At 45.8% G+C, this 70,920-nt stretch overlaps 4 protein-coding genes and 1 long non-coding RNA gene across 9 annotated transcripts in view; 1 reads left to right on the plus strand and 4 right to left on the minus strand.

The window, feature by feature from the left end:
* Positions 1 to 957: 957 nt before the first annotated feature.
* On the plus strand, positions 958 to 30,716 carry LOC311117578 (uncharacterized protein KIAA0930 homolog). Of its 4 annotated transcripts, XM_084192511.1 has the most exons (5): positions 958 to 1,362; positions 21,724 to 21,875; positions 24,695 to 27,514; positions 27,750 to 27,806; positions 27,923 to 30,716. In XM_084192511.1, exons 3-5 carry the CDS (start codon positions 26,905 to 26,907, stop codon positions 28,198 to 28,200), a joined length of 945 nt encoding a protein of 314 aa, XP_084048637.1. In that variant the 5' UTR covers positions 958 to 1,362; positions 21,724 to 21,875; positions 24,695 to 26,904; the 3' UTR covers positions 28,201 to 30,716. The 4 variants fall into 4 exon arrangements, with proteins under 4 accessions (XP_084048637.1, XP_084048636.1, XP_084048638.1 ...); XM_084192510.1 differs by having other exon boundaries at positions 21,724 to 27,514; XM_084192512.1 differs by having other exon boundaries at positions 24,695 to 30,716.
* On the minus strand, positions 20,517 to 21,576 carry LOC311117583. Its single transcript, XR_014611670.1, has 2 exons — positions 20,690 to 21,576; positions 20,517 to 20,627 (listed from the first exon to the last, which is right to left on the minus strand). It is a non-coding gene; the product is annotated as an uncharacterized lncRNA (long non-coding RNA).
* A 492-nt stretch (positions 30,717 to 31,208) lies between the features above and the next one.
* LOC311117579 (microfibril-associated glycoprotein 4-like) lies at positions 31,209 to 49,682 on the minus strand. Of its 2 annotated transcripts, none has more exons than XM_084192515.1 (5): positions 49,576 to 49,682; positions 49,219 to 49,410; positions 38,448 to 38,535; positions 34,544 to 34,726; positions 31,209 to 33,903 (listed from the first exon to the last, which is right to left on the minus strand). In XM_084192515.1, the coding sequence occupies exons 1-5, from the start codon at positions 49,579 to 49,581 to the stop codon at positions 33,659 to 33,661; spliced, it is 714 nt and encodes a 237-aa protein (XP_084048641.1). In that variant the 5' UTR covers positions 49,582 to 49,682; the 3' UTR covers positions 31,209 to 33,658. The 2 variants fall into 2 exon arrangements, with proteins under 2 accessions (XP_084048641.1, XP_084048640.1); XM_084192514.1 differs by having other exon boundaries at positions 38,448 to 38,544.
* Positions 49,683 to 52,634: 2,952 nt separating this feature from the next.
* On the minus strand, positions 52,635 to 67,842 carry LOC311117582 (microfibril-associated glycoprotein 4-like). The gene is made up of 3 exons (XM_084192520.1): positions 67,740 to 67,842; positions 67,383 to 67,574; positions 52,635 to 52,805 (listed from the first exon to the last, which is right to left on the minus strand). Exons 1-3 carry the CDS (start codon positions 67,743 to 67,745, stop codon positions 52,650 to 52,652), a joined length of 354 nt encoding a protein of 117 aa, XP_084048646.1. The 5' UTR covers positions 67,746 to 67,842; the 3' UTR covers positions 52,635 to 52,649.
* A 2,955-nt stretch (positions 67,843 to 70,797) lies between these two features.
* The window catches only part of LOC311117581 (microfibril-associated glycoprotein 4-like), a 15,071-nt gene continuing 14,948 nt past the window's right edge, over positions 70,798 to 70,920 (minus strand). The window contains exon 3 of the mRNA XM_084192519.1: positions 70,798 to 70,920. This exon is cut by the window's right edge and continues 48 nt beyond it. Coding sequence (XP_084048645.1) covers positions 70,813 to 70,920 — 108 coding nt within the window. The 3' untranslated portion in view covers positions 70,798 to 70,812.

Genomic DNA, 70,920 nt, shown 5'->3' on the forward strand with positions numbered 1-70,920 from the left:
ACTAGAGGCCTCTAGCATTCTCTATGGTCTTACATTAATATTTGTGTCCATCCACAACAGGATTTTATAGGCCATTCTTCATCATACCGTGCGATAAGCGCCGAACCAGGCTATTTATTGACGATTGGCATGATTGACATGAACTGCGGACATGATTAGGCTGTGTGTGATGATGCCTTGTACAGTAGTAGGCCTACATATCAGTTCTGAACCGAGAAACCGGACAGGGTGTGTGTGATGATGCCGTGTCCAGTAGTAGGCCTACATATCAGTTCTGAACCGAGAAACCGGACAGGGTGTGTGTGATGATGCCGTGTCCAGTAGTAGGCCTACATATCAGTTCTGAACCGAGAAACCGGACAGGCTGTGTGTGATGATGCCGTGTCCAGTAGTAGGCCTACATATCAGTTCTGAACCGAGAAACCGGACAGGCTGTGTGTGATGATGCCGTGTCCAGTAGTAGGCCTACATATCAGTTCTGAACCGAGAAACCGGACAGGGTGTGTGTGATGATGCCGTGTACAGTAGTAGGCCTACATATCAGTTCTGAACCGAGAAACCGGACAGGCTGTGTGTGATGATGCCGTGTACAGTAGTAGGCCTACATATCAGTTCTGAACCGAGAAACCGGACAGGGTGTGTGTGATGATGCCGTGTACAGTAGTAGGCCTACATATCAGTTCTGAACCGAGAAACCGGACAGGGTGTGCTTGTAGCCTACTGAACGGGCTGTGCTGTGATTGACAGTTGTTGACTGTCTGAAACATTAAACATGCTTAGAAATAATTGCATCGAGAACTTGGAGGAACAATGTGTCTGCGCTGTGCTCTCTGGTTTTTGACAGTTGGCTCGAATTGAAGCGCTCACCCAAAATCAATTTATGAGAAGACGAAAAATGGTGACTTTCCCTTTAAAAGTTGTCTGTTGTTCTGGATAATATCCAGGAAGTGTGAGCCGTCCTCCCCAGCTGATCTAGAGAGCCAGACGGAAGTCTCCCGTTCAGGGGCTTTAAACATTCAACGGTCACCCCGTTTCTTCTCGGTCACCAGACAAGGGGACAGTGTTATTGGTAAATATTGTCTGGAATTCATCCCGTGGATTGTCCGTGGGTGGTTTTATTGGAGACACGGCGCGGTATCCCCACCACCGCTCTGTCCTTCTCCCTGTCGGCCGGGGCGGATCTACCGTGGTAGGACTGTCATGAGCCCGGGCTGGGGATGGCGTCCTTTCCCAGTGTTTGTCAGACGGTCGGGCCGGTGGCGGAGGAGAACGGAGAACCGGACCATTCTCTGCAGGAGATGTTGAAGGCGATAGCCGACGAACGGAACCGTCTTGCTATCAGACAAGAAATGAGTGGACTTGGTGAGTAGAGGTTTACACTTTGCACTGTTGAATTGATTCTATTGGCGGCCTATCGCGTCTTGCAATATCACCAACAATAGCTTGTTTGGTTACACGCTTCTAGCGCATCAGTTATGTGACTTTGAATGTAATTTGTAATGGACTTTCTGTGCAGAGTCTAACTCTCAAAGCCTTCTTATTATCTGTAGGGGTTTCAGCAGTTAAACCTAGCTTCCCCCCACGGTTGGTTGCGTGTGAACTGGCCTACAATTCCGAATGTGTTTTAACGTTTAGAAACGTCAATCATCGCTTGCGAAACGGTTTACCGAAATATATGCTGGTATATCTTCGATATCAGTGAGAAAGAATCGTTCAATTAAAAAAAATATACACTTACTGGAGCAGTTTAGTACTGATCCATAAACGGTGTGTGCCTCCAGCTGACGAACTACACTTCCTCCCCAGTGATGCTTACACACAAATGTTCCATAAGTACACAAAAGTTTATTTCTCTCAAATGTTCTGCACAAATTTGTTTACATCCCTGTTAGTGAGCATTTCTCCTTTGCCAATATAATCCATCCACCTGACAGGTGTGGCATATCAAGAAGCTGATTAAACAGCATGATCATTACACAGGTGCACCTTGTGCTGGGGACAATACAAGGTCACTCTAAAATGTGCTGTTTTGTCACACAACACAACGCCACAGATGTCTCAAGTTTTGAGGGAGCGTGACTGCAGGAATGTCCACCAGAGCTGTTGCCAGTTAATTTAATGTTAATTTCTCTACCATAAGCCACCTCCAACGTCGTTTTAGAGAATTTGGCAGTGCGTCCAACCGGTCTCAAAACCGCAGACCACGTGTAACCACGCCTGCCCCAGGACCTCCATATCTGGCTTCTTCACCTGCTGGATCGTCTGAGACCAGCCAACCGGATAGCTGATGAAACAGAGGAGTATTTCTGTCTGTAATAAAGCCCTTTTGTGGGGGGGAAAAACTAATTCTGATTGGCTGGGCCTGGCTCCCCAATGGGTGGGCCTAGCTCCCAAGTGGATCGGCCTATGCCCTCCCAGGCCCACCCACTCATGTGAAATCCATAGATTAGGGCCTAATTTATTTCAATGGACTGATTTCCTTATATGAACTGTAACTCAGTAAAATCGTTGACATTGTTGCATGTTGCGTTTTTTATATTTTTGTTCAGTATAATTAGCACAGGTGGCCGTTTTAAGTCTTCCGTAAACAAGCGATGTTACGTGAAGATATGTTACACAATTCTTCTTTTATTTATTTTAAAAGCAGTGCATTGAGTTCCAGGCACACTATGCTTTGGTTGTAAGGGACTGAAACACCAAATGATCAGAATGTTTTAAATAACATTTTCATGATAAACAACAAAAAAGTCACTAACATAACTACAGCTATTAAAGCTTCCAATGTTTCAGTGGGCCTACTCCCTCTGATCACTGGTTCAGTGGGCCTACTCCCTCTGATCACTGGTTCAGTGGGCCTACTCCCTCTGATCACTGGTTCAGTGGGCCTACTCCCTCTGATCACTGGTTCAGTGGGCCTACTCCCTCGGATCACTGGTTCAGTAGGTCTACTCCCTCTGATCACTGGTTCAGTGGGCCTACTCCCTCGGATCACTGGTTCAGTGGGCCTACTCCCTCTGATCACTGGTTCAGTGGGCCTACTCCCTCTGATCACTGGTTCAGTGGGCCTACTCCCTCTGATCACTGGTTCAGTGGGCCTACTCCCTCTGATCACTGGTTCAGTGGGCCTACTCCCTCGGATCACTGGTTCAGTGGGCCTACTCCCTCGGATCACTGGTTCAGTGGGCCTACTCCCTCTGATCACTGGTTCAGTGGGCCTACTCCCTCTGATCACTGGTTCAGTGGGCCTACTCCCTCTGATCACTGGTTCAGTGGGCCTAATCCCTCTGATCACTGGTTCAGTGGGCCTACTCCCTCTGATCAATGTTCTTGAAGTTTAACACTTGCACACACTCTCTCTCTCACACACACCTTTAAGTACTGGTAAAGCTTCAGTCGTTCTAAATGTGTGACTAGAGGAAAAAATAACTCTCTAGATACAAAGAACAGAGCTTTTAAACTCGTCCAACAATGTTCTGAAAACACTGCAACCATCTGTACTGTTCAGATAACTTTACACACATAGGCCTCCACACTGTCCCTCCCTCTCTCCCCACACCCTCCCTCTCTCCCCACACCCTCCCTCTCTCCCCACACCCTCCCTCTCTCCCCACACCCTCCCACTCTCCCCACACCCTCCCACTCTCCCCACACCCTCCCTCTCTCCCCACACCCTCCCTCTCTCCCCACACCCTCCCTCTCTCCCCACACCCTCCCTCTCTCCCCACACCCTCCCACTCTCTCGCTCTCACTTCCTCCCTCTCTCACACTATTGACTATGATATTGATTAGTTAGTCCCCCTGTAGCTCAGTTGGTAGAGCATGGCGCTTGCAACGCCAGGGTTGTGGGTTTGTTTCCCGGGGGGGGGGGGGGGCGTGCTGTGAAGAAATGGAGACTTGATTAATGGCGTCAAAACAATTTACAGGCAACAAACATGTCCCGTGTTATTTACACGTTAACAGACAGACCTGAATGGAACTTTTAAAAAACAACATCATTTCTCACTGATAGGAAAGATACGTTCCTTATGTTTCAAAAACCGTACCGCAAGCGATGCGTTTTTAACGTTCAGAACCAAGCGTTGGGGACCTGAACAGAACTCCCCCGGCCGTAAGATAATATCGTCTACAGGTTCTAAACAGTTAGCGTCTATAAATGGGTTTTGCAGAGCCTAGACCTACGTTTTATAGAAATTTAAAAAAAACGTGCTTTTAAACTTTGCAATACTATGACGCTCTGGAAGATGTTATCACAGCAAACCGTAGCCTATCAGACGCAAACAAGCCACATCATAACAGAGTAGCTTCATCTGTCCAGTTTCTGGAAACAAGCCACATCAAAACAGAGTAGCTTCATCTGTCCAGTTTCTGGAAACAAGCCACATCATAACAGAGTAGCTTCATCTGTCCAGTTTCTGGAAACAAGCCACATCATAACAGAGTAGCTTCATCTGTCCAGTTTCTGGAAACAAGCCACATCATAACAGAGTAGCTTCATCTGTCCAGTTTCTGGAAACAAGCCACATCATAACAGAGTAGCTTCATCTGTCCAGTTTCTGGAAACAAGCCACATCATAACAGAGTAGCTTCATCTGTCCAGTTTCTGGAAACAAGCCACATCATAACAGAGTAGCTTCATCTGTCCAGTTTCTGGAAACAAGCCACATCAAAATGTCATTACACTTCTGTGGTGTTGTGTAACCGATGTCTCTTTCCATCCACCATTGTTTGGAGGCTGGAAATACAGTGCCTTCAGAAAGTATTCAGACCCCTTGACCTATTCCACATTTTGTTGTGTTACAGCCTGATTTCAAAATGGATTCAATATATATTTTTCTCTCACCCATCTAAACATGTTTTTAGAAATGTTAGCACATTTTTTTTGAAAATGAAATACAGATATCTAATTGACATACTACCAGTCAGTTTCTGTAACAAATGACGATGCTTCATGGCTTGAATGCTTCTGATGAGGAATGAGTTAGCCTGAATGGTCCTATAGCCTGTAGGCTATAGTGTGTAGAACTTGTGACATCCATGTGAATATTATTGGGTCCCCAGGCCACAAGGATCTCCGACTTGTGCCCTGGGCCTCTGGAGCCAAGAGAATGGGGGTTTCTATCTTTTGATATCTGGGTGTTCAACTTTGGCATCAATAAGTTATTTTTGGACCTTTTTTTTTTTTTTTTGAAAAACATGCATGCTAGAAAACAACATCGAAATATTGACGTTTCAGGCTATACGACAGCCTCCGTTGGGAACTTGGGTCATGAATAGCAACAACAATTTTCAATGCTTCTGGAACACCACTGCCTCCTGAAAGATTCCATTCTCATTGTGATGTCACCCACAGCTGCACACCTGCCCAAAGGCTGATTTATCATATGAAGGGTAATCGAGATGAGCTTCAGCTAGGTTATTCAGGCTCACCAATAAAAATGAATTCCAATCATGAATTAAAAGCAGCCAGTAAGCATCTGGTGTGGAAAAAAAAAAAAAACGGGTGTATTCATTAGTGCACATCGTAGCAAAACTTTTCACAACGGAGAGACAAAAAAACAAGTGTTTTTTCTTATTGGACAATTTCAGGTAGGTCCCGCTCCGTTTCAGCACCGTTGTTTCCGTGAAATGAGGCCATTTGTATATTGCTGGTTTATCACCAACATAAATCACTGGGGCGGGGCTGCTTTATTATCAACATAAATCACTGGGGCGGGGCAGCTTTATCAACATAAATCACTGGGGCGGGGCTCCTTTATCACCAACATAAATCACTGGGGCGGGGCTCCTTTATCACCAACATAAATCACTGGGGCGGGGCTCCTTTATCACCAACATAAATCACTGGGGCGGGGCTCCTTTATCACCAACATAAATCACTGGGGCGGGGCTCCTTTATCACCAACATAAATCACTGGGGCGGGGCTCCTTTATCACCAACATAAATCACTGGGGCGGGGCTCCTTTATCACCAACATAAATCACTGGGGCGGGGCTCCTTTATTATCAACATAAATCACTGGGGCGGGGCTGTTACACAGCCTAGTAAACTGTCACATCCATGTACTGTTGTTCAAGATGACACTCCTGTAAAATGAGCGTTTTGTAATGAGCAGCAGGTGTGTTCTACTGTCAGTACTGGGAATACTGAGGGTACAGTATACTGCATGACAATCTAAATGTAGTCTCTCTGGTAGCCCAATGTGGACTGGAAACAGGGTTATCTCTCTCTGGTAGCCCAATGTGGACTGGAAACAGGGTTATCTCTCTCTGGTAGCCCAATGTGGACTGGAAACAGGGTTATCTCTCTCTGGTAGCCCAATGTGGACTGGAAACAGGGTCATCTCTCTCTGGTAGCCCAATGTGGACTGGAAACAGGGTCATCTCTCTCTGGTAGCCCAATGTGGACTGGAAACAGGGTCATCTCTCTCTGGTAGCCCAATGTGGACTGGAAACAGGGTCATCTCTCTCTCTCTGGTAGCCCAATGTGGACTGGAAACAGGGTTATCTCTCTCTGGTAGCCCAATGTGGACTGGAAACAGGGTAATCTCTCTCTGAGTGCCAAGATGTGGACTGGAAACAGGGTCATCTCTCTCTGAGTGCCAAGATGTGGAATCTGAATGCAACACAACATGTAGGCTGGTCTACAAAAAGTCATTGGTTCAACAGCGTAATCTGAGGGATAACCTCAGAACACTAATCAGCATTTCTACACTGGAAACGTGGTGATTTGCCAAGCGTTTGTTTGTCTGTCAGTAGTGCTATTGTATTGTTCTTTCAAGTACATGTCATCACTGCTGTATTCTGGTCTCAATATGACATTACCACAGAGCATGGGGCTCCTGATGTCTGATGTCAGGGTCCTTCTCTCTTTCTTTGTCTTTCTCTCTGAGACCTTTTACGCATCAACATGGGGGGGGGGGGGGACACTGGCCATGTCTGACGATCGTCAGTAGGAGGAGTGCAGAACCTTTTTCTATGTGGGCTTTAAAAACAGCAACAGCATCATCCGCTGTGAAAGCTTTCCTCTGACCATGGTTCTCCAAAGGTTATTAAAGGTTACAGTGTTTTTTAAAAAGGTTAGAGACAACCAAGGTGTTGAGACCATTTCTTGTTGACCGGTTTCCACACGTTGTTCTGTGGGGCCCTGCTTGGCTGTGATGCGGAGTCCGTCAGGAACAGTCAGATGCCGGGTGGTATGAGGACTCTACTGTCTAGTATTTTTAGCCAGATCCTAATTGGTATGTCGGATTTTATGTTCCTTTTGATGGCATAGAAGGCCCTCCCTTGCCTTGTCTCTCAGATCGTTCACAGCTTTGTGGAAGTTACCTGTCCTGTCTGGTCCAGCGACGGTGGGTTTGTGCCCGTAGGTGACGTTGTTGCCGGTGATGTCTGGTGAGGACCTGCCCTCAGTCCAGCCTCTCTCAGCCTATTGTGGACAGTCTCAGCACTGATGGAGGGATTGTGCCTTCCTGGTGTAACTCGGGCAGTTGTTGTTGCCATCCTGTACCTGTCCCGCAGGTGTGATGTTCGGATGTACCGATCCTGTGCAGGTGTTGTTATACGTGGTCTGCCACTGCGAGGACGATCAGCTGTCCGTCCTGTCTCCCTGTAGCGCTGTCTTAGGCGTTTCACAGTACGGACATGGCAATTTATTGCCCTGGCCACATCTGCAGTCCTCATGCCTCCTTGCAGCATGCCTAAGGCACGTTCATGCAGATGAGCAGGGACCCTGGGCATCTTTCTTTTGGTGTTTTTCAGAGTCAGTAGAAAGGCCTCTTTAGTGTCCTAAGTTTTCATAACTGTGACCTTAATTGCCTACCGTCTGTAAGCTGTTAGTGTCTTAACGACCATTCCACAGGTGCATGTTCATTAATAGTTTATGGTTCATTGAACAAGCATGGGAAACAGTGTTTAAACCCTTTACAATGAAGATCTGTGAAGTTATTTGGATTTTTAAGAATTATCTTTGAAAGACAGGGTCCTGAAAAAGGGACGTTTCTTTATTTGCTGAGTTTATATGTTGAAGAGGGTGGGGCTTAAGCTGCTTCCCTGTCTCACCCCACGGCCATGTGGAAAGAAATGTGTGTTTTTTTGCCAATTTTAACCGCACACTTGTTTGTGTACATGGATTTTATGTCTTTATGTTTTTCCCCCAACACCACTTTCCATCAATTTGTATAGCAGACCTTCATGCCATATTGAGTCTCAAGCTTTTTTTAAATCAACAAAGCATGAGAAGACTTTGCCTTTCGTTTTGTTTGTTTGTCAATTAGGGCGTGCAGGGTGAATACGTGGTCTATCGTACGGTAATTTGGTAAAAAGCCAATTTTGACATTTGCTCAGTACATTGTTTTCACTGAGGAAATGTATGAGTCTGCTGTTAATGATACTGCAGAGGATTTTCCCAAGGTTGCTGTTGACGGATATCCCGCGGTAGTTATTGGGGTCAAATTTGTCTCCACTTCTGTGGATTGGGGTGATCAGTCCTTGGTTTCACACTCACTCACTCACTCACTCACATATCTAAACCACAGCCACTCCCAGTAGCTAGTCACTCTACATCCTCCTGTGTGTTTCTTGAGGTGGGCGTTGTGTTTGAGTGAGTGAGAGGCTGCTGAGACTTTATCTTGGTGTTCATGCTCTGCTATCTTCTCCTATCATTCAGACACATTCAGACACCGCTCCAAGTGTAAATATTAAAGGCAGTAGTTCTCCTCTCCTCAGCTCTGTCTGACCATAATGTGTAAATATTAAAGGCAGTAGTTCTCCTCTCCTCAGCTCTGTCTGACCATAATGTGTTGATATTAAAGGCAGTAGTTCTCCTCTCCTCAGCTCTGTCTGACCATAATGTGTAAATATTAAAGGCAGTAGTTCTCCTCTCCTCAGCTCTGTCTGACCATAATGTGTTGATATTAAAGGCAGTAGTTCTCCTCTCCTCAGCTCTGTCTGACCATAATGTGTTGATATTAAAGGCAGTAGTTCTCCTCTCCTCAGCTCTGTCTGACCATAATGTGTTGATATTAAAGGCAGTAGTTCTCCTCTCCTCAGCTCTGTCTGACCATAATGTGTTGATATTAAAGGCAGTAGTTCTCTCTCCTCAGCTCTGTCTGACCATAATGTTGTTTAATTCATGGGCTTGGAGACGTTTAGTTTAACCCCTTCAGGTCCGAGATCATGCCAAGGACTGTGTCCCAACTGGCACCCTATTCCCTATATAGTGCACTACTTTAGACCAGAGAATGGCACCCTATTCCCTATATAGTGCACTACTTTAGACCAGAGAATGGCACCCTATTCCCTATATAGTGCACTACTTTAGACCAGAGAATGGTACCCTATTCCCTATATAGTGCACTACTTTAGACCAGAGAATGGCACCCTATTCCCTAAATAGTGCACTACTTTAGACCAGAGAATGGCACCCTATTCCCTATATAGTGCACTACTTTAGACCAGAGAATGGCACCCTATTCCCTATATAGTGCACTACTTAGACCAGAGAATGGCACCCTATTCCCTATATAGTGCACTACTTTAGACCAGGGCCCATAGCCTACTGTTCTAGGTAGGAGGCTTCTTGTATCTGTGTCTGTGTTGCCCCTCCCTCTTCATCTCTCACCCGCCCCCTGTCCGGTCCTGTCCTCCTGTCCTGGCCTGGCCGGTCCTTCCTGAGTAGGAGGTGAGGGGAGGGGAGGGGAGGGAGGTGGGGAGGGGAGGGGAGGGGTGGGGTGGGAGAGGCCGTGCTGTTGGAAGGGAGAAACAGTGAGCTCATGGTTGAGTCAAGGACAGATCAGTGGTCACAACCTGCTGCTGTTAGCATCCTGGATGAACCTCTCTCCACTCCTCTCTCTCCAGACATCAACGAACTCCACTCCTCTCCTCTCTCCTCCCTCCCTCTCCCCTCTCTCTCCTCTCTCTCTCTCTCTCTCTCTCTCTCTCTTCTCTCTCTCTCGCTCTCTCTCTCTCTCTCTCTCTCTCCTCTCCCTCTCTCTCTCTCCCTCTCTCCCACTCCTCTCCACTCCTCTCCCTCTCCCACTCCTCTCCTCCTCTCCCTCTCTCTCCCACTCTCTCTCCACTCCCTCCTCCTCTCTCTCCACTCCTCTCCACTCCTCCACTCCTCTCCCACTCCTCCACTCCTCTCCCCCTCCACTCCTCTCCCACTAAACTCCACGCCTCCCCACTCCTCTCCCACTCTCCACTCCTCACCCACTCTCCACTCCTCTCCCACTCGTCCACTCCCTCCCACTCCTCCCACTCCTCTCCCACTCCTCTCCACTCCTCTCCGCCTCTCCTCTCTCCTCTCTCTCCACTCCTCCACTCCTCTCCACTCCTCTCCCACTCCTCTCCTCTCTCCCACTCCTCTCCTCCACTCCTCTCCCACTCCTCTCCTCCTCTCCCACTCCTCCACTCCCCCCACTCCTCCCCCTCCCTCTCCTCCACTCCTCTCCTCCTCCCTCTCCTCCCACCCTCCACTCCTCTCCCACTCCTCTCCTCCTCTCTCTCCCACTCCTCTCCCACTCCTCCACTCCTCTCCCACTCCTCCACTCCTCTCCCACTCCTCCTCCTCCTCCTCCACTCCTCTCCCACTCCTCTCCTCCTCTCCCACTCCTCCACGCCTCTCCCACTCCTCCACTCCTCTCCCACTCCTCCACTCCTCTCCCTCTCTCTCCCACTCTCTCCTCTCCTCTCCCTCTCTCCTCCTCTCCCACTCCTCTCCCACTCCTCTCCTCCTCTCCCACTCCTCTCCCACTCCTCTCCTCTCCTCCACTCCTCTCCCACTCCTCCACTCCTCTCCCACTCCTCCTCTCCCACTCCTCTCCTCTCCCACTCCTCCACTCCTCTCCTCCTCTCCTCCTCTCCCTCTCTCTCCCACTCCTCCACTCCTCTCCTCCACTCCTCTCCCACTCCTCCACTCCTCTCCCCACTCCTCTCCTCCTCTCCCTCTCTCTCCCACTCCTCCACTCCTCCACTCCTCTCCCCCTCCTCTCCTCCTCTCCCACTCCTCTCCTCCACTCCTCTCCCACTCCTCTCCCACTCCTCCACTCCTCTCCCACTCCTCTCCCACTCCTCCACTCATCTCCCTCTCTCTCCCATTCCTCCACTCCTCTCCCTCTCTCTCCCACTCCTCCACTCCTCTCCCTCTCTCTCCCACTCCTCCACTCATCTCCCTCTCTCTCCCATTCCTCCACTCCTCTCCCTCTCTCCCACTCCTCCACTCCTCTCCCTCTCTCCCACTCCTCTCCTCCTCTCCCACTCCTCTCCTCCTCTCCCACTCCTCCACTCCTCTCCCTCTCTCCCACTCCTCTCCTCCTCTCCCTCTCTTTCCATGACGGGCCAGATATAGAGGAGAGCACTGCAGGTCCAGGACAGACTCATCAGTCATCTCCAGGATTGTTGATCTACCTGCCAGACGACAGCGTCTCTGCCACTTATAGCCAGTCTTCTGTTCCTCTGATGTGGGAGAGGTATTGATTTGGAATCAGATTTACCCTCCGTCCTCCAGGCTCAGGATGAGACACAGACTGGGTCCCAAACGGCACCCTAATCCCTCCTTTCTCTCCTCCAATCAGCATCATGGGGTCTGTAGTATAGTAGTGCACTATGTAAGAATAGGGTGCCTTTTGGGATGCAGGCTGAGCCACACGGCGATGAACAACCTCTGTGGTGATTCTCTCCTCCAATCAGCATCAGGGGGAAAGAGTTGTAGAGGTTCTGTTGTGAAGTGACACAGCAAGGGATGGCAGGGTCTCTACACACACTTTCTCTCCATCATCATCATCATCATCATCATCATTTATCTCTGTCACACACACACCACATGCTCTATTACCCGGCGAAGTTAAAGCTTTGTGTTTCACTTCCTGACTCTCTCTCTCTCCTCTCCAACCGTGCTGGCAGCGTATCTCCCCTTGTTTCAGAACAAGGTCATCCACTCCTAGCCGACTGTGGAGCCAGGCCAGGCCAGGCCAGAGGTTGCTTCCTGTCTCCTCTCCTCTCTACAACACTAACATCAGTCTATCTACTGACTATAACAGTTGTCTTATCTATGAGATCAGCTTCATAAGGAGGAGGTGGATCAGATTTTAACTGTTGTCTTATGTCTGTGTATGTGACTGTGTGTTTGACATACAGTACAAGTTGCGTACCCTCTCATGAGCAGCCAGGTCACGGCAGATCCACTTCTGTATTCTTTGTTTGTCAGGAGATGCCTTCAATACTGGTCACTAGGGGCATCGTGAGGGAGATGCCTTCAATACTGGTCACTAGGGGCAACGTGAGGGAGATGCCTTCAATACTGGTCACTAGGGGCAACGTGAGTGGGATGCCTTCAATACTGGTCACTAGGGGCAACGTGAGGGAGATGCCTTCAATACTGGTCACTAGGGGCAACGTGAAGTAGATGCCTTCAATACTGGTCACTAGGGGCAACGTGAAGGAGATGCCTTCAATGCTGGTCACTAGGGGCAACGTGAGGGAGATGCCTTCAATACTGGTCACTAGGGGCAACGTGAAGGAGATGCCTTCAATACTGGTCACTAGGGGCAACGTGAGGGAGATGCCTTCAATACTGGTCACTAGGGGCAACGTGAAGGAGATGCCTTCAATACTGGTCGCTAGGGGCAACGTGAGGGAGATGCCTTCAGTACTGGTCACTAGGGGCAACGTGACAGAGATGCCTTCAATACTGGTCGCTAGGGGCAACGTAAGTGCCATGTCTAATGTGAATGCATGTGATATTTGAGTGACTCAAACATTACGACAAAATCTATGGGCTAAAAAACCTAGCTAAAAAAACGTTAGCTGACATGGGCTAGTTGATGTGGACGTTTCTGGCAAGTTCTAAATAGCTCTCTAAGGTATGCAATGACTGACATGACGAGGAAAACTGATGATGTATTAACCAATTTATAAATTGCACCGTTATACTATTATTGCTTTTTTTGGGGGGGGGGGGGGACCCTCGCACCCCCGAACCCCTCCTGCCGACCCCTCACGGCTGGTTAGCTAGGTGTTGTGGTTGGGGATAGAGGAAGGCCTTAAACTGCAAGCTACCCTATTCCAAACCTTAACCCTAACCTTAAACAGTCGGAATTAATGCCTAAACTTAACCATTGAGTTTAGAAGTTTATGGACAAATGTTGAGTACTGAAGTGAGGCCGTGAGATTCTTTTGTATTTTTAAAACACTTTTTATGCCTTTTTTCTCCCCAATTTCTTAATATCCAATTGGTAGTTACAGTCTTGTCCCATCGCTGCAACTCCCGTACGGACTTGGGAGAGGCGAAGGTCGAGAGCCATGCATCCTCCGAAACACGACCCTGCCAAGCCGCACTGCTTCTTGACACACTGCTCGCTTAACCCGGAAGCCAGCCGCACCAATGCTTTGGTGGAAACACCATCCAACTGACGACCAAAGTCAGCTTGCAGGCGCCCGGCCCTCGACAAGGAGTCGCTAGAGCGTGATGGGACAAGGACAACCCAGCCAGCCAAACCCTCCCCTAACCCGGACGACGCTGGGCCAATTGTGCGCCGCCTCATGGGTCTCCCGGTCACGGCCGGCTGCGACACAGCCTGGGATCAAACCCGGGTCTGTAGTGACGCCTCAAGCACTGCGATGCAGCGCCTTAGTCCGCTGCGCCACTCGGGAGGCCAGACCTTGAGATCTTGTTGCTCATGAGAGCAGTCAGGCGGTGGGTGAGCCGGGGTCAGGTGACTATCCTCAGTAGCCGGAGTCTCTGTCAGGGGGGAAAAGTTGTTGATGAGTAGGAGATTTCCCGGGAAGCAGCGTCCGCTTGGCTGGAGGTTTCATATACTGCTAAAGTGTCTGTTTCCTCAGCCTCTGTGGTAGACGTGATATGCTGGCTGCATTCTGGACTCTGGTGGGAAATGTTTTAGCAGCGTTGGGAGATCGTGTGTTTGTGTGTGTGTGTGTGTGTGTGTGTGTGTGTTGGTCAGGAGATGTGGTGGTATTTCAGTTCCCCATCATTCTGTCTGTAGAAACTAGACAACCTCTGAGAGGAACAAAGGCTTCCGTTTAGAGCATTTTTTCTTTTAAGGGTTCAAGAGATTTTATTTTTGAATAATGTAGACACATAAATACAAGTTATTTAAACCAAATGCGATCATGACTTTTGATGTGATGTCATTTGTCAGGGATAATGAGTTTCTACAATGAATTTTCAGAGCGTAACCAAATGGAACCCAAACAAAGTCAGATAGCGCTTCAGTAGATTTGAGTTACACTGAATTGAATCTCACTGTAATGAAATGGTACGGAGGAATTTTTTGTCTCCTGAGTGAGCAGTTCAACTGAATGGCCATTTTGTGTCAGAAGCTGCTTCCCTCCATTAGAGAAGAACCCTGGCTGTCTCCGAAATGGTACCCTATTGCCTATATAGTGTACAACTGAAACTATATGTGATCAACTACTGACCCTCTGGCTGTGGTATAAAGTAATGGACTGACCCTCTGGCTGTGGTATAAAGTAATGGACTGACCCTCTGGCTGTGGTATAAAGTAATGGACAATATACCGGCTCTTCAGAAAGTATTCACACTCCTTGACTTCTTCCATATTTTGTTGTGGGATTCAAATGGATTCAAATGTCATTTTGTTGTCAACGATCTACACACAATACTCTTGTCAAAGTGCTTTACAAATTCTACCACTCTGTAAAGCACTTGTATCTAGATTAGATAAGTATTCGACCCCCTGAGTCAATACATTTTAGAATCACCTATGGCAGCGATTTACAGCTGTGAGTCTTTCTGGGTAAGTCTCTAAGAGCTTTCTGGGTAAGTCTCTAACGGCTTTCTGGGTAAGTCTCTAAGAGCTTTCTGGGTAAGTCTCTAAGGTCTTTCTGGGTAAGTCTCTAAGAGCTTTCTGGGTAAGTCTCTAAGAGCTTTCTGGGTAAGTCTCTAAGAGCTTTCTGGGTAAGTCTCTAAGAGCTTTCTGGGTAAGTCTCTAAGAGCTTTCCACAACCTGCATTGTGCAACGTTTGCCTGTTTTTTATTATTTTCAAAGTTCTTCAATCTCTGTCAAGTTGGTTGTTGATCATTGCTAGACAGCCATTTTCAAGTCTTACCATAGATTTTCAAGCAGATTTAAGTCAAAACTGTAACTCGGCCACTCAGGAATATTCACTGTCTTCTTGGTGAGCAACTCCAGTGTAGATTTAGCCTTGTGTTTTAGGTTATTGTCCTGCTGAAAGGTGAATTTGTCTCCCAGTGTCTGGTGGAAAGCAGACTGAACCAGGTTTTCCTCTAGGATTTTGCTTTAAAAAATGGAGAGTGGTACTCCGTAATGTGTTGTATTGGATTTGCCCCAAACACTTCATATTAAGGACAAAAAGTGAATTGCTTTGACAAATTTTTTGCAGTTTTACTTTATTGTCTTGTTGCAAACAACAGGAAGCATGTTTTGGAATAGTTTTATTCTGGACAGTCTTCCTCCTTTTCACTCTGTCAATTAGGTTAGTATTGTGGAGTAACTACAATGTTGTCGTGACGTGACTTACTTTTAATGGAGATCTCCGTCTTCTAGGACGGTCCTATTTGGAGATCTCCGTCTTCTAGGACGGTTCTATTTGGAGATCTCCATCTTCTAGGACGGTCCTATTTGGAGATCTCCGTCTTCTAGGACGGTTCTATTTGGAGGTCTTCGTCTTCTAGGACGGTCCTATTTGGAGATCTCCATCTTCTAGGACGGTCCTATTTGGAGATCTCCATCTTCTAGGACGGTCCTATTTGGAGATCTCCGTCTTCTAGGACGGTTCTATTTGGAGGTCTTCGTCTTCTAGGACGGTCCTATTTGGAGATCTCCATCTTCTAGGACGGTCCTATTTGGAGATCTCCGTCTTCTAGGACGGTCCTATTTGGAGATCTCCGTCTTCTAGGACGGTCCTATTTGGAGATCTCCGTCTTCTAGGACGGTCCTATTTGGAGATCTCCGTCTTCTAGGACGGTGCTATTTGGAGATCTCCGTCTTCTAGGACGGTCCTATTTGGAGATCTCCGTCTTCTAGGACGGTCCTATTTGGAGATCTCCGTCTTCTAGGACGGTCCTATTTGGAGATCTCCGTCTTCTAGGACGGTCCTATTTGGAGATCTCCGTCTTCTAGGACGGTGCTATTTGGAGATCTCCGTCTTCTAGGACGGTCCTATTTGGAGATCTCCGTCTTCTAGGACGGTCCTATTTGGAGATCTCCGTCTTCTAGGACGGTCCTATTTGGAAATCTCCGTCTTCTAGGACGGTCCTATTTGGAAATCTCCGTCTTCTAGGACGGTCCTATTTGGAGATCTCCGTCTTCTAGGACGGTCCTATTTGGAGATCTCCGTCTTCTAGGACGGTCCTATTTGGAGATCTCCGTCTTCTAGGACGGTCCTATTTGGAGATCTCCGTCTTCTAGGACGGTCCTATTTGGAGATCTCCGTCTTCTAGGACGGTCCTATTTGGAGATCTCCGTCTTCTAGGACGGTCCTATTTGGAGATCTCCGTCTTCTAGGACGGTCCTATTTGGAGATCTCCGTCTTCTAGGACGGTCCTATTTGGAGGTCTCCGTCTTCTAGGACGGTCCTATTTGGAGGTCTCCGTCTTCTAGGACGGTCCTATTTGGAGATCTCCGTCTTCTAGGACGGTCCTATTTGGAGATCTCCGTCTTCTAGGACGGTCCTATTTGGAGATCTCCGTCTTGGTAATGACTGTCTGTCTGGCTCTTCTTCCTCTGCCAGCAGTGTGATGAAAGGTCCTGCTGTAATAGGAAAAGAAATGGCCAATAAGCAGAGGACTTGAAAAGACCAGTCTTAAATAAAGTTAGGAAGTTGTAGCAAACTGCGGGGCTGGGAAGCAAAACCCCGGCTCTCCGGTGTGAAAGGCAAACACCCTACGCATCGCACCAATAAGGCTAACCCACTTGGTAGGAGGAATTGTAACGTGGCTCATGTAGTGAGGATCGCTACACTGGTCCCTCCGAAACAGGAAGGCACGTGTCCGTGCTTCGACTAATCTCTCGTGGACAGACTACGTAAACATATAAATGGTACTGTAGCTCTGTCATGGTGCAACAGGATACGTGAGGTCAGCAGCATTAGTTCCGGTTCTTTTTTATTTATTTTTGTCATTGGTTATTTGGACAAATGATGATTTCGCATTGACCCAGAACTTAATCGAGCATCTCATCAGACTTCAGTTCTGGGTCAACAGAGATTATGCTTCGACTAACCTAAGCTGTCTCACACATCCGGGCCGTGCGTTCCAATGGCCTCATAGCCGCCATCCGACTTCTGACACCAATGTAGCAAATGGCTTATTGCTATGATTTCAGTCTGTTCGATTGTCCACTTTTAGATTAGAGACTGCAAAAAATACTTTTTTCTAATGATTTTAGTAAATGGTTTATAAATGTGGGAGTAATGATTTTAATAAAATGGTGAACACGCAATTTATAAATTCCTTGTAGACGTTCTAATACGGACCCTTCAAATAAAGTGTTACCGAATGAAGGATCACTTAGCAGTCTGGTCCAATAGAGACGGAGGATTACCTGTCTGGGCCAATAGAGACGGAGGATTACCTGTCTGGTAAAAATAGAAACAAAGTGACCTTTTCCTGGTGTTTGAACAGTGAGAAGTCGAGGACTGGTGACCTTTTATAATGTTGACGCATGACGTTACCGTTCAGTCTGTTTGTTCACTGTGTCGGAGATGGAAGGACGGATATCAGTGGAGAATGGAGCTCTCCTTGCCTCAGGCACTACTGGAAGAGCTGTTTTGTGTGGGTTTGTGTGGTGTGCGCTTGCATGTGTTTTGGCCAGTATCTCCCTCTACTGCATGTGTTTTGGCCAGTATATCTCTCTACTGCATGTGTTTTGGCCAGTATCTCTCTCTACTGCATGTGTTTTGGCCAGTATCTCTCTCTACTGCATGTGTTTTGGCCAGTATCTCTCCTCTACTGCATGTGTTTTGGCCAGTATCTCTCCTCTACTGCATGTGTTTTGGCCAGTATCTCTCTCTACTGCATTGTGTAAATTAGAGTAGATCGTACCTCTAAAGGGAGTGTGTGTGTGTTGGGGGTTAACGGCGGGAACCGGGTTACTGAGATTTAAGGGGATTTCCCTCTCAAACCCACTCCCTTTTCCTGGGAGAAATACTGGAACTGCTAGAAACCGGTCAATTGTGGGGCCTCCCGAGTGGAGCAGCGGTCTAAGGCACTGCATCTCAGTGCTTGAGGCGTCACTACAGACCGAGTGGAGCAGCGGTCTAAGGCACTGCATCTCAGTGCTAGAGGCGTCACTACAGACCGAGTGGAGCAGCGGTCTAAGGCACTGCATCTCAGTGCTAGAGGCGTCACTACAGACCGAGTGGAGCAGTGGTCTAAGGCACTGCATCTCAGTGCTAGAGGCGTCACTACAGACCAAGTGGAGCAGTGGTCTAAGGCACTGCATCTCAGTGCTAGAGGCGTCACTACAGACCGAGTGGCGCAGCGGTCTAAGGCACTGCATCTCAGTGCTAGAGGCGTCACTACAGACCGAGTGGAGCAGCGGTCTAAGGCACTGCATCTCAGTGCTATAGGCGTCACTACAGACCGAGTGGAGCAGCGGTCTAAGGCACTGCATCTCAGCGGTCTAAGGCACTGCATCTCAGTGCTAGAGGCGTCACTACAGACCGAGTGGAGCAGCGGTCTAAGGCACTGCATCTCAGTGCTAGGGGCGTCACTACAGACCAAGTGGAGCAGCGGTCTAAGGCACTGCATCTCAGTGCTATAGGCGTCACTACAGACCGAGTGGCGCAGCGGTCTAAGGCACTGCATCTCAGTGCTTGAGGCGTCACTACAGACCGAGTGGCGCAGCGGTCTAAGGCACTGCATCTCAGTGCTTGAGGCGTCACTACAGACCGAGTGGCGCAGCGGTCTAAGGCACTGCATCTCAGCGGTCTAAGGCACTGCATCTCAGTGCTAGAGGCGTCACTACAGACCGAGTGGAGCAGCGGTCTAAGGCACTGCATCTCAGTGCTATAGGCGTCACTACAGACCGAGTGGCACAGCGGTCTAAGGCACTGCATCTCAGTGCTAGAGGCGTCACTACAGACCGAGTGGAGCAGCGGTCTAAGGCACTACATCTCGGGGCTAGAGGCGTCACTACAGACCGAGTGGCGCAGCAGTCTAAGGCACTGCATCTCAGTGCTAGAGGCGTCACTACAGACCCGGGTTTGATTCCAGGCTGTGTCGCAGCCGGCCGCAACCTGGAGACCCCATGAGGCGGCGCACAATTGGCCCAGCGTGGTCCGGGTTAGGGGAGGGTTTGGCCGGCCGGGATGTCCTTGTCCCATCGCGCTCTAGCGACTCCTTGTGGTGGGCCGGGCGCCTGCAAGCTGGCTTTGGTCGCCAGTTGTACAGTGTTTCCTCCGACACATTGGCGCTGCTGGCTTCCGGGTTAAGCGAGCAGTGTGTCAAGAAGCAGTGCGGCTTGGCAGGGTCGTGTTTCGGAGGACGCATGGCTCTCAACCTTCGCATCTCCCGAGTCCGTACAGGAGTTGCAGCGATGGGACAAGACTGTAACTACCCATTTGCATCTCTAAATGTCTAAATTTGGCTTTTCTACTGCCTTTTCTGCTCTGCTATCTGTAGGATGAATAATCAACGCTCAGTCTGAGTGTGTGTGCTGTTTTCTACTTCCTAGTTGCCATAAATTCACAGGAACTGGCGCCCCACGGGCCCTCCTTTGTAGGCCCGCAGACTAATTTAAAAATAAATAAATAAATAAATAATCATATATTTTTATTACATGTTTAGGAACTCTGTCAGGGTCTCAACTTCCTGTAGAGAGTTAGAATACTAGAATACAGAAGGTTTCCAAATCTGTTTGTGCATCAGCAGTCACTCATTTAGCCCATATCATCTAAAATGTTAGTCTAGCGGCCAGCTATGTAAACTTGTAGTAAGCAAGGACGAATTACCGACCGAGGTGGGGCCCATTTGATCATCAGTTATCATATTAAAAACTGCATACATTTGCCTCCACCCTATGCCAAAATCAGTAGAGTTGCATGAAATTAACTTTAATTTATTATAATGTTTTTGCTGTCACAAGGGGGGCTGCTAAAAAGTCCCCTCGTGATGAGTTCAGTTTTTTTGATGCCTCCACCCCCAATCAAAGTTGCCCATCCCTGGTTTATGCTGAACAATGCAGTCTTACCTCAAGCCGACACAAGCACTGAATGAAATTCTAGCAGAAAAACATCCCCACAGCATGATGCTGCCACCACCATGCTTCACCGTAGGGATGGTATGGGCCAGGTGATGAGCGGTGCCTGGTTTCCTCCAGACGTGACGCTTGGCATTCAGGCCAAAGAGTTCAGTCTTGGTTTTATCAGAGCAGAGAATCTTGTTTCTCCTGGTCTGAGAGTCTTTAGGTGCCATTTGGTAAACTCCAAGCGGGCTGTCATGTGCCTTCTACTGAGGAGTGGCTTTTTCCCTTACGGAGGGAAAAATACACGTTTTAGAATGTCCACCAATCGACGACTAGGTCGACAACGTTTTTTATTTAATTTTCGGGCACAGCTCTAATCTAGACATGGGTGAACATCTAGACATGGAAACATTCTATACTTCTAGACATGGAAACATTCTATACCTATAGACATGGAAACATTCTATACTTCTAGACATGGAAACATTCTATACCACATTCTATACTTCTAGACATGGAAACATTCTATACCTATAGACATGGAAACATTCTATACTTCTAGACATGGAAACATTCTATACTTCTAGACATGGAAACATTCTATACTTCTAGACATGGAAACATTCTATACTTCTAGACATGGAAACATTCTATACTTCTAGACATGGAAACATTCTATACTTCTAGACATGGAAACATTCTATACTTCTAGACATGGAAACATTCTATACTTCTAGACATGGAAACATTCTATACTTCTAGACATGGAAACATTCTATAATTCTAGACATGGAAACATTCTAGACATGGAAACATTCTATACATCTAGACATGGAAACATTCTATACCTATAGACATGGAAACATTCTATACCTATAGACATGGAAACATTCTATACCTATAGACATGGAAACATTCTATACCTATAGACATGGAAACATTCTATACCTATAGACATGGAAACATTCTATACCTATAGACATGGAAACATTCTATACTTCTAGACATGGAAACATTCTAGACATGGAAACATTCTATACATCTAGACATGGAAACATTCTATACTTCTAGACATGGAAACATTCTATACTTCTAGACATGGAAACATTCTATACTTCTAGACATGGAAACATTCTAGACATGGAAACATTCTATACTTCTAGACATGGAAACATTCTATACAAAACATAAATCCATCATACATTAAAACCAGACGTCAGGACACAGATACATATTTCAACACAGAAGTCAACATATTGCCCATAGCAACACATGGCCCATAGCAACACATTGCTATTGGTTAGAAAACAAAGAAAGAAAAAAAACTATTGGCCAGTTATTGCACACATTGAAATGACACCTGTGTATGTCTCTCTCTGTCTCTCCGTTCCAGGGTGTTCTCTCTCTCTCTCTCTCTCTCTCTCTCTCTCTCTCTCTCTCTCTCTCTCTCTCTCTCTCTCTCTCTCTCTCTCTCTCTGTCTCTGTCTCTGTCTCTGTCTCTGACTCTCTCTCTGACTCTGTCTCGTGTGTTTTCTTCCAGGGTGTTTTAAGGACGACCGCATCGTGTTCTGGACATGGATGTTCTCCACGTACTTCATGGAGAAGCTGTCGCCGCGGGAACAGGACGACATGTTGTTCTACGTCCGCAGGAAGCTGTCATACGTCAGCCCCGACCAATCAGAGGGCAAGAAGGTGAGCGAGCAAGAGTAGTGTGTGTGTGAAAGAGTGAGACAGTGTGTGTGTGTGAGAGTGAGAGTGAGACGGTGTGTGTGTGAGAGTGAGACAGTGTGTGTGTGTGTGTGTGTGTGTGAGAGTGAGACTGTGTGTGTGTGTGTGTGTGTGAGAGTGAGACAGTGTGTGTGTGTGAGAGTGAGACAGTGTGTGTGTGAGAGTGAGACAGTGTGTGTGTGAGAGTGAGACAGTGTGTGTGTGAAAGTGAGACAGTGTGTGTGTGAGAGTGAGACAGTGTGTGTGTGTGTGAGAGTGAGACAGTGTGTGTGTGTGTGAGAGTGAGACAGTGTGTGTGTGTGTGTGAGAGTGAGACAGTGTGTGTGTGTGTGTGAGAGTGAGACAGTGTGTGTGTGTGTGTGAGAGTGAGACAGTGTGTGTGTGTGTGTGAGAGTGAGACAGTGTGTGTGTGTGTGTGAGAGTGAGACAGTGTGTGTGTGTGTGTGTGTGAGAGTGAGACAGTGTGTGTGTGTGTGAGAGTGAGACAGTGTGTGTGTGTGTGTGAGAGTGAGACAGTGTGTGTGTGAGAGTGAGACAGTGTGTGTGTGTGTGTGAGAGTGAGACAGTGTGTGTGTGTAAGAGTGAGACAGTGTGTGTGTGTAAGAGTGAGACAGTGTGTGTGTGTGTAAGAGTGAGACAGTGTGTGTGTGTGTGAGAGTGAGACAGTGTGTGTGTGTGAGAGTGAGACAGTGTGTGTGTGAGAGTGAGACAGTGTGTGTGTGTGAGAGTGAGACAGTGTGTGTGTGAGAGTGAGACAGTGTGTGTGAGAGTGAGACAGTGAGAGTGAGACAGTGTGTGTGTGTGAGAGTGAGACAGTGAGAGTGAGACAGTGTGTGTGTGAGAGTGTGAGAGTGAGACAGTGAGAGTGAGACAGTGTGTGTGTGAGAGTGAGACAGTGTGAGAGTGAGACAGTGTGTGTGTGAGAGTGAGACAGTGTGAGAGTGAGACAGTGAGAGTGAGACAGTGAGAGTGAGACAGTGTGTGTGTGAGTGAGACAGTGTGAGAGTGAGACAGTGAGAGTGAGACAGTGTGTGTGTGAGAGTGAGACAGTGAGAGTGAGACAGTGTGTGTGTGAGAGTGAGACAGTGTGAGAGTGAGACAGTGAGAGTGAGACAGTGAGAGTGAGACAGTGTGTGTGTGAGAGTGAGACAGTGTGAGAGTGAGACAGTGAGAGTGAGACAGTGTGTGTGTGAGAGTGAGACAGTGAGAGTGAGACAGTGTGTGTGAGACAGTGAGACAGTGAGAGTGAGACAGTGTGTGAGTGAGACAGTGTGTGAGTGAGACAGTGAGAGTGAGACAGTGTGTGTGTGAGAGTGAGACAGTGTGTGTGTGAGAGTGAGACAGTGTGTGTGTGAGAGTGAGACAGTGTGTGTGTGAGAGTGAGACAGTGTGTGTGTGAGAGTGAGACAGTGTGTGTGTGAGAGTGAGACAGTGAGAGTGAGACAGTGTGTGTGTCTGGCAGAAGTTGTTTGTCCTTGCACCTCTAGTGTGTGTGTGTGTAGGGTCTGTTACTGTTGCTCAGTATGAGTCGTTTTTTAAATTGGTTTGATTGTATTTGAAAATATCTACATTGGGTCAATCCAAAATTGCTTTTTAAAGCAGTCATGGAAATAAATGTATTTCCTGTTACCAAGTCATTTACGGTTTCTGTGCCTTTGGTTTTCCATGAGGACCAATTTATCGGTGAGTTCTGAAAAGCTATCCAAGGATTATTCCATAGGGTTGTGTTTCTAGGGAGTTATATTTGGTTCTTGTAGAATACGTTCCATTTTCTTCCATGTTGTTATAGTGTTCTTAACTATGAAGTTGTTAATGTTCTTAGGTTTATCCTTTTGAAAATAGACACATAAAAGTATTCTGGGGATGAGCATGCACATCTTCAATATGTACCCATTGTTCCTCTTTAGTACATTTAACTATATGTCTCTAGTAAAAGCCTTGGGTGGCGAGTTGATACAATTCCAAGTCTGGAAAGTTAAAACCCCCCTCGGACTCAGGAAGATGTAAAAAGGAAAGTTTTACTCTGAGTTTTATTTGCCCATATAAAGTCTGTTATGACTGAGTATACTTCTTTTAAAGAATGTCTTCGGTTGGGGTAAATGGTATTACAGAGAATAAGTTTATAAACTTTGGGAGCCATGCCATTTCTGAAGAGGTTTATTCTACCTGTTAGATTTTAAGGGAAGATCCAGATAGTGAAGGAGGTGTTGTTGGTATAAAACCTCCTCCCATCACCTCCTGTATTAACAGCCTGGGTGAGAGATGGTGAAGTGCTTCTTCATCCAATACTGGCTTAGAATAGAATAGATTTACAGGGCTGGGTGATATGGCCAAAATATCATATCACAATATTTTCCTCATTTTTGACGGTATTTGACAGTGTTTTTATGTTTTTGAGTAATAAAGGTTCTAAATTTGCTTCATGATTAGTGCATGACCCTGGTGGAAACATTCTAAGTGATTTCCCTGGTCTTTCTCCAGGCTGTGGAATGTTCTCTATCAGTTTGGATATTCTAACACCTTTTATTTTCACATGTTGTTTATTGTCACGTGACCAATTTCCAGTAAAAACGCTTCACTTCCTTGTCTGGCCTTTTCATATTGATTATGGATATGACAACGTCAACAATAACCATATAGCCTTGCTGTTGTTCTGGGATTGATTTGCACATTTCGCACCAAAGTACGTTCATCTCTAGGAGACAGAACGCGTCTCCTTCCTGAGTGGTATGACGGCCACGTGGTCCCATGGTGTTTATACTTGCATGCTATTGTTTGTACAGATGAACGTGGTACCTTCAGGCGTTTTGGAAATTGCTCCCAAAGATGAACCAGACTTGTGGAGGTCTACAATTCTTTTTCTGAGTTCTTGGGTGATTTCTTTTGATTTTTCCCATGATGTCAAGCAGAGAGGCACTGAGTTTGAAGGTAGGCCTTGAAATACATCCACAGGTACACCTCCAATTGACTCAAATGATGTCAATTAGCCTATCAGAAGCTTCTAAAGCCATGACATAATTTTCTGGAATTTTCCAAGCTGTTTAAAGGCACAGTCAACTTAGTGTACGTAAACTTCTGTCCCACTGGAATTGTGATACAGTGAATTATAAGTGAAATAATCTGTCTGTAAACAATTGTTGGAAAAATTACTTGTGTCATGCACAAAGTAGATGTCCTAACCGACTTGCCAAAACTATAGTTTGTTAACAAGGCATTTGTGGAGTGGTTGAAATACGAGTTTTAATGACTCCAACCTAAGTGTATGTAAACTTCCGACTTCAATTGTATTTCTGTTTTTTTTATTTGTAATAAATTAGCAAAATAATCAAAAAACCTATTTTTGCTTTGTGATTATGGGGTCTTGTGTGTAGATTGATGAGGAAAAAAAGAATCAATTTTAGAATAAGGCTGTAACGTAACAAAATGTGGACCAAGTCAAGGGGTCTGAAGACTTTCCGAAGGCGCTGTATACTGAGATTACCTGGTTGTTTTGCCAAGTAACAGATAAGCATAGCATATATGCATAGCCATTTATGCAATTAAAGGGTAGGAAGTATTTGTAATTTTTTATTTTGTAGTCATTTTTAGCAGACGCTCTTATCCAGAGCGACGTACAGTTAGTGAGTGCATACATTTTTCATACTGTATGAGTTTTTATTCACCAATGTAACACAAATGGACAATTTTGCTTAACGTTTAAACGGCAATTTAAAAAAAAATCGGTTTTCCGTTACAACGATAAGAAAAAAAATCAAAGTTCCATGTCAATTCACAATGCAGAATAATGGTCCTATTACGAATGTATGACTGCTAGGGCCGGGAAATAAAAGTTATATCTACTGCAACCCTTTACAGACAGAATGCAGCTATGGTAACATGTCGATTAGCGACAATTGATCACTTTTTAAAAGTGCCGCATCAGAAGCGTCTTTTCGCCTTTTCAGACAGTAGAATTCTGCTCCGGCATATAAATGTTCAGTATTGTTTTTTTCTGACAACAATAAAAGTTGCTGATTTTTAATTTTTTTTTTTTTAAATGTTAGGGTAGCTAGATGTTTTATTTCTACCAAATGTCTTGTTAAGTCACTGTATTTAACAAACGTTTTAAAGTATTTTTGTTTAGGAGAGAGTGGTCTGCGCTCAGGCAGGCTTTGCGCAGCAGCTCAAGATGATTTGATTGACCGTTCTGGTGATGGATGTTAGTCCCGCTTCAGAAGCTGCATTCCTTGACAGACAGTAAAATACTCATTCCAATCTCAGAGAAGGTTTCATGTTGGCATTTTAAAAAAAGACGTAGTGTAGCCTACCCTAACAGACAAACAGACATGCCGTGGCCCAGGTGCATTCCATTATGTCTGTAAAGGGTCATCGATACATGCTCTACCGGTAACCTACCGTAATTTAATATTATGAGACAAACACCCCCACCACCCACTCAGCAACAAAGAGTACCCACCTGAAGATACCTCTGTATCCCAGCGACATCGGTGCGGTGAATAGGATAGAATATTCTACACGCAACAGAGCAAAGACTGAACACACTTGCATCATTAGGCGAGGAGAAAGAGCACGCAGGCGACGGAGAGCGAGGCGGGGCAGGCAGAACCGTGCTCATATGTCTTAAATGGACTGGAAAATAACGGTACGTTTTTGCGACTAAAGACACACCCTTCTAGCTAGCTGACCACCGATGTTCAGTGCAATTTATGTAAGGTACGTTTTTAGATTTTTCAAAAAAGTTATATGTACACATATACACACACCAGTGGCTGCTGGACGTGGCATACTTTGGCCCTTTAAAAGCTGAGTTCTCCAAGGTGGCTGGAGACCTCAGCCATTTTGACCAATCCTACATGGTAAACAAATCAGAATTTGCCAGAGTATTCCGTTACCCGTACCTGCGATGCAAGGACATGCGCTATGTGGTGGAAGGGTTTAAGAAGTGTGGCCTCTTCCCTTTTTGACCCTTCAGCCATTGAAGGGTCCCGTTTTAATGCCGTCTCGGTCCCTACCGGGTCCCACAACCACCTCTCCTGGAACCAGCAGCACTGTGCCATCCGTCAGCGCCTCCTCCCCAGCGACCACAGGAGGACCCTCAGCCCCATCTCCAGTCCCAGTCCTATCCCTATCTCTAGAAGAGCACCCCCTAATAGAGGGAGGGCTGATAGCGAAGGACCTGGGGCACATCCTTACTGTCCTGAAGTATCGGCTGGACCGATACAGAAGACTCCCTGTGGTCGCCACATGCCTCACCGGGGAGGAATACACGCGCCAGTGGCAGGAGAGGGGTGAGAAGGAGAGGACCGAGGCAGTGGAGAAAGGGCGTTGGGCAGCCCTCAGAACACAGAGGGCACAGGAGAGGGCTGCCATGGATGAGACCATTGGCGCCATCGCCTCTGCAAGACCCCCTGCTGGAACCACTCCTGACAGCTGCATCACCACTGCCAGTGCCTCCCAGTGTGCAACACCTGTAGGAGCCGCCGGAGTCCCCAGCTGCAGAAGGCCACGTGCCTACTCTCCCGGCCACACCGTCGTCGGCCCCTCAACCCCACCGTTACAAACACCAGCTCCTCCAAGCCATCGTCAGCGGTTTAGTCCACCAGGTAAACACATGTTAAATAACGAAAAAATGACTTATCTGTTTTATAAAACGGCAATGTAAAAAAAAAAATATATATATATATCTTTACATATCTACAGTCCATAGCACCACCCCTCAAGTCATCTCCGCCTCCTCCAAACCCTCTGCAGCTTCCTCCAGAGGTATTGATGTAAAAAAGTTGCAAAGGGTTTTCATGAAACATGCTCAGTCTAACAGTACTTTTTCTCAAACTGCAGCACAGATAAGGAAGAGAAAAGCTCCACCGGTCACGCCACCCATGGCACCGCTCTCAGGTACTTCATCTGTTTTTCTCTCTCTCTCAGTTGTATCAATTACTATTGTTTTTGAAGAACTTCTACATTTTGCAAAACCATGTTAATCAATTGTATTATTATTTTTTTAATAAAAGAAGACACCACCTGCTGTGCTCGCTGCGGGGAGCGTGATACGCCTGCAAGCTCCTCTCAGGAGTGTAGATCCGAGGTGCCATGGGTGTGCTGTGACTTCTGTCAGCACTGGTTCCACTGCAGGTGTGAGCAGTGGGATCCAGAGGTAGCGGTGGAGCTGGGTTATTATTGTGATTTTTGTGACAATATAGGAGATGGAGGTCGAGATTTAATTGTTTGTTTTGTTTGTGTTCATATGAAATTATTTATTTGTACAGAAAAATACATGTCTAAAATGTAATATATATATTTATTCAACCCATCTTGTGTATTTCTTCCTTTAGTTTCCAAGTGCATCTCTGCAACACAAACTCCAACAGTGTTTTCATTGTTTATGTCACATTTTACTGAAATTAAAGTTTAATTTGATGTAAGTTATTCATACTCATTTATTCATATTTTAGTATTCAACTGTTATCTACTTTCTCAAAACATAAGATGAATCTGTAAAACAAATGATGAGACATTATTTGGTTCCAACACTGAATATGTTGGTGAAGGACCATTTTTTAAATCGTCCACAGGAGGGCGCACCAGGCTACGCAATGAAAAGTTGACAGCCAAGTCATTATTTTTTTTACCGGAAGGCTAGCCAACTAGTCAACTATCTAGTAAACACTTCCGGTACGTGGTTGGGGTCTCTTTTTTAAACAAAATTAAACGGATATATCTTGTAATTGAACAAAATAGTAAGGTGCCCAATAACGTATTCTTTTGCTAAACCGCTTATCAAAAAGCTGATGATAATAGTAGTATTTCCACTGAAATGTCAAACATGCTAATTGCTAACCCGTCAGCTAACATTTTTACGACACCAATAATCACAAAACATTGATGGCTTGATCACAAGGTAACACTGTCGAAGGTAATATATTTCTTAAACGCTGTTGAATATGCCGACAATACGAGGGTTCCACGCTAGTCATATCAGATATTAAAACCATAATACTGTATTAGGAATGATTTAACTTTAGGATCAGCAAGGTTATATATTCAATACTCCCTCTGTAAGATCGGTGTAACCAGTTAAAGATGCACCCTCTAACTTTTGTATCATTTCATCCAGTAGTTTTGAAAGTGGTGCTCACGAGCTAAAAGTGGTCCCTGTTTTTTGTGTACTACGTCATCCATTTCGCATGATATGTTACGTCATGCAAAAATAAATAAAAAATGCTATTCTTTTGATATGTTACTAATCCAATTCGTACTATATGCTTAAAATCCTGGAGTGCATCTTTAAGCACTGAGTCTTATCCCTTGTTTAATCATAACATTATAACGTGGAACTTTTAAAAAGACACCTGTTACAGGAACAACAACACTAGTCCCATTTAAACATAAGTGCTAGCCAGCTTTTCTTTCAGTATTATTGGGCCAGGCTAGGATCCAGCTGCTCTGTCATATCCAGTATAATTGGGCCAGGCTAGGATCCAGCTGCTCTGTCATATCCAGTATAATTGGGCCAGGCTAGGATCCAGCTGCTCTGTCATATCCAGTATAATTGGGCCAGGCTAGGATCCAGCTGCTCTGTCATATCCAGTATAATTGGGCCAGGCTAGGATCCAGCTGCTCTGTCATATCCAGTATAATTGGGCCAGGCTAGGATCCAGCTGCTCTGTCATATCCAGTATTATTGGGCCAGGCTAGGATCCAGCTGCTCTGTCATATCCAGTATTATTGGGCCAGGCTAGGATCCAGCTGCTCTGTCATATCCAGTATTATTGGGCCAGGCTAGGATCCAGCTGCTCTGTCATATCCAGTATTATTGGTCCAGGCTAGGATCCAGCTGCTCTGTAATATCCAGTATAATTGGGCCAGGCTAGGATCCAGCTGCTCTGTCATTGCTATGTACCATCCAGTATAATTGGGCCAGGCTAGGATCCAGGCTGCTGTGGAAGATATGTTTGAATGAAGAGGGAAGCCCTATTGATCTCTTGTTTTTTGTACAGAGGAGAAATAGAATCTGATTTGGGGGGAATGAAATTCGATGCAGTCACCCTCTGAAAAGTTGCTTTCCCCTTGAGGGTATAGTCTTACCCTTCCATGGAAGCCAGTCGTGTGTGTGTGTGTGTGTGTGTGTGTGTGTTTGTGTGTGTGTGTGTTTACAGTTATGAGCGATTTTTAATTCTAGCAGTATCTCCAGTATGACGTCACGATGTCAGGCATGTTGTCTGAGTTGAGAGATCCTAATACACTGCCTATATTTGTAGCAAACAGGACAATAAGGTCTACGTATTAGTTTAGATTTCTGACATTACATTTACATTTTAGTCATTTAGCGGGACGCTCTTAGCCAGAGCGACTTACATGAGCAATTAGGGTTAAGTGCCTTGCTCAAGGGTACATCGACATATTTTTCACCTAGTCGGCTCGGGGGATTAGAACGGTTTTAACCACTAAGCTACCTGCCGCCTGACATCCTTCTGAACAACAAACAGGACAATGATGTAAATGGCATGTTGTAGAAGGGTTGACACTTATTTATTTTTTGTAATTTGGCTCGGGGCAAGCAAAAGACATGAACAAAAGCTTTAAAAAACGAATACGTCCTTTTAGAAATGGACACGCTCTCAGTATAGTGATGTATGCCTTTGCGATGTTGTACACATGAAATGATGTCATTCCGAACTTTATCCGCAGTGTTATAATCCATTTTGGTCGACTCGAGCTGTTTTCCCCTCACGCTCACTGATACTGAACAACAAGCAATGAGGAAGTGAATCGCGGCTGGGGTAAGTTTCTCAAAAATAAGCCAAATCACTAAAAAAGTGTCTGGACCCTTCTAAAACATTCTATTTATATAAAAAATAAAGATTACTTCAAAAATAGGAACATTCTTCTTTAAGCTTTGGCCACAAATAGGGCTGTGGCTGTCAATTAAATTGTCAGACGGTTATTGTCATGCAAAATACTAATAAATCATTTGAATATACACCATCACAATAAATCCATTATTTATTTTAGGCAGGTCTAAAGAAACATACTATGAAGAAAATGTATTTCAGAAGACCAGAATATGAGTTGGCCCTCTTGTATGTTATCTGGCTGTGGCTTGTTCATTCAGCAGACAAGATATGCTTAAGTCCCCTGACATTATTTTAGATTATGATGTCATAGTAAGAAGAATATAATTGAACTTAGCTGAATAAAATAGAAAGGATTTATTTTTTTTCATTCCGGAGCGAGTTCGCTTAGGAAGTGACAATGTGGAGCGTAAAAGTGATCAGTTGAAACAGGTCCTATATACTAGATGATGATGATGATTATTTTATTTATTTATTTATTTATTACATTTTTAGATTTACTAGATGTAGAGTTATTTGGCAACTTTAGTTGTGAATGATGCAAACCTTAGAATGTCTTCATCTAAACATACGGTACTGAGCCTTCAGAAGGTATTCACACCCCTTGACCTTTTCCACATTCCGTTGTGTGACAGCCTGAATTTAAAATGGATTAAATAGCGCTTATTTATTTTTGTTGTCACTGGCCTTCACACAATACCCCATAAAGTCAAAGTGGAATGATCTTTTTCCATTAAAAAAAAACCCAAAACAAATTAATACAAAATAAAAATCTGAAATGTCTTGAGTCAATAATTATTCAACCCCTTTGTTATGGCAAGCCTAAAATAAGTTCAGGAGTACAAATGTGCTTAACAAGTCACTTAATAAGTTGCATGGACTCTGTGTGCAATAATAGTGTTTTAACATGATTTTTGAATGACTACCTCATCTCTGTACCCCGCAGTAAATTTCTAACACAGATTCAGCCACAAAGGCAATGGAGGTTTTCCAATACCTTTTTAAAGTAGGGCACATATCAAGAGTTTTCACCATGAGGCCAATGGTGACTTTTTAAAACAGTTACAGAGTTGGATGCCTGTGATAGGAGAAAACTGAGGATGGATCAACAACATTGTAGTTACTCCACAATACTAACCTAATTGACAGAGTGAAAAGAAGGAAGCCTGTACAGAATAAAAAAAATACTCTAAAACATGCGTCCTGTTTGCAACAAGGGAATGAAGTAAATCTGCAAGGAAATGTCCTGAATACAAAGCGTTATGTTTGGGACAAATCCAACACAACACATCACTGAGTATCACGGCCCCGTGTAGCTCAGTTGGTAGAGCATGGCGCTTGCAACGCCAGGGTTGTGGGTTCGTTTCCCACGGGGGGCCAGTATGAAAAAATGTATGCACTCACTAACTGTAAGTCGCTCTGGAAAAGAGTGTCTGCTAAATGACTAAAATGTATGATGATGATGATGATGATGATGATGGTGAGGGTACCACTCTTCATATTTTCAAGCATGGTGGCTGTATCATGTAATGGGTATGCTTGTCATCGGCAAGGACTGGGGAGTTTTTTAGGATAAAAAGAAATGAAATGGAGCTAAGCACAAGCAAAATCCTAGAGGAAAACCTGGTCTGCTTTCCACCAGACACTGGGAGACAAATTCACCTTTCAGCAGGACAATAACCTATAACACAAGGCCAAATCTACACTGGAGTTGCTTACCAAGAAGACAGTGAATGTTCCCGAGTGGCCGAGTTACAGTTTTGACTTAAATCTGCTTGAAAATCAATGGCAAGATCTGAAAATGGCTGTCTAGCAATGATCAACAACCAACTTGACAGAGCTTAAAAAAAGAATAATGGGCAAATATTGTACAATCCAGGTGTGGAAAGCTCTTCGAGACCCCAAAAGACTCAAGGCTGTAATCGCTGCCAAAGGTGATTCTAACATGTATTGACTTGGGATGTTAATACTTATGTATACTGAACAAAAATATAAATGCAACATGCAACAACTTCAAAGATTTGACTGAGTTACAGTTAATTTAAGGAAAATGTGTCAATTGAAATAAATAAATTAGGCCCTAATCTATGGATTTCAGGATCTCGCGACGGTATCTTTTGTGTATTCAAATTGCCATCGATAAAATGCAATCGTGTTCGTTGTTCATAGCTTAGGCCTGCCCATACCATAACCCCACCATCACCATGGGGCACTCTGTTCACAACTTTGACATCAGCCGACCGCTAGCCCACACAACACCATACACGTGGTCTGTGGTTGTGAGGCCGGTGGGACGTACTGCCAATTTCTCTAAAATGACTTTGGAGGTGGCTTATGGTAGAGAAATTAAACATTCAATTCTCTGGCAACAGCTCTGATGGACATTCCTGCAGTCAGCATGCCAATTGTGGCATTGTGTTGTGTGACAAAACGGCACATTTTAGAGTGGCCTTTTATTGTCCCCAGCACAAGTTACAACTGTGTATTGGTCATGCTGTTTAATCAGCTTCTTGATATGCCACACCTGTCAGGTGGATGGATTATCTTGGCGAAGGAGAAATGCTCACTAACAGGGATGTAAACAAATTTGTGCACAAAATTTGAGAAGCTTTTTGTGCGTATGGAACATTTCTGGGATCTTTCATTTCAGCTCATGAAACATGGGACCAACACTTTACATGTTGCGTTTTTATATTTTTGTTCAGTTTTAAATCAGATATTTCTGTATTTCATTTTCAATACATTTTGCAAAAATTTCTAAAAACATGTTTTCCACTTTGTCATTATGGGGTGTTGTGTGTAGATGGGTGAGGGGAAAATAAATCTTTAATCCATTTTGAATTCGGGCTGCAGATCAAACAACCATGGTTAACCAAAGGACTCTGTGAAGGCCCTTCACAGGTTCACAGGCCTGATCTTCATGGATATGGCTTTCACAGAGTAGAAGGTCTTCCATGCCCTCCAGTTGACTCCCATCTGTGAGTTGAATCCCCATGTATAAAGACCGTTGGGGTTTGAGTAGTAACACCAGTTGAACCAATACCCTCCTACTGCGCTGACTGCGCAGTTGGTTTCAGTAGCGTCCTGGTCACGGTCGAAGGTGGAGAACTTCATACCACTGTGATAGGTGAGAGAATCCCCTGGGTTCGAGCAGGAAACACGGGTCAGATGTTAAATAACCTATTCACCATATAGACTACTGCCCAGAGCCCCTGGTCAAACGCTCTGTACTATATAGGGAATAGGGTGTGTGTCATTTTAAATGTGATCTAGGACCAGGTCCCCCCCCCGTCCTTTCCATGTAATACTATTCATCATGATCTAAAATAAACGGATCCTAGATCAGCTCTAAGACTATTTATGAGTACGGGCCCAGGGCTGTATTCACTAGGAACCAAACAGAACCGAATGGGCCCAGGGCTGTATTCACTAGGAACCAAACAGAACCGAATGGGCCCAGGGCTGTATTCACTAGGAACCAAACAGAACCGAATGGGCCCAGGGCTGTATTCACTAGGAACCAAACAGAACCGAATGGGCCCAGGGCTGTATTCACTAGGAACCAAACAGAACCGAATGGGCCCAGGGCTGTATTCACTAGGAACCAAACAGAACCGAATGGGCCCAGGGCTGTATTCACTAGGAACCAAACAGAACCGAATGGGCCCAGGGCTGTATTCACTAGGAACCAAACAGAACCGAATGAAGGGACCCAGCTGAACTCTCGACTAATGACCACACCCCAGATGTTGCTCTCTAATGAAGTTGAACTGCTCTCACCTGCACCTCCGTCTTTAAAGCCAGTAACGTGGAGCTTGTAGCCATCCAGTTCAGGGTCGGTGACTTCGGGAGAGATGGCGAAGGAGGAGTAGAAAGCGAAGGCTTTCTGTTGTCCGAAGTCCTCCATGTCCACCCTCAACTCATACGCCTTCTTCAGGGTCAGGAGGTAGATGGTGTCCAGACCTGCATCCAACAGACGAGGTGAACCTCTAGAACAGGGGTATTCAACTGTTACCCTACCAGGTCCAGAGCCTGCTGGTTACTATACCAGGGGTAATCAACTCTTACCCTACCAGGTCCGGGTCCTGCTGGTTACTATACCAGGGGTATTCAACTCTTACCCTACCAGGTCCTGCTGGTTACTATACCAGGGGTATTCAACTGTTACCCTACCAGATCCAGAGACTGCTGGTTACTATACCAGGGGTATTCAACTCTTACCCTACCAGGTCCGAAGCCTGCTGGTTACTATACCAGAGGTAATCAACTCTTACCCTACCAGGTCCGGGTCCTGCTGGTTACTATACCAGGGGTATTCAACTCTTACCCTACCAGGTCCGGAGCCTGCTGGTTACTATACCAGGGGTATTCAACTCTTACCCTACCAGGTCCAGAGCCTGCTGGTTACTATACCAGGGGTATTCAACTCTTACCCTACCAGGTCCGGAGCCTGCTGGTTACTATACCAGGGGTATTCAACTCTTACCCTACCAGGTCCTGCTGGTTACTATACCAGGGGTATTCAACTCTTACCCTACCAGGTCCGGAGCCTGCTGGTTACTATACCAGGGGTATTCAACTCTTACCCTACCAGGTCCGGAGCCTGCTGGTTACTATACCAGGGGTATTCAACTGTTACCCTACCAGGTCCAGAGCCTGCTGGTTACTATACCAGGGGTATTCAACTCTTACCCTACCAGGTCCAGAGCCTGCTGGTTACTATACCAGAGGTATTCAACTGTTACCCTACCAGATCCAGAGACTGCTGGTTACTATACCAGGGGTATTCAACTCTTACCCTACCAGGTCCGAAGCCTGCTGGTTACTATACCAGAGGTAATCAACTCTTACCCTACCAGGTCCGGGTCCTGCTGGTTACTATACCAGGGGTATTCAACTCTTACCCTACCAGGTCCAGAGCCTGCTGGTTACTATACCAGGGCTATTCAACTGTTACCCTACCAGGTCCTGCTGGTTACTATACCAGGGGTATTCAACTCTTACCCTACCAGGTCCAGAGCCTGCTGGTTACTATACCAGGGGTATTCAACTCTTACCCTACCAGGTCCAGAGCCTGCTGGTTACTATACCAGAGGTATTCAACTGTTACCCTACCAGATCCAGAGACTGCTGGTTACTATACCAGGGGTATTCAACTCTTACCCTACCAGGTCCGAAGCCTGCTGGTTACTATACCAGAGGTAATCAACTCTTACCCTACCAGGTCCGGGTCCTGCTGGTTACTATACCAGGGGTATTCAACTCTTACCCTACCAGGTCCAGAGCCTGCTGGTTACTATACCAGGGCTATTCAACTGTTACCCTACCAGGTCCTGCTGGTTACTATACCAGGGGTATTCAACTCTTACCCTACCAGGTCCAGAGCCTGCTGGTTACTATACCAGAGGTATTCAACTGTTACCCTACCAGATCCAGAGCCTGCTGGTTACTATACCAGGGGTATTCAACTCTTACACTACCAGGTCCAGGTCCTGCTGGTTACTATACCAGGGGTATTCAACTCTTACCCTACCAGGTCCAGAGCCTGCTGGTTACTATACCAGGGGTATTCAACTCTTACCCTACCAGGTCCGGAGCCAGCTGGTTACTATACCAGGGGTATTCAACTCTTACCCTACCAGATCCGAAGCCTGCTGGTTACTATACCATGGGTATTCAACTCTTACCCTACCAGGTCCTGCTGGTTACTATACCAGGGGTATTCAACTCTTACCCTACCAGGTCCTGCTGGTTACTATACCAGGGGTATTCAACTCTTAACCTACCAGGTACAGAGCCTGCTGGTTACTATACCAGGGGTATTCAACTCTTACCCTACCAGGTCCGAAGCCTGCTGGTTACTATACCAGGGGTATTCAACTCTTACCCTACCAGGTCCTGCTGGTTACTATAGGGTCCAGAGCCTGCTGGTTACTATACCAGGGGTAATCAACTCTTACCCTACCAGGTCCGGGTCCTGCTGGTTACTATACCAGGGGTATTCAACTCTTACCCTACCAGGTCCAGGTCCTGCTGGTTACTATACCAGGGGTATTCAACTCTTACCCTACCAGGTCCTGCTGGTTACTATACCAGGGGTATTCAACTCTTACCCTACCAGGTCCTGCTGGTTACTATACCAGGGGTATTCAACTCTTACCCTACCAGGTCCAGAGCCTGCTGGTTACTATACCAGGGGTATTCAACTCTTACCCTACCAGGTCCAGAGCCTACTGGTTACTATACCAGGGGTATTCAACTCTTACCCTACCAGGTCCGAAGCCTGCTGGTTACTATACCATGGGTATTCAACTCTTACCCTACCAGGTCCAGAGCCTGCTGGTTACTATACCAGAGGTATTCAACTGTTACCCTACCAGATCCAGAGCCTGCTGGTTACTATACCAGGGGTATTCAACTCTTACCCTACGAGGTCCAGGTCCTGCTGGTTACTATACCAGGGGTATTCAACTCTTACCCTACCAGATCCGAAGCCTGCTGGTTACTATACCATGGGTATTCAACTCTTACCCTACCAGGTCCTGCTGGTTACTATACCAGGGGTATTCAACTCTTACCCTACCAGGTCCAGAGCCTGCTGGTTACTATACCAGGGGTATTCAACTCTTACCCTACCAGGTCCTGCTGGTTACTATACCAGGGGTATTCAACTCTTACCCTACCAGGTCCTGCTGGTTACTATACCAGGGGTATTCAACTCTTACCCTACCAGGTCCTGCTGGTTACTATACCAGGGGTATTCAACTCTTACCCTACCAGGTCCTGCTGGTTACTATACCAGGGGTATTCAACTCTTACCCTACCAGGTCCAGAGCCTGCTGGTTACTATACCAGGGGTATTCAACTCTTACCCTACCAGGTCCAGAGCCTGCTGGTTACTATACCAGGGGTATTCAACTCTTACCCTACCAGGTCCAGAGCCTGCTGGTTACTATACCAGGGGTATTCAACTCTTACCCTACCAGGTCCAGAGCCTGCTGGTTACTATACCAGGGGTATTCAACTCTTACCCTACCAGGTCCAGAGCCTGCTGGTTTTCTCTTCTACCTGGTCATTCATTACACCACCTGGTGTCCCAGGTCTAAATCAGTCCCTGGTTAAAGGGGAATCACCCACCTGGTGTCCCAGGTCTAAATCAGTCCCTGGTTAAAGGGGAATCACCCACCTGGTGTCCCAGGTCTAAATCAGTCCCTGGTTAAAGGGGAATCACCCACCTGGTGTCCCAGGTCTAAATCAGTCCCTGGTTAAAGGGGAATCACCCACCTGGTGTCCCAGGTCTAAATCAGTCCCTGGTTAAAGGGGAATAATGGGAAAAATGCAGTGGCGCTGGCATCGCTCAAGAGTTGAGTTTGAGGGCTCTCTGTTTTTATCATGCAAAAAGTCATGTATTCTGTCAGCACAGAAAGAGATGTCAAAAAGCTATTAATTTTTTTACTGCTTTGGGGTAGTGTGGCAGGTTGCATTTCTAGACTCACTGGTTTTACACACCAACTAAATGTTTTTGGTAGACCACCATGGTCTTGTTGTGATCGACCTGCCTATCTACTGACCGTCACAACAACCTCACTATAGAGAAGCCGGTTAACAACCAATTATTCATTATATTATCCAGGTTTTTCATTGGTGATCTGTCCTTGAAAAGGCTTTTTAAATAAGTCCTTACCCAGCCAGTACTCTCCCGCTGCATGTCCAAAGCCGTTCTTGTACTGGTCCCATCCTCTGTAGAAGTTCACTGTTCCATCCATCCTCCTCTGGATCACCTAGAAGGAGGGAGAGAAGGAGAGGGAGGCGGGTGAAGGAGAGGGAGGGAGAGAAGGAGAGGGAGGGAGAGAAGGAGAGGGAGGGAGAGAAGGAGAGGGAGGGAGAGAAGGAGAGGGAGGGAGAGATGGAGAGGGAGGGAGGGAGAGAAGGAGAGGGAGGGAGAGAAGGAGAGGGAGGCGGGTGAAGGAGAGGAAAAAGATCAGACCTCTTATCTGGCAGAATACTGTTGTGTTAAAATACGGTTGATCAGACCTCTCATCTGGCAGAATACTGTTGTGTTAAAATACGGTTGATCAGACTAGTATGTTCTGAAGGTGTTGAGGCTGACTAGGATGGTCTGAAGGTGTTGATGCTGACTAGGATGGTCTGAAGGTGTTGAGGCTGACTAGTATGGTCTGAAGGTGTTGAGGCTGACTAGGATGGTGTTGAGGCTGACTAGTATGGTCTGAAGGTGTTGAGGCTGACTAGGATGGTCTGAAGGTGTTGAGGCTGACTAGGATGGTCTGAAGGTGTTGAGGCTGACTAGTATGGTCTGAAGGTGTTGAGGCTGACTAGGATGGTGTTGAGGCTGACTAGGATGGTGTTGAGACTGACTAGTATGGTCTGAAGGTGTTGAGGCTGACTAGTATGGTCTGAAGGTGTTGAGGCTGACTAGGATGGTCTGAAGGTGTTGAGGCTGACTAGTATGGTCTGAAGGTGTTGAGGCTGACTAGTATGGTCTGAAGGTGTTGAGGCTGACTAGTATGGTCTGAAGGTGTTGAGGCTGACCAGGATGGTCTGAAGGTGTTGAGGCTGACTAGGATGGTCTGAAGGTGTTGAGGCTGACTAGTATGGTCTGAAGGTGTTGAGGCTGACTAGGATGGTCTGAAGGTGTTGAGGCTGACTAGTATGGTCTGAAGGTGTTGAGGCTGACTAGTATGGTCTGAAGGTGTTGAGGCTGACTAGGATGGTCTGAAGGTGTTGAGACTGACTAGTATGGTCTGAAGGTGTTGAGGCTGACTAGGATGGTCTGAAGGTGTTGAGGCTGACTAGTATGGTGTTGAGGCTGACCAGGATGGTCTGAAGGTGTTGAGGCTGACTAGGATGTTCTGAAGGTGTTGAGACTGACTAGTATGGTGTTGAGGCTGACTAGTATGGTCTGAAGGTGTTGAGGCTGACTAGGATGGTCTGAAGGTGTTGAGGCTGACTAGTATGGTCTGAAGGTGTTGAGGCTGACTAGGATGGTCTGAAGGTGTTGAGGCTGACTAGGATGGTGTTGAGGCTGACTAGGATGGTCTGAAGGTGTTGAGGCTGACTAGTATGGTGTGACGGTGTTGAGGCTGACTAGTATGGTCTGAAGGTGTTGAGGCTGACTAGTATGGTGTGACGGTGTTGAGGCTGACTAGGATGGTCTGAAGGTGTTGAGGCTGACTAGGATGGTCTGAAGGTGTTAAAGCTGACTAGTATGGTCTGAAGGTGTTGAGGCTGACTAGGATGGTCTGAAGGTGTTGAGGCTGACTAGGATGGTCTGAAGGTGTTGAGGCTGACTAGTATAGTCTGAAGGTGTTGAGGCAGACTAGGATGGTGTTGAGGCTGACTAATATGGTCTGAAGGTGTTGATGCTGACTAGGATGGTCTGAAGGTGTTGAGGCTGACTACTATGGTGTTGAGGCTGACTAGTATGGTCTGAAGTGTTGAGGCTGACTAGGATGGTCTGAAGTGTTGAGGCTGACTAGTATGGTCTGAAGGTGTTGAGGCTGACTAGGATGGTCTGAAGTGTTGAGGCTGACTAGGATGGTCTGAAGGTGTTGAGGCTGACTAGGATGGTCTGAAGGTGTTGAGGCTGACTAGTATGGTGTTGAGGCTGACTAGTATGGTCTGAAGGTGTTGATGCTGACTAGGATGGTGTGATGGTGTTGAGGCTGACTAGTATGGTGTGATGGTGTTGAGGCTGACTAGTATGGTGTTGAGGCTGACTAGTATGGTGTTGAGGCTGACTAGTATGGTGTTGAGGCTGACTAGTATGGTGTTGAGGCTGACTAGTATGGTGTTGAGGCTGACTAGTATGGTGTTGAGGCTGACTAGTATGGTGTTGAGGCTGACTACTATGGTGTTGAGGCTGACTAGTATGGTGTTGAGGCTGACTAGGATGGTCTGAAGGTGTTGATGCTGACTAGGATGGTCTGAAGGTGTTGAGGCTGACTAGGATGGTCTGAAGGTGTTGATGCTGACTAGGATGGTCTGAAGGTGTTGAGGCTGACTAGGATGGTCTGAAGGTGTTGATGCTGACTAGGATGGTCTGAAGGTGTTGAGGCTGACTACTATGGTGTTGAGGCTGACTAGTATGGTGTTGAGGCTGACTAGGATGGTCTGAAGGTGTTGATGCTGACTAGGATGGTCTGAAGGTGTTGATGCTGACTAGGATGGTCTGAAGGTGTTGATGCTGACTAGTATGGTGTGATGGTGTTGAGGCTGACTGGGATGGTGTGATGGTGTTGAGGCTGACTAGTATGGTGTGATGGTGTTGAGGCTGACTAGGATGGTGTTGAGGCTGACTAGTATGGTGTTGAGGCTGACTACTATGGTGTTGAGGCTGACTAGTATGGTGTTGAGGCTGACTAGGATGGTCTGAAGGTGTTGAGGCTGACTAGGATGGTCTGAAGGTGTTGAGGCTGACTAGGATGGTGTTGAGACTGACTAGGATGGTCTGAAGGTGTTGATGCTGACTAGTATGGTCTGAAGGTGTTGATGCTGACTAGGATGGTGTTGAGGCTGACTGGGATGGTGTTGAGGCTGACTAGTATGGTCTGAAGGTGTTGAGGCTGACTAGTATGGTCTGAAGGTGTTGAGGCTGACTAGTATGGTCTGAAGGTGTTGAGGCTGACTAGTATGGTGTTGAGGCTGACTAGTATGGTCTGAAGGTGTTGAGGCTGACTAGGATGTTCTGAAGGTGTTGAGGCTGACTAGTATGGTCTGAAGGTGTTGAGGCTGACTAGTATGGTCTGATGGTGTTGAGGCTGACTAGTATGGTCTGAAGGTGTTGAGGCTGACTAGGATGGTCTGAAGGTGTTGATGCTGACTAGGATGGTCTGAAGGTGTTGAGGCTGACTAGTATGGTCTGAAGGTGTTGAGGCTGACTAGTATGGTCTGAAGGTGTTGAGGCTGACTAGTATGGTCTGAAGGTGTTGAGGCTGACTAGGATGGTGTTGAGGCTGACTGGGATGGTGTTGAGGCTGACTAGTATGGTCTGAAGGTGTTGAGGCTGACTAGTATGGTCTGAAGGTGTTGAGGCTGACTAGGATGGTGTTGAGGCTGACTAGGATGGTCTGAAGGTGTTGAGGCTGACTAGTATGGTCTGAAGGTGTTGAGGCTGACTAGTATGGTCTGATGGTGTTGAGGCTGACTAGTATGGTCTGATGGTGTTGAGGCTGACTAGTATGGTCTGAAGGTGTTGAGGCTGACTAGGATGGTCTGAAGGTGTTGATGCTGACTAGGATGGTCTGAAGGTTTTGAGGCTGACTAGTATGGTCTGAAGGTGTTGAGGCTGACTAGGATGGTGTTGAGACTGACTAGGATGGTCTGAAGGTGTTGATGCTGACTAGTATGGTCTGAAGGTGTTGAGGCTGACTAGGATGGTCTGAAGGTGTTGAGACTGACTAGGATGGTCTGAAGGTGTTGAGGCTGACTAGGATGGTCTGAAGGTGTTGAGGCTGACTAATATGGTGTTGAGGCTGACTAGGATGGTCTGAAGGTGTTGAGGCTGACTAGTATGGTCTGAAGGTGTTGAGGTTGACTAGTATGGTCTGAAGTGTTGAGGCTGACTAGGATGGTCTGAAGGTGTTGAGGCTGACTAGGATGGTCTGAAGGTGTTGAGGCTGACTAGTATGGTCTGAAGGTGTTGAGGCTGACTAATATGGTGTTGAGGCTGACTAGTATGGTGTTGAGGCTGACTAGTATGGTGTGATGGTGTTGAGGCTGACTAGTATGGTGTGATGGTGTTGAGGCTGACTAGTATGGTGTTGAGGCTGACTAGTATGGTCTGAAGGTGTTGATGCTGACTAGGATGGTCTGAAGGTGTTGAGGCTGACTAGTATGGTCTGAAGGTGTTGATGCTGACTAGGATGGTGTTGAGGCTGACTGGGATGGTGTTGAGGCTGACTAGGATGGTCTGAAGGTGTTGAGGTTGACTAGGATGGTGTTGAGGCTGACTAGTATGGTCTGAAGGTGTTGAGGCTGACTAGGATGGTCTGAAGGTGTTGAGGCTGACTAGGATGGTCTGAAGGTGTTGAGGCTGACTAGGATGGTGTTGAGACTGACTAGGATGGTCTGAAGGTGTTGAGGCTGACTAGGATGGTGTTGAGGCTGACTGGGATGGTGTTGAGGCTGACTAGTATGGTCTGAAGGTGTTGAGGCTGACTAGTATGGTCTGAAGGTGTTGAGGCTGACTAGTATGGTCTGAAGGTGTTGAGGCTGACTAGTATGGTCTGAAGGTGTTGATGCTGACTAGGATGGTCTGAAGGTTTTGAGGCTGACTAGTATGGTCTGAAGGTGTTGAGGCTGACTAGGATGGTGTTGAGGCTGACTAGGATGGTCTTGAGGCTGACTAGTATGGTCTGAAGGTGTTGAGGCTGACTAGGATGGTGTTGAGACTGACTAGGATGGTCTGAAGGTGTTGATGCTGACTAGTATGGTCTGAAGGTGTTGAGGCTGACTAGGATGGTGTTGAGACTGACTAGTATGGTGTTGAGGCTGACTAGGATGGTCTGAAGGTGTTGAGGCTGACTAGGATGGTCTGAAGGTGTTGAGACTGACTAGTATGGTCTGAAGGTGTTGATGCTGACTAGTATGGTCTGAAGGTGTTGATGCTGACTAGTATGGTCTGAAGGTGTTGAGGCTGACTAATATGGTATGAAGGTGTTGAGGCTGTCTAGTATGGCAGCATACAGTGAGGGGGGAAAAGTATTTGATCCCCTTTTGATTTTGTACGTTTGCCCACTGACAAAGAAATGGTCAGTCTATAATTTTAATGGTAGGTTTATTTGAACAGTGAGAGACAGAATAACAACAAAAAAATCCAGAAAAACGCATGTCAAAAATGTTATAAATTGATTTGCATTTTAATGAGGGAAATAAGTATTTGACCCCCTCTCAATCAGAAAGATTTCTGGCTCCCAGGTGTCTTTTATACAGGTAACGAGCTGAGATTAGGAGCACACTCTTAAAGGGAGTGCTCCTAATCTCAGCTTGTTACCTTTATAAATGACACCTGTCCACAGAAGCAATCAGTCAATCAGATTCCAAACTCTCCACCATGGCCAAGACCAAAGAGCTCTCCAAGGATGTCAGGGACAAGATTGTAGACCTACACAAGGCTGGAATGGGCTACAAGACCATCGCCAAGCGGCTTGGTGAGAAGGTGACAACATTTGGTGCGATTTATTCGCAAATGGAAGAAACACAAAAGAACTGTCAATCTCCCTCGGCATGGGGCTCCATGCAAGATCTCACCTCGTGGAGTTGCAATGATCATGAGAACGGTGAGGAATCAGCCCAGAACTACACGGGAGGATCTTGTCAATGATCTCAATAATAATATATAATATGCCATTTAGCAGACGCTTTTATCCAAAGCGACTTACAGTCATGCGTGCATACATTTTTGTGTATGGGTGGTCCCGGGGATCGAACCCACTACCTTGGCGTTACAAGCGCCGTGCTCTACCAGTTGAGCTACAGAGGACCTCAAGGCAGCTGGGACCATAGTCACCAAGAAAACAATTGGTAACACACTACGCCGTGAAGGATTGAAATCCTGCAGCGCCCGCAAGGTACCCCTGCTCAAGAAAGCACATATACAGGCCCGTCTGAAGTTTTCCAATGAACATCTGAACGATTCAGAGGAGAACTGACACGAGAATTTCTATCTCTATGCTTTGAATAATTCCCAGAGGGTGTAAGGCTCTGGTTTTAATCATGAATTAAACAAAGGTCCACAACCAGCAAGAATGATCTGTAGTGTTTAATCATGGAGAGCTCTCCCGCCAAAACACACACACACCGCCTTTTATATCCCTTCACACAAAGGAACTTTGCTCCGCCCACCTTTTAGGCACCCTGTAACCAGTTTCTAAGTCCCCTTCATCCTGGAATGTTTGTCTCAGCAGTTTCTAACTCCCCCCCCCCTCTGTTAGTGGGTTTATAATGATAACCCTAACACAGTTCTCACAGTCATCATCAGTATCGGGGTGAACAATTTTAGTCATAATCATAATTCCTCTATCAATTCACCCTTTGACTACATTTTTACACCCTCAGGATAAATGTATTTACAAACATGATCAATCTGATCTTCATACATCAGAACTAATAAACGTTTCATCCAATTGCGGTCTTTCAGGGTCAAAGTCCTCGTCATCCACCAAGCCTGGAGGATCGTTTTTCACATTCCACTGGTCAGAGTCCAGATTCCGTCCATATCTCACCATTGGTTGAGACACTGCATACTCCAACATCTTACTCACCAACCCTCGGACACAGGGAACAAGACAACAACAACCACATAATACAAGCAATTGCATCCAATTGCGGTGGCTGCCCCCAAGATGGTGGCTGCTATCTTTTTCCATTTACCAAACATTTAATCAAATCACCCTATCAAAGATGTATCTCAGCCCATTCTTCACTTAGAGCAGTCAATCCTGCAAGAGCTCTGGTGACTGTCCCATCCGGTGCGGTGTTGTTAGGGATACATGTGCAACAATGGCCACCATTCTATAGACACCGCCCCTTTCTGCCTGATCTAGAGCCAACCTATTTTTCCAAGTCATGAGTGAGGTGGCGGATAATTGTTCAGAGATCCCCTTTACTGCATCCCTAGTCTGGCCAATAAATCATTGTTGGTCCACATTTTTGTTTGTCACCCACCAAAAGAACGTGGTAGTAAATCCTTCCCCTACTTGTTTCATAGCTTGGTATCCATCCGGTACCCCCCTTGGTATCCCAATCGCATCCATCTAAATAGGGCTATTCTCCTTCTTGTTAAAACTCCTCCTACATCAGTTTAACCCTTTCATTGGTTCCTGGTGACTAATTCTAACTAGCTGAATCAGTAGAACCAGGGCGTAGGTACCTAGCCACCCCTTTGGTATTCTCTGCCTTATACTGCCTTTACTGGCACACGCCCACCACACATCGGTTACAGGGGGCTGTGAGGTTCAGAATTCTCTCCTGTGCTTCCGAACTTAAATCAGTCACATTACTACTATCTCCAATTGATAATTGGTGATGTCTTTGTTTCTCTTTACCCCCTATCTGGATGTCCAGTCCCGACCGGTCCCATATCCCCGTCCCCAAGTGTGTTTAAACACTTGAGTCTAGGAACAATCCGCCGTGGGGCTCGAACACGAATATTATGGGATTTTATAATCCCAAATTGCTTGTTGACATGTACCCCACCCGTTGGCTACGTCCCTAACCCTTATTTTGAATCCTACAGTCTGCCCTTCTCTGACTCCCATTTTGTAGGCCACTCGTCCTTGACGGTCAGTATGTCGGGTCGCTTCTCTTCTCTTTGACTTCTTAACAATGGTAAGGGCATAGCGTAGGTGTGGTGGTGGATCTTGACATATCAGGACCATTGCCGAGACTATGATGCAGCTCAGGTTATCCATATTCCCAAAAACCACCAACCCTCTCCTGCCCTCAGTCTTTCTGCTTGGTACTACCCTGTACTCACACCCTGAGAACACACTACAGTGATGATAGGTCGGGGTAGGAGATCTTCGTTAACAGAGGTGATCCCCAGACCCTATTGGTCTAGTTCTTCTCTCTAACTCTGCGTGTGTTCAGTGGTGCTTGTATGTGGTCTTACCCTCTTGCAGTGGGTAACATGGACCCAGGTTGCTCTCTCTGCTATTCTAATGGCAAAGGCAGTGACCAATATAACCTGATAGGGCCCTTCCCAACAGGCGTGCTTCCAGTCTTTCTTCTTTAGGGACTGGATCCACACCAGTCACCTGGTTAGATAGAGTGGGTCACCTTCTCCTTTAGTTCACCTGTGGGAACGACAAAGACGTATTTTGAGATCCGGCTCGAAGGACCATTTGTCACGAGAATTTATTTCTCTAATTAAACTCAATGCTTTGAATAATTCCCAGAGGGTGTAAGGCTCTGGTTTTAATAATGAATTAAATAAACAAAGGTCCACAACCAGCAAGAATGATCTGTAGTATTTAATCATGGAGAGCTCTCCCGCCAAAACACACTTTGCGCCGCCCACCTTTAGGAGGCCTTTAACCAGTTTCTAAGTCCCCTTCATCCTGGAATGTTTGTCTCAGCAGTTTCTAACTCCCCCCCCCCTCTCTGTTAGTGGGTTTATAATGATAACCCTAACACAGTTCACACAGTCATCACAGTATCGGGGGTGAACAATTTTAGTCATAATCATAATTCCTCTATCAAGAACTGGGTGAAAGTGTTGTGGTCAGATGAGACCAAAATCGATCTCTTTGGCATCATCTCAACTCGCCGTGTTTGGAGGAGGAGGAGGAATGCTGCCTATGACCCCAAGAACACCATCCCCACCGTCAAATATGGAGGTGGAAACATTATGCTTTGGGGGTGTTTTTCTGCTAAGGGGACAGGACAACTTCACACCATCAAAGGGACGATGGACGGGGCCATGTACCGTCAAATCTTGGGTGAGAACCTCCTTCCCTCAGCCAGGGCATTGAAAATGGGTCGTGGATGGGTATTCCAGCATGACAATGACCCAAAACACACGGCCAAGGCAACAAAGGAGTGGCTCAAGAAGAAGCACATTAAGGTCCTGGAGTGGCCTAGCCAGTCTCCAGACCTTAATCCCATAGAAAATCTGTGGAGGGAGCTGAAGGTTCGAGTTGCCAAACGTCAGCCTCGAAACCTTAATGACTTGGAGAAGATCTGCAAAGAGGAGTGGAACAAAATCCCTCCTGAGATGTGCGCAAACCTGGTGGCCAACTACAAGAAACGTCTGACCTCTGTGATTGCCAACAAGGGTTTTGCCACCAAGTACTAAGTCATGTTTTGCAGAGGGGTCAAATACTTATTTCCCTCATTAAAATGCAAATCAATTTATAACATTTTTGACATGCGTTTTTCTGGATTTTTTTGTTGTTATTCTGTCTCTCACTGTTCAAATAAACCTACCATTAAAATGATAGACTGATCATGTCTATGTCAGTGGGCAAACGTACAAAATCAGCAGGGGATCAAATACTTTTTTCCCTCACTGTATATCTTTCAACTATGCTGTGATGTTTAAGCATACAATTTCAATATATCTAATCGAATAGAATCCACAGATTGTGAGTTGAAGATAAATACTTTTTACTAAGAGTGTTAGTATATTAGTAGTTGATTGATCCGGTCTCCAGATCTCCCAACAGTCCTATTTCTAGGGTCAATTTTAGATGAATGTTATGCATTTTCAGCCATTCCTGAACCTGAGACCAGAACCAGGCTACCTGAGGGCAATACCAAAATAAATGGTCTATTGATTCTGTATCCTCACAACACAATCTGCAGAGCTTCGATGATCGTATGCCCCAAATATTCAACATTTTGTTGGTGGCAAGAATTATATATAATAATTTTAGATGAAAAGCACGAAGTCTTGAATCTTGCGTCGTTTTATATATCAACTCATACACCCTGTACCATGGAATTGGTATATCATATTTTGCAATCTGTATGGCACAGCTGTCAACATCCTGGTCCTCAAATGAAACTGGTATACCTTCCTATTTATGCTATTTTTGTTCCTCCGCCAGTTTGATCCTTTATACTGGGCAGACAGACCAGTTCCCTACCTCCTCCCTTGATCCTTTATATTGGGCAGACAGACCAGTTCCCTACCTCCTCCCTTGATCCTTTATATTGGGCAGACAGACCAGTTCCCTACCTCCTCCCTTGATCCTTTATATTGTGCAGACAGACCAGTTCCCTACCTCCTCCCTTGATCCTTTATATTGGGCAGACTGACCAGTTCCCTACCTCCTCCCTTGATCCTTTATACTGGGAAGACAGACCAGTTCCCTACCTCCTCCCTTGATCCTTTATACTGGGCAGACAGACCAGTTCCCTACCTCCTCCCTTGATCCTTTATATTGGGCAGACAGACCAGTTCCCTACCTCCTCCCTTGATCCTTTATACTGGGCAGACAGACCAGTTCCCTACCTCCTCCCTTGATCCTTTATATTGGGCAGACAGACCAGTTCCCTACCTCCTCCCTTGATCCTTTATATTGGGCAGACAGACCAGTTCCCTACCTCCTCCCTTGATCCTTTATATTGGGCAGACAGACCAGTTCCCTGCCTCCTCCCGCTGCCATCTGCCTCCTCCATGTTTGGGGGTAATGCTGTAATCAATTGGTTGTAATCTTGGATTGAGCAGACCTTCCCATGCGATTCTGATAACTCCATGAAAGACACAACTCTACCATTCAAATTTACAATATCATTTAAAAACAAAAATACCCTTTTCAAACATCTTTCCCATAAATACAGTTATTTTATCAACCAGCACATTCGAGTTCAGCCATAATATTAGTTGTAATATTTGTTATTCTGAAGGTGTTGCCCAAACCCTCAATATCTGAACGCTGGTTCTGTTATGTACTCTGTTAAAACAGTTTCCTACTAGGTAGCCTACTCACAGTCCATTTCCCTCCGTCAGTGTCCATATCACAGTAGACGTATGGAGGAGAGTTGGGTCCAGCAGGGTAGATCCTGTAGATACCACTGGTCTTAGAACCGTTGTTGAAGACGTCAGCGCAGTCCAGAGGCTGGAACATCAGTACCTTAGAGTGAACTGCTACTGACAGCAGCACGTGGAGGAACTTCAGGGCCTGAAACATGGGAAACCACAGAGCGCCTGTTCAATTAACATTCTGCTTGTCATTCTGTGTGTGAAACGTACAATTACTGCTCAAAATATGGAAATAGATCTGGTTACATATAACAGTCTGTAAGTGGTAAAATGATGCAGTTGTAAAATGATGCCTACAACTTACCTGCATTGTTGGAATGGTAAAAAAGTATTTTTCCAGTTGGTTTTCAGCCGGACAAGCAAATAATGTGATTGTGACTCATCCGTCCTTTTGTGTACTTTTTTTAGAAGGGGTGGGTGGATCATGATTGGCTAATATTTATCAGGGTAGCAAACACGATTTCACAATACGGGCAGTTCCACTTTTGTAATTCCCTGGACTTTCTCAGTCTTTTTAAACAAGTGTTTTTATTTGATCCGTATTATCCGTAAGTTGTCTCGACGTTACACCAGAACATGTACTCTACCTTTCTGTTACATGTTGTTTTACTTTTAACCACTTAATCGAATAATGCATAGAAATACCAGATCTGTGATCCGTGGTGCCTAATCTTGGAAACCCGGAACCAAAACCCTGCGTCACCTCCCATGTGGGACAGACGTTTCTAAAATGCAGCTAGAAACTGTTTTTTTTTTAATTGAAGAAAAATGGCGATATGCTTCAGCTGTCCAGAATTATTGTTATGTTAGTGGAAGAAGTTTAGAGGTTTAAATTTGTTAGAGGGTTGACAAATTTGAGGCTAGTGTTAATGGGTTGCACGTTTCGTCACAATATTGTTTTGAACGGTGTGACTTCCGACTGGAAATAAGACACTCCTGACTGAACCTTCTACTCAATGTATTGTCAATTGGTGCTGATGAAAATAGTGGCTTGGAAACACAATGCCATTTCTAAAGGAGGCAAATAATTAGTAGGACAACCTTCTGTCGTCGTTGTGATGTCATCAGATTGACTTTTAGCTGTAGTATAATATATAATAATAATATGCCATTTAGCAGACGCTTTTATCCAAAGCGACTTACAGTCATGTGTGCATACATTTTTACGTATGGGTGGTCCCGGGAATCGAACCCACTACCCTGGCTTTACAAGCGCCGTGCTCTACCAATTGAGCTACAGACGACCACAACTAAGGACCACAAGGACCACAGTATAACTTTAGCTAGCTAGTTAAGATAAAAGGGAAGAGCACCAGATTTTAGCTAGCTAACGTTAGGAATGCTAGGTATTTTTTTTACGAACTTCACTAGCTAATGGCAACATTGCCATCCGTCTAAAAGTAATTCGGACGACATCATAATGATGGCAAAGTTGTTTCCTACTAATTATTTGCATAATGTAGGAACCTGTTTCCAGGCCACTATATTCTAATTTTATAATTTGTCATTAGCCACCGTTCAGAATGACTGGGTACTACCGCTTGACTTCTGGGAATCAGTATGGCTGAGGCATATTTAGAATGTTCACAACAATGGCGTGACGCGACCGGGTGATGGAGGGTGCAACCAATGAAGAGTAGTGACTGTGTTATAAATAGTAGTGGGGTAGTGATGGTGGTGGTGATGGTGGTGGTGATGGTGGTGGTGATGGTGGTGGTGATAGTAGTGTTGGTAGTAGCCTTTAGTGACTAGGCCAGAAGTAGCGGTGGCGTTGGAGCGGCCATCTTGCAACGCAATGACTTTTCCTTCACAAACTCTCTTTAGACTAGTACAAAGGCAGTGTCCGAAATATGTCTTGACTACTACTTACTGAAACTTCATACTGTGTACTAGAGGTCCTCCGAAAGGGATCCGTGGCTTTCCCAACCGACCCGATATGCATAAATTAATGTAAAGAAACGGAGACCCATTCCGAATGGACCCGTGGACAGTCAATGTTTTAGGATCTTTTAAAGAACATAAAAACATTTGTTCTGGGAATGTTCTTGCAACATCAGGCAAATGTTTTTACAATCAACAGTATTGTAATAATCAGCACAACTGGACAGTTTTTGTGTTTTGGGAACATATCTTTAGTGATGTCCCCACTATGTTCTCACAAGACTGTTCCCACAATCTAATGAAACATTCTGGGAACCTTTTTTAAAGAACAGATTAAATGTGATCTTGGAACGTTCTTGCAACATCAGGCAAATGTTTTATACGAACGTTCTATAATTATCAGCACAACTGGACAGTTTTTGTGTTTTGGGAACATTATGTTCTGGGAACTTTCACAGAACCAATTTTGGTGTCATCAAGGCAAAGGGTGGCTATTTGAAGAATCTCAAATATAAAATATATCTTGATTTGTTTTACTCTTTTTTGGTTACTACATGATTCCATATGTGTTATTTCATAGTTTTGATGTCTTCACTATTATTCTACAATGTAGAAAATAGTAAAAAAAAATAAAGAAAAACCTATGAATGAGTAGGTGTGTCAAATTTTGACTGGTACTGTACGTAAAAAATGAATTTATGAAAAAATTAATTTGGCCTTACTGCTATTAGCCCATACAAACACATTGAATAACAGATTCACTACCTGGAACAACAGATAGTCCTTACTGCTATTAGCCCATACAAACACATTGAATAACAGATTCACTACATGGAACAACAGATAGTCCTTACTGCTATTAGCCCATACAAACACATTGAATAACAGATTCACTACATGGAACAACAGATAGTCCTTACTGCTATTAGCCCATACAAACACATTGAATAACAGATTCACTACATGGAACAACAGATAGTCCTTACTGCTATTAGCCCATACAAACACATTGAATAACAGATTCACTACATGGAACAACAGATAGTCCTTACTGCTATTAGCCCATACAAACACATTGAATAACAGATTCACTACATGGAACAACAGATAGTCCTTACTGCTATTAGCCCATACAAACACATTGAATAGTCCCCCCCTGTCCTATATCTGAGAGATTATAAATGTTTTTTTGTTATTTTAACATGTATTTAACCCCTTATTTTTGGCACTAAACAGTCTCCATATATACTTCCATTCATTTTTTAAAAACTGGTAACGGGGGACCTTCAATCTTTCTATAGAGGGGTCATAAAAGTGTGTCTTTTTACTGCTTTGGGGTAGTGTGGGAGGTTGCATTTCTAGACTCACTGGTTTTACACACCAACTAAATGTTTTTGGTAGACCACAATGGTCTTGTTGTGATCGACTTGCCTATCTACTGACTGTCACAACAACCTCACTATAGAGAATTCAGTTAACTACCAATTATTCATTATATTATCCAGGTTTTCCATTGGTGATCTGTCCTTGAAAAGGCTTTTTAAATAAGTCCTTACCCAGCCAGTACTCTCCCGCTGCATGTCCAAAGCCGTTCTTGTACTGGTCCCATCCTCTGTAGAAGTTCACTGTTCCATCCATCCTCCTCTGGAACACCTAGAAGGAGGGAGAGAAGGAGAGGGAGGCGGGTGAAGGAGAGGGAGGCGGGTGAAGGAGAGGGAGGGAGAGGAGAGGGAGGCGGGTGAAGGAGAGGGAGGCGGGTGAAGGAGAGGGAGGCGGGTGAAGGAGAGGGAGGGAGAGAAGGAGAGGGAGGCGGGTGAAGGAGAGGGAGGCGGGTGAAGGAGAGGGAGGCGGGTGAAGGAGAGGGAGGGAGAGATGGAGAGGGAGGGAGAGAAGGAGAGGAAAAAGATCAGACCTCTTATCTGGCAGAATACTGTTGTGTTAAAATACGGTTGATCAGACCTCTTATCTGGCAGAATACTGTTGTATTAAAATACGGTTGATCAGACCTCTCATCTGGCAGAATACTGTTGTGTTAAAATACGGTTGATCAGACCTCATCTCGCAGAATACTGTTGTATTAAAATACTTCAACAAGATCAGTGTATGTCGATGTATCACGTATTTGTTGATGCTGACTAGTATGATCTGACGGTGCTGAGGCTGACTAGTATGGTCTGAAGGTGTTGAGGCTGACTAGTATGGTCTGAAGGTGTTGAGGCTGACTAGTATGGTCTGAAGGTGTTGAGGCTGACTAGGATGGTGCTGAGGCTGACTAGTATGGTGTGAAGGTGTTGAGGCTGACTAGGATGGTGCTGAGGCTGACTAGTATGGTCTGAAGGTGTTGAGGCTGACTAGGATGGTGTTGAGGCTGACTAGTATGGTCTGACGGTGTTGAGGCTGACTAGGATGGTGTTGAGGCTGACTAGTATGGTCTGACGGTGCTGAGGCTGACTAGTATGGTCTGAAGGTGTTGAGGCTGACTAGGATGGTCTGAAGGTGTTGAGGCTGACTAGGATGGTCTGAAGGTGTTGAGGCTGACCAGGATGGTCTGAAGGTGTTGATGCTGACTAGAATGGTGTTGAGGCTGACTAGGATGGTCTGAAGGTGTTGAGGCTGACTAGTATGGTCTGAAGGTGTTGAGGCTGACTAGTATGGTGTTGAGGCTGACTAGTATGGTCTGAAGGTGTTGAGGCTGACTAGGATGGTCTGAAGGTGTTGAGGCTGACTAGTATGGTCTGAAGGTGTTGAGGCTGACTAGTATGGTGTTGAGGCTGACTAGGATGGTGTTGAGGCTGACTAGGATGGTGTTGAGGCTGACTAGGATGGTCTGAAGGTGTTGAGGCTGACTAGGATGGTCTGAAGGTGTTGAGGCTGACTAGGATGGTCTGAAGGTGTTGAGGCTGACTAGGATGGTCTGAAGGTGTTGAGGCTGACTAGTATGGTCTGAAGGTGTTGAGGCTGACTAGGATGGTCTGAAGGTGTTGAGGCTGACTAGGATGGTCTGAAGGTGTTGAGGCTGACTAGGATGGTCTGAAGGTGTTGATGCTGACTAGGATGGTGTTGAGGCTGACTAGTATGGTCTGAAGGTGTTGAGGCTGACTAGGATGGTCTGAAGGTGTTGAGGCTGACTAGTATGGTCTGAAGGTGTTGAGGCTAACTAGGATGGTCTGAAGGTGTTGAGGCTGACTAGTATGGTCTGAAGGTGTTGAGGCTGACTAGGATGGTCTGAAGGTGTTGAGGCTGACTAGGATGCTGTGATGGAGTTGAGGCTGACTAGTATGGTCTGAAGGTGTTGAGGCTGACTAGGATGGTCTGAAGGTGTTGAGGCTGACTAGTATTGGCTGAAGGTGTTGAGGCTGACTAGGATGGTCTGAAGGTGTTGAGGCTGACTAGGATGGTCTGAAGGTGTTGAGGCTGACTAGGATGGTCTGAAGGTGTTGAGGCTGACTAGGATGGTGTTGAGGCTGACTAGGATGGTCTGAAGGTGTTGAGGCTGACTAGTATGGTCTGAAGGTGTTGAGGCTGACTAGTATGGTCTGAAGGTGTTGAGGCTGACTAGTATGGTGTTGAGGCTGACTAGGATGGTCTGAAGGTGTTGAGGCTGACTAGTATGGTGTTGAGGCTGACTAGGATGGTCTGAAGGTGTTGAGGCTGACTAGTATGGTCTGAAGGTGTTGAGGCTGACCAGGATGGTCTGAAGGTGTTGAGGCTGACTAGTATGGTCTGAAGGTGTTGAGGCTGACTAGTATGGTGTTGAGGCTGACTAGGATGGTCTGAAGGTGTTGAGGCTGACTAGTATGGTGTTGAGGCTGACTAGGATGGTCTGAAGGTGTTGAGGCTGACTAGTATGGTCTGAAGGTGTTGAGGCTGACTAGGATGGTCTGAAGGTGTTGAGGCTGACTAGTATGGTCTGAAGGTGTTGAGGCTGACTAGGATGGTGTTGAGGCTGACTAGTATGGTCTGAAGGTGTTGAGGCTGACCAGGATGGTCTGAAGGTGTTGAGGCTGACTAGGATGGTCTGAAGGTGTTGAGGCTGACTAGGATGGTCTGAAGGTGTTGAGGCTGACTAGTATGGTGTGATGGTGTTGAGGCTGACTAGGATGGTGTGATGGTGTTGAGGCTGACTAGTATGGTCTGAAGGTGTTGAGGCTGACTAGTATGGTCTGAAGGTGTTGAGGCTGATTAGGATGGTCTGAAGGTGTTGAGGCTGACTAGGATGGTCTGAAGGTGTTGATGCTGACTAGGATGGTGTTGAGGCTGACTAGGATGGTGTTGAGGCTGACTAGTATGGTCTGAAGGTGTTGAGGCTGACTAGGATGGTCTGAAGGTGTTGAGGCTGACTAGTACGGTCTGAAGGTGTTGATGCTGACTAGTATGGTCTGAAGGTGTTGAGGCTGACTAGGATGCTGTGATGGAGTTGAGGCTGACTAGTATGGTCTGAAGGTGTTGAGGCTGACTAGTAAGGTGTGAAGGTGTTGATGCTGACTAGAATGGTGTTGAGGCTGACTAGGATGGTGTTGAGGCTGACTAGGATGGTCTGAAGGTGTTGAGGCTGACTAGGATGGTCTGAAGGTGTTGAGGCTGACTAGTATGGTCTGAAGGTGTTGAGGCTGACTAGTATGGTCTGAAGGTGTTGAGGCTGACTAGTATGGTCTGAAGGTGTTGAGGCTGACTAGTATGGTCTGAAGGTGTTGAGGCTGACTAGTATGGTCTGAAGGTGTTGAGGCTGACTAGGATGGTCTGAAGGTGTTGAGGCTGACTAGGATGGTCTGAAGGTGTTGAGGCTGACTAGTATGGTCTGAAGGTGTTGAGGCTGACTAGTATGGTCAGAAGGTGTTGAGGCTGACTAGTATGGTGTGAAGGTGTTGAGGCTGACTAGTATGGTCTGATGGTGTTGAGGCTGACTAGTATGGTGTTGAGGCTGACTAGGATGGTGTGAAGGTGTTGAGGCTGACTAGGATGGTGTGAAGGTGTTGAGGCTGTCTAGTATGGCACCATACAGTGAGGGGAAAAAAGTATTTGATCCCCTTTTGATTTTGTACGTTTGCCCACTGACAAAGAAATGGTCAGTCTATAATTTTAATGGTAGGTTTATTTGAACAGTGAGAGACAGAATAACAACAAAAAAATTCAGAAAAACGCATGTCAAAAATGTTATAAATTGATTTGCATTTTAATGAGGGAAATAAGTATTTGACCCCCTCTCAATCAGAAAGATTTCTGGCTCCCAGGTGTCTTTTATACAGGTAACGAGCTGAGATTAGGAGCACACTCTTAAAGGGAGTGCTCCTAATCTCAGTTTGTTACCTGTATAAATGACACCTGTCCACAGAAGCAATCAGTCAATCAGATTCCAAACTCTCCACCATGGCCAAGACCAAAGAGCTCTCCAAGGATGTCAGGGACAAGATTGTAGACCTACACAAGGCTGGAATGGGCTACAAGACCATCGCCAAGCAGCTTGGTGAGAAGGTGACAACATTTGGTGCGATTTATTCGCAAATGGAAGAAACACAAAAGAACTGTCAATCTCCCTCGGCCTGGGGCTCCATGCAAAATCTCACCTCGTGGAGTTGCAATGATCATGAGAACGGTGAGGAATCAGCCCAGAACTACACGGGAGGATCTTGTCAATGATCTCAAGGCAGCTGGGACCATAGTCACCAAGAAAACAATTGGTAACACACTACGCCGTGAAGGATTGAAATCCTGCAGCGCCCGCAAGGTCCCCCTGCTCAAGAAAGCACATATACAGGCCCGTCTGAAGTTTGCCAATGAACATCTGAACGATTCAGAGGAGAACTGTCACGAGAATTTATATCTCTATGCTTTGAATAATTCCCAGAGGGTGTAAGGCTCTGGTTTTAATAATGAATTAAACAAAGGTCCACAACCAGCAAGAATGATCTGTAGTATTTAATCATGGAGAGCTCTCCCGCCAAAACACACACACATCACCTTTTATACCCCTTCAAACAAAGGAACTTTGCTCCGCCCACCTTTAGGCACCCTGTAACCAGTTTCTAAGTCCCCTTCATCCTGGAATGTTTGTCTCAGCAGTTTCTAACTCACCCCCTCTGTTAGTGGGTTTATAATGATAACCCTAACACAGTTCTCAGTCATCATCAGTATTGGGGTGAACAATTTTAGTCATAATCATAATTCCTCTATCAATTCACCCGTTGACTAAATTTTTACACCCTCAGGATAAATGTATTTACAAGCATGATCAATCTGATCTTCATACATCAGAACTAATAAACGTTTCATCCAATTGCGGTCTTTCAGGGTCAAAGTCCTCGTCATCCACCAAGCCTGGAGGATCGTTTTTCACATTCCACTGGTCAGAGTCCGGATTCCGTCCATATCTCACCATTGGTTGAGACACTGCATTCTCCAACGCCTTACTCACCAACCCTCGGACACAGGGAACAAGACAACAACAACCACATAATACAAGCAATTGCATCCAATTGCGGTGGCTGCCCCCAAGATGGTGGCTGCTATCTTTTTCCATTTACCAAACATTTCATCAAATCACCCTATCAAAGATGTATTAACTCCCTGAGTTCTCAGCCCATTCTTCACTTAGAGCAGTCAATCCTGCAAGAGCTCTGGTGACTGTCCCATCCGGTGCGGTGTTGTTAGGGATAAATGTGCAACAATGGCCACCATTCTATAGACATCGCCCCTTTCTGCCTGATCTAGAGCCAACCTATTTTTCCAAGTCATGAGTGAGGTGGCGGATAATTGTTCAGAGATCCCCTTTACTGCATCCCTAGTCTGGCCAATAAATCGTTGTTGGTCCACAATTTTTGTTTATTGTCACCCACCAAAAGAACGTGGTAGTAAACCCTTCCCCTACTTGTATTATAGCTTGGTATCCATCCGGTACCCCCCTTGATACCCCAATCGCATCCATCTAAATAGGGCTATTCTCCTTCTTGTTAAAACTCCTCCTACATCTGTTTAACCCTTTCCTTGGTTCCTGGTGACTAATTCTAACTAGCTGAATCAGTAGAACCAGGGCGCACGTATCTAGCCACCCCTTTGGAATTCTCTGCCTTATACTGCCTTTACTGGCACACGCCCACCACACATTGGTTACAGGGGCTGTGAGGTTCAGAATTCTCTCCTGTGCTTCCGAACTTAAATCAGTCACATTACTGCTATCTCCAATTGATAATTGGTGATGTCTTTGTTTCTCTTTACCCCCTATCTGGATGTCCAGTCCCGCCCGGTCCCATATCCCCCTCCTCAAGTGTGTTTAAACACTTGAGTCTAGGAACAATCCGCCGTGGGGCTCGAACACGAATATTATGGGATTTTATAATCCCAAATTGCTTGTTGACATGTACCCCACCCGTTGGCTACGTCCCTAACCCTTATTTTGAATCCTACAGTCTGCCCTTCTCTGACTCCCATTTTGTAGGCCACTCGTCCTTGACGGTCAGTATGTCGGGTCGCTTCTCTTCTCTTTGACTTCTTAACAATGGTAAGGGCATAGCGTAGGTGTGGTGGTGGATCTTGACATATCAGGACCATTGCCGAGACTATGATGCAGCTCAGGTTATCCATATTCCCAAAAACCACCAACCCTCTCCTGCCCTCAGTCTTTCTGCTTGGTACTACCCTGTACTCACACCCTGAGAACACACTACAGTGATGATAGGTCGGGGTAGGAGATCTTCGTTAACAGAGGTGATCCCCAGACCCTATTGGTCCAGTTCTTCTCTCTAACTCTGCGTGTGTTCAGTGGTGCTTGTATGTGGTCTTACCCTCTTGCAGTGGGTAACATGGACCCAGGTTGCTCTCTCTGCTATTCTAATGGCAAAGGCAGTGACCAATATAACCTGATAGGGCCCTTCCCAACAGGCGTGCTTCCAGTCTTTCTTCTTTAGGGACTGGATCCACACCAGTCACCTGGTTAGATAGAGTGGGTCACCTTCTCCTTTAGTTCACCTGTGGGAACGACAAAGACGTATTTTGAGATCCGGCTCGAAGGACCATTTGTCACGAGAATTTCTTTCTCTAATTAAACTCAATGCTTTGAATAATTCCCAGAGGGTGTAAGGCTCTGGTTTTAATAATGAATTAAACAAAGGTCCACAACCAGCAAGAATGATCTGTAGTATTTAATCATGGAGAGCTCTCCCGCCAAAACACACACACATCGCCTTTTATACCCCTTCACACAAAGGAACTTTGCTCCGCCCACCTTTAGGAGGCCTTTAACCAGTTTCTAAGTCCCCTTCATCCTGGAATGTTTGTCTCAGCAGTTTCTAACTCCCCCCCCTTCTGTTAGTGGGTTTATAATGATAACCCTAACACAGTTCACACAGTATCGGGGGTGAACAATTTTAGTCATAATCATAATTCCTCTATCAAGAACTGGGTGAAAGTGTTGTGGTCAGATGAGACCAAAATCGATCTCTTTGGCATCATCTCAACTCGCCGTGTTTGGAGGAGGAGGAATGCTGCCTATGACCCCAAGAACACCATCCCCACCGTCAAACATGGAGGTGGAAACATTATGCTTTGGGGGTGTTTTTCTGCTAAGGGGACAGGACAACTTCACACCATCAAAGGGACGATGGACGGGGCCATGTACCGTCAAATCTTGGGTGAGAACCTCCTTCCCTCAGCCAGGGCATTGAAAATGGGTCGTGGATGGGTATTCCAGCATGACAATGACCCAAAATACACGGCCAAGGCAACAAAGGAGTAGCTCAAGAAGAGGCACATTAAGATCCTGGAGTGGCCTAGCCAGTCTCCAGACCTTAATCCCATAGAGAATCTGTGGAGGGAGCTGAAGGTTCGAGTTGCCAAACATCAGCCTCGAAACCTTAATGACTTGGAAAAGATCTGCAAAGAGGAGTGGAACAAAATCCCTCCTGAGATGTGTGCAAACCTGGTGGCCAACTACAAGAAACATCTGACCTCTGTGATTGCCAACAAGGGTTTTGCCACCAAGTACTAAGTCATGTTTTGCAGATGGGTCAAATACTTATTTCCCTCATTAAAATGCAAATCAATTTATAACATTTTTGACATGCGTTTTTCTGGATTTTTTTGTTGTTATTCTGTCTCTCACTGTTCAAATAAACCTACCATTAAAATTATAGACTGATCATGTCTATGTCAGTGGGCAAACTTACAAAATCAGCAGGGGATCAAATACTTTTTTCCCTCACTGTATATCTTTCAACTATGCTGTGATGTTTAAGCATACAATTTCAATATATCTAATCGAATAGAATCCACAGATTGTGAGTTGAAGATAAATACTTTTTACTAAGAGTGTTAGTATATTAGTAGTTGATTGACCCGGTCTCCAGATCTCCCAACAGTCCTATTTCTAGGGTCAATTTTAGATGAATGTTATGCATTTTCAGCCATTCCTGAACCTGAGACCAGAACCAGGCTAACTGAGGGCGATACCAAAATAAATGGTCTATTGATTCTGTATCCCCACAACACAATCTGCAGAGCTTCGATGATCGTATGCCCCAAATATTCAACATTTTGTTGGTGGCAAGAATTCTATATAATAATTTTAGATGAAAAGCACGAAGTCTTGAATCTTGCGTCGTTTTATATATCAACTCATACACCCTGTACCATGGAATCGGTATATCATATTTTGCAATCTGTATGGCACAGCTGTCAACATCCTGGTCCTCAAATGAAACTGGTATACCTTCCTAGTTATGCTATTTTTGTTCCTCCGCCAGTTTGATCCTTTATACTGGGCAGACAGACCAGTTCCCTACCTCCTCCCTTGATCCTTTATACTGGGCAGACAGACCAGTTCCCTACCTCCTCCCTTGATCCTTTATACTGGGCAGACAGACCAGTTCCCTACCTCCTCCCTTGATCCTTTATACTGGGCAGACAGACCAGTTCCCTACCTCCTCCCTTGATCCTTTATACTGGGCAGACAGACCAGTTCCCTACCTCCTCCCTTGATCCTTTATATTGGGCAGACAGACCAGTTCCCTACCTCCTCCCTTGATCCTTTATATTGGGCAGACAGACCAGTTCCCTACCTCCTCCCTTGATCCTTTATATTGGGCAGACAGACCAGTTCCCTACCTCCTCCCTTGATCCTTTATATTGAGGCAGACAGACTAGTTCCCTACCTCCTCCCTTGATCCTTTATATTGGGCAGACAGACCAGTTCCCTACCTCCTCCCTTGATCCTTTATACTGGGCAGACAGACCAGTTCCCTACCTCCTCCCTTGATCCTTTATATTGGGCAGACAGACCAGTTCCCTACCTCCTCCCTTGATCCTTTATATTGGGCAGACAGACCAGTTCCCTACCTCCTCCCTTGATCCTTTATATTGGGCAGACAGACCAGTTCCCTACCTCCTCCCTTGATCCTTTATATTGGGCAGACAGACCAGTTCCCTACCTCCTCCCTTGATCCTTTATATTGAGGCAGACAGACTAGTTCCCTACCTCCTCCCTTGATCCTTTATATTGGGCAGACAGACCAGTTCCCTACCTCCTCCCTTGATCCTTTATACTGGGCAGACAGACCAGTTCCCTACCTCCTCCCTTGATCCTTTATATTGGGCAGACAGACCAGTTCCCTACCTCCTCCCTTGATCCTTTATATTGGGCAGACAGACCAGTTCCCTACCTCCTCCCTTGATCCTTTATACTGGGCAGACAGACCAGTTCCCTACCTCCTCCCTTGATCCTTTATATTGGGCAGACAGACCAGTTCCCTACCTCCTCCCTTGATCCTTTATATTGGGCAGACAGAACAGTTCCCTACCTCCTCCATTGATCCTTTATACTGGGCAGACAGACCAGTTCCCTACCTCCTCCCTTGATCCTTTATACTGGGCAGACAGACCAGTTCCCTACCTCCTCCCTTGATCCTTTATATTGGGCAGACAGACCAGTTCCCTGCCTCCTCCCTTGATCCTTTATACTGGGCAGACAGACCAGTTCCCTACCTCCTCCCTTGATCCTTTATATTGGGCAGACAGACCAGTTCCCTACCTCCTCCCTTGATCCTTTATATTGGGCAGACAGACCAGTTCCCTACCTCCTCCCTTGATCCTTTATACTGGGCAGACAGACCAGTTCCCTACCTCCTCCCTTGATCCTTTATATTGGGCAGACAGACCAGTTCCCTACCTCCTCCCTTGATCCTTTATATTGGGCAGACAGACCAGTTCCCTACCTCCTCCCTTGATCCTTTATACTGGGCAGACAGACCAGTTCCCTACCTCCTCCCTTGATCCTTTATATTGGGCAGACAGACCAGTTCCCTACCTCCTCCCTTGATCCTTTATATTGGGCAGACAGAACAGTTCCCTACCTCCTCCCTTGATCCTTTATATTGGGCAGACAGACCAGTTCCCTACCTCCTCCCTTGATCCTTTATATTGGGCAGACAGACCAGTTCCCTACCTCCTCCCTTGATCCTTTATATTGGGCAGACAGACCAGTTCCCTACCTCCTCCCTTGATCCTTTATATTGAGGCAGACAGACTAGTTCCCTACCTCCTCCCTTGATCCTTTATATTGGGCAGACAGACCAGTTCCCTACCTCCTCCCTTGATCCTTTATACTGGGCAGACAGACCAGTTCCCTACCTCCTCCCTTGATCCTTTATATTGGGCAGACAGACCAGTTCCCTACCTCCTCCCTTGATCCTTTATATTGGGCAGACAGACCAGTTCCCTACCTCCTCCCTTGATCCTTTATACTGGGCAGACAGACCAGTTCCCTACCTCCTCCCTTGATCCTTTATATTGGGCAGACAGACCAGTTCCCTACCTCCTCCCTTGATCCTTTATATTGGGCAGACAGAACAGTTCCCTACCTCCTCCCTTGATCCTTTATACTGGGCAGACAGACCAGTTCCCTACCTCCTCCCTTGATCCTTTATACTGGGCAGACAGACCAGTTCCCTACCTCCTCCCTTGATCCTTTATATTGGGCAGACAGACCAGTTCCCTGCCTCCTCCCTTGATCCTTTATACTGGGCAGACAGACCAGTTCCCTACCTCCTCCCTTGATCCTTTATATTGGGCAGACAGACCAGTTCCCTACCTCCTCCCTTGATCCTTTATATTGGGCAGACAGACCAGTTCCCTACCTCCTCCCTTGATCCTTTATACTGGGCAGACAGACCAGTTCCCTACCTCCTCCCTTGATCCTTTATATTGGGCAGACAGACCAGTTCCCTACCTCCTCCCTTGATCCTTTATATTGGGCAGACAGACCAGTTCCCTACCTCCTCCCTTGATCCTTTATACTGGGCAGACAGACCAGTTCCCTACCTCCTCCCTTGATCCTTTATATTGGGCAGACAGACCAGTTCCCTACCTCCTCCCTTGATCCTTTATACTGGGCAGACAGACCAGTTCCCTACCTCCTCCCTTGATCCTTTATACTGGGCAGACAGACCAGTTCCCTACCTCCTCCCTTGATCCTTTATACTGGGCAGACAGACCAGTTCCCTACCTCCTCCCTTGATCCTTTATATTGGGCAGACAGACCAGTTCCCTACCTCCTCCCTTGATCCTTTATATTGGGCAGACAGACCAGTTCCCTACCTCCTCCCTTGATCCTTTATATTGGGCAGACAGACCAGTTCCCTACCTCCTCCCTTGATCCTTTATATTGGGCAGACAGACCAGTTCCCTACCTCCTCCCTTGATCCTTTATATTGAGGCAGACAGACTAGTTCCCTACCTCCTCCCTTGATCCTTTATATTGGGCAGACAGACCAGTTCCCTACCTCCTCCCTTGATCCTTTATACTGGGCAGACAGACCAGTTCCATACCTCCTCCCTTGATCCTTTATATTGGGCAGACAGACCAGTTCCCTACCTCCTCCCTTGATCCTTTATATTGGGCAGACAGACCAGTTCCCTACCTCCTCCCTTGATCCTTTATATTGGGCAGACAGACCAGTTCCCTACCTCCTCCCTTGATCCTTTATATTGGGCAGACAGACCAGTTCCCTACCTCCTCCCTTGATCCTTTATATTGAGGCAGACAGACTAGTTCCCTACCTCCTCCCTTGATCCTTTATATTGGGCAGACAGACCAGTTCCCTACCTCCTCCCTTGATCCTTTATACTGGGCAGACAGACCAGTTCCCTACCTCCTCCCTTGATCCTTTATATTGGGCAGACAGACCAGTTCCCTACCTCCTCCCTTGATCCTTTATATTGGGCAGACAGACCAGTTCCCTACCTCCTCCCTTGATCCTTTATATTGGGCAGACAGAACAGTTCCCTACCTCCTCCCTTGATCCTTTATACTGGGCAGACAGACCAGTTCCCTACCTCCTCCCTTGATCCTTTATACTGGGCAGACAGACCAGTTCCCTACCTCCTCCCTTGATCCTTTATATTGAGCAGACAGACCAGTTCCCTACCTCCTCCCTTGATCCTTTATATTGGGCAGACAGAACAGTTCCCTACCTCCTCCCTTGATCCTTTATACTGGGCAGACAGACCAGTTCCCTACCTCCTCCCTTGATCCTTTATACTGGGCAGACAGACCAGTTCCCTACCTCCTCCCTTGATCCTTTATACTGGGCAGACAGACCAGTTCCCTACCTCCTCCCTTGATCCTTTATACTGGGCAGACAGACCAGTTCCCTACCTCCTCCCTTGATCCTTTATACTGGGCAGACAGACCAGTTCCCTACCTCCTCCCTTGATCCTTTATACTGGGCAGACAGACCAGTTCCCTACCTCCTCCCTTGATCCTTTATATTGGGCAGACAGACCAGTTCCCTACCTCCTCCCTTGATCCTTTATATTGGGCAGACAGACCAGTTCCCTACCTCCTCCCTTGATCCTTTATATTGGGCAGACAGACCAGTTCCCTACCTCCTCCCTTGATCCTTTATATTGGGCAGACAGACCAGTTCCCTACCTCCTCCCTTGATCCTTTATATTGGGCAGACAGACCAGTTCCCTACCTCCTCCCTTGATCCTTTATATTGAGGCAGACAGACTAGTTCCCTACCTCCTCCCTTGATCCTTTATATTGGGCAGACAGACCAGTTCCCTACCTCCTCCCTTGATCCTTTATACTGGGCAGACAGACCAGTTCCCTACCTCCTCCCTTGATCCTTTATATTGGGCAGACAGACCAGTTCCCTACCTCCTCCCTTGATCCTTTATATTGGGCAGACAGACCAGTTCCCTACCTCCTCCCTTGATCCTTTATATTGGGCAGACAGACCAGTTCCCTACCTCCTCCCTTGATCCTTTATATTGGGCAGACAGACCAGTTCCCTACCTCCTCCCTTGATCCTTTATATTGAGGCAGACAGACTAGTTCCCTACCTCCTCCCTTGATCCTTTATATTGGGCAGACAGACCAGTTCCCTACCTCCTCCCTTGATCCTTTATATTGGGCAGACAGACCAGTTCCCTACCTCCTCCCTTGATCCTTTATACTGGGCAGACAGACCAGTTCCCTACCTCCTCCCTTGATCCTTTATATTGGGCAGACAGACCAGTTCCCTACCTCCTCCCTTGATCCTTTATATTGGGCAGACAGACCAGTTCCCTACCTCCTCCCTTGATCCTTTATATTGGGCAGACAGAACAGTTCCCTACCTCCTCCCTTGATCCTTTATACTGGGCAGACAGACCAGTTCCCTACCTCCTCCCTTGATCCTTTATACTGGGCAGACAGACCAGTTCCCTACCTCCTCCCTTGATCCTTTATATTGGGCAGACAGACCAGTTCCCTACCTCCTCCCTTGATCCTTTATATTGGGCAGACAGAACAGTTCCCTACCTCCTCCCTTGATCCTTTATACTGGGCAGACAGACCAGTTCCCTACCTCCTCCCTTGATCCTTTATACTGGGCAGACAGACCAGTTCCCTACCTCCTCCCTTGATCCTTTATATTGGGCAGACAGACCAGTTCCCTGCCTCCTCCCTTGATCCTTTATACTGGGCAGACAGACCAGTTCCCTACCTCCTCCCTTGATCCTTTATATTGGGCAGACAGACCAGTTCCCTACCTCCTCCCTTGATCCTTTATATTGGGCAGACAGACCAGTTCCCTACCTCCTCCCTTGATCCTTTATATTGGGCAGACAGACCAGTTCCCTACCTCCTCCCTTGATCCTTTATATTGGGCAGACAGACCAGTTCCCTACCTCCTCCCTTGATCCTTTATATTGGGCAGACAGACCAGTTCCCTACCTCCTCCCTTGATCCTTTATACTGGGCAGACAGACCAGTTCCCTACCTCCTCCCTTGATCCTTTATACTGGGCAGACAGACCAGTTCCCTACCTCCTCCCTTGATCCTTTATACTGGGCAGACAGACCAGTTCCCTACCTCCTCCCTTGATCCTTTATACTGGGCAGACAGACCAGTTCCCTACCTCCTCCCTTGATCCTTTATATTGTGCAGACAGACCAGTTCCCTACCTCCTCCTTTGATCCTTTATATTGGGCAGACAGACCAGTTCCCTACCTCCTCCCTTGATCCTTTATATTGGGCAGACAGACCAGTTCCCTACCTCCACCCTTGATCCTTTATATTGGGCAGACAGACCAGTTCCCTACCTCCACCCTTGATCCTTTATATTGGGCAGACAGACCAGTTCCCTACCTCCTCCCTTGATCCTTTATATTGGGCAGACAGACCAGTTCCCTACCTCCACCCTTGATCCTTTATATTGGGCAGACAGACCAGTTCCCTACCTCGTCCCTTGATCCTTTATATTGGGCAGACAGACCAGTTCCCTACCTCCACCCTTGATCCTTTATATTGGGCAGACAGACCAGTTCCCTACCTCCTCCCTTGATCCTTTATATTGGGCAGACAGACCAGTTCCCTACCTCCACCCTTGATCCTTTATATTGGCAGACAGACCAGTTCCCTACCTCCTCCCGCTGCCACCAGCCTCCTCCATGTTTGGGGTAATGCTGTAATCAATTGGTTGTTATCTTGGATTGAGCAGACCTTCCCATGCGATTCTAATAACTCCATGAAAGACACAACTCTACCATTCCAATTTACAATATCATTTAAAAACAAAAATACCCTATTCAAACATCTTTCCCATAAATACAGTTATTTTATCAACCAGCACATTCGAGTTCAGCCATAATATTTGTTGTAATATTTGTTATTCTGAAGGTGTTGCCCAAACCCTCAATATCTGAACGCTGTTATGTACTCTGTTAAAACAGTTTCCTACTAGGTAGCCTACTCACAGTCCATTTCCCTCCGTCAGTGTCCATATCACAGTAGACGTATGGAGGAGAGTTGGGCCCAGCAGGGTAGATCCTGTAGATACCACTGGTCTTAGAACCGTTGTTGAAGACGTCAGCGCAGTCCAGAGGCTGGAACATCAGTACCTTAGAGTGAACTGCTACTGACAGCAGCACGTGGAGGAACTTCAGGGCCTGAAACATGGGAAACCACAGAGCGCCTGTTCAATTAACATTCTGCTTGTCATTCTGTGTGTGAAACGTACAAGTACTGCTCAAAATATGGAAATAGATCTGGTTACATATAACAGTCTGTAAGTGGTAAAATGATGCAGTTGTAAAATGATGCCTACAACTTACCTGCATTGTTGGAATGGTAAAAAGTATTTTTCCAGTTGGTTTTCAGCCGGACAAGCAAATAATGTGATTGTGACTCATCCGTCCTTTTGTGTACTTTTTTTAGAAGGGGTGGGTGGATCATGATTGGCTAATATTTATCAGGGTAGCAAACACGATTTCACAATACGGGCAGTTCCACTTTTGTAATTCCCTGGACTTTCTCAGTCTTTTTAAACAAGTGTTTTTATTTGATCCGTATTATCCGTAAGTTGTCTCGACGTTACACCAGAACATGTACTCTACCTTTCTGTTACATGTTGTTTTACTTTTAACCACTTAATCGAATAATGCATAGAAATACCAGATCTGTGATCCGTGGTGCCTAATCTTGGAAACCCGGAACCAAAACCCTGCGTCACCTCCCATGTGGGACAGACGTTTCTAAAATGCAGCTAGAAACTGTTTTTTTTTTAATTGAAGAAAAATGGCGATATGCTTCAGCTGTCCAGAATTATTGTTATGTTAGTGGAAGAAGTTTAGAGGTTTAAATTTGTTAGAGGGTTGACAAATTTGAGGCTAGTGTTAATGGGTTGCACGTTTCGTCACAATATTGTTTTGAACGGTGTGACTTCCGACTGGAAATAAGACACTCCTGACTGAACCTTCTACTCAATGTATTGTCAATTGGTGCTGATGAAAATAGTGGCTTGGAAACACAATGCCATTTCTAAAGGAGGCAAATAATTAGTAGGACAACCTTCTGTCGTCGTTGTGATGTCATCAGATTGACTTTTAGCTGTAGTATAATATATAATAATAATATGCCATTTAGCAGACGCTTTTATCCAAAGCGACTTACAGTCATGTGTGCATACATTTTTACGTATGGGTGGTCCCGGGAATCGAACCCACTACCCTGGCTTTACAAGCGCCGTGCTCTACCAATTGAGCTACAGACGACCACAACTAAGGACCACAAGGACCACAGTATAACTTTAGCTAGCTAGTTAAGATAAAAGGGAAGAGCACCAGATTTTAGCTAGCTAACGTTAGGAATGCTAGGTATTTTTTTTACGAACTTCACTAGCTAATGGCAACATTGCCATCCGTCTAAAAGTAATTCGGACGACATCATAATGATGGCAAAGTTGTTTCCTACTAATTATTTGCATAATGTAGGAACCTGTTTCCAGGCCACTATATTCTAATTTTATAATTTGTCATTAGCCACCGTTCAGAATGACTGGGTACTACCGCTTGACTTCTGGGAATCAGTATGGCTGAGGCATATTTAGAATGTTCACAACAATGGCGTGACGCGACCGGGTGATGGAGGGTGCAACCAATGAAGAGTAGTGACTGTGTTATAAATAGTAGTGGGGTAGTGATGGTGGTGGTGATGGTGGTGGTGATGGTGGTGGTGATGGTGGTGGTGATAGTAGTGTTGGTAGTAGCCTTTAGTGACTAGGCCAGAAGTAGCGGTGGCGTTGGAGCGGCCATCTTGCAACGCAATGACTTTTCCTTCACAAACTCTCTTTAGACTAGTACAAAGGCAGTGTCCGAAATATGTCTTGACTACTACTTACTGAAACTTCATACTGTGTACTAGAGGTCCTCCGAAAGGGATCCGTGGCTTTCCCAACCGACCCGATATGCATAAATTAATGTAAAGAAACGGAGACCCATTCCGAATGGACCCGTGGACAGTCAATGTTTTAGGATCTTTTAAAGAACATAAAAACATTTGTTCTGGGAATGTTCTTGCAACATCAGGCAAATGTTTTTACAATCAACAGTATTGTAATAATCAGCACAACTGGACAGTTTTTGTGTTTTGGGAACATATCTTTAGTGATGTCCCCACTATGTTCTCACAAGACTGTTCCCACAATCTAATGAAACATTCTGGGAACCTTTTTTAAAGAACAGATTAAATGTGATCTTGGAACGTTCTTGCAACATCAGGCAAATGTTTTATACGAACGTTCTATAATTATCAGCACAACTGGACAGTTTTTGTGTTTTGGGAACATTATGTTCTGGGAACTTTCACAGAACCAATTTTGGTGTCATCAAGGCAAAGGGTGGCTATTTGAAGAATCTCAAATATAAAATATATCTTGATTTGTTTTACTCTTTTTTGGTTACTACATGATTCCATATGTGTTATTTCATAGTTTTGATGTCTTCACTATTATTCTACAATGTAGAAAATAGTAAAAAAAAATAAAGAAAAACCTATGAATGAGTAGGTGTGTCAAATTTTGACTGGTACTGTACGTAAAAAATGAATTTATGAAAAAATTAATTTGGCCTTACTGCTATTAGCCCATACAAACACATTGAATAACAGATTCACTACCTGGAACAACAGATAGTCCTTACTGCTATTAGCCCATACAAACACATTGAATAACAGATTCACTACATGGAACAACAGATAGTCCTTACTGCTATTAGCCCATACAAACACATTGAATAACAGATTCACTACATGGAACAACAGATAGTCCTTACTGCTATTAGCCCATACAAACACATTGAATAACAGATTCACTACATGGAACAACAGATAGTCCTTACTGCTATTAGCCCATACAAACACATTGAATAACAGATTCACTACATGGAACAACAGATAGTCCTTACTGCTATTAGCCCATACAAACACATTGAATAACAGATTCACTACATGGAACAACAGATAGTCCTTACTGCTATTAGCCCATACAAACACATTGAATAGTCCCCCCCTGTCCTATATCTGAGAGATTATAAATGTTTTTTTGTTATTTTAACATGTATTTAACCCCTTATTTTTGGCACTAAACAGTCTCCATATATACTTCCATTCATTTTTTAAAAACTGGTAACGGGGGACCTTCAATCTTTCTATAGAGGGGTCATAAAAGTGTGTCTTTTTACTGCTTTGGGGTAGTGTGGGAGGTTGCATTTCTAGACTCACTGGTTTTACACACCAACTAAATGTTTTTGGTAGACCACAATGGTCTTGTTGTGATCGACTTGCCTATCTACTGACTGTCACAACAACCTCACTATAGAGAATTCAGTTAACTACCAATTATTCATTATATTATCCAGGTTTTCCATTGGTGATCTGTCCTTGAAAAGGCTTTTTAAATAAGTCCTTACCCAGCCAGTACTCTCCCGCTGCATGTCCAAAGCCGTTCTTGTACTGGTC

This window comes from Coregonus lavaretus, assembly GCF_964263955.1.
Source record: "Coregonus lavaretus genome assembly, contig: HAP1_SCAFFOLD_1303, whole genome shotgun sequence".
Taxonomy (NCBI): domain Eukaryota; kingdom Metazoa; phylum Chordata; class Actinopteri; order Salmoniformes; family Salmonidae; genus Coregonus; species Coregonus lavaretus.

What these genes read in the sequence shown, in the direction of transcription:
- LOC311117578 (XM_084192510.1), top strand. Translation starts at nt 26,905, where the DNA reads ATGCCGTCTCGGTCCCTACCGGGTCCCACAACCACCTCTCCTGGAACC. An exon ending in TCAGCGGTTTAGTCCACCAG is followed by an intron (nt 27,515 to 27,749) that starts GTAAACACATGT and finishes CTCAAACTGCAG; the next exon opens with CACAGATAAGGAAGAGAAAA. An exon ending in ACCCATGGCACCGCTCTCAG is followed by an intron (nt 27,807 to 27,922) that starts GTACTTCATCTG and finishes TTTTAATAAAAG; the next exon opens with AAGACACCACCTGCTGTGCT.
- LOC311117579 (XM_084192514.1), bottom strand. An exon ending in CTGACGGAGGGAAATGGACT is followed by an intron (nt 38,545 to 49,218) that starts GTGAGTAGGCTA and finishes CCCTCCTTCTAG; the next exon opens with GTGATCCAGAGGAGGATGGA. An exon ending in AGCGGGAGAGTACTGGCTGG is followed by an intron (nt 34,727 to 38,447) that starts GTAAGGACTTAT and finishes TGTTGGATGCAG; the next exon opens with GTCTGGACACCATCTACCTC.
- LOC311117582 (XM_084192520.1), bottom strand. An exon ending in CTGACGGAGGGAAATGGACT is followed by an intron (nt 52,806 to 67,382) that starts GTGAGTAGGCTA and finishes CCCTCCTTCTAG; the next exon opens with GTGTTCCAGAGGAGGATGGA.